Raw genomic sequence first — 72,089 nt, 5'->3', positions numbered from 1 at the left:
TTTTATATTTCAAACAAGCCAAAAATCAGGTCAATACAATATTTGAAAAAAAATGCTTAAAACTATCTTTATCTCACCAAAAATTGAAATTAAGGTCTACCTTAATCTCAAACCACCCAAATCCTATCTACCTTATCGAATCCTTAAATTTAGGTTAAAAACCTTTGGCCAATAGGAAAAGTCCTTTCAAGTTTCAATCAATAAGGTCCTGCTATGTCACCTATAGATGGATTCGAATCTACCAATCCTAGATTCATGAGAATTGTGTTTGACTCTGCCAAAAAGGCCTATAAATGAAAGGTCCACCCTCATTCAAGTATCTGGAGTTTGAGTTCTAACTATACTTATACACTGTCAAAATCTCTATACAATTAAACCTAGCAAACCTAGCTTAGCTGAACCCACTTAGCCTAGTCTATGACTTGAATTCCCTATCTCACCCACCTTTTGAAGTTCGCACTTAGTTAGAGTAGAGTTTCACCATAGAAAATGGCTTGGGCTTGTTAAAAACTAATATATCCTCAACCTCTTCAACGGGTATCATATCAAATTAGGGAATACTTTATGTTCTATTTCAATCCAATGAGACTTACTCTATCATAACAAATATATCAAATAAGACTAAACAAATCCAATAAAGACCACCAACGGGGGGCTCCGCTGGTAGGAACAGCCACTAAATGTCACCTTGTGTTGGGACGTTGCAAGTTCGAATCCCAATGGAATCTTTGTATAACTGGTAGGGTTCTGACTAACCCCCTATAAAAAAAATCTAATAAAGACCATGTTTTAGTATCAATATGATCTCGATCCACACCGTAAAGGTAGGTCCACTAATTGTCAAAACAAAAGATTACAACAATAACATTTTTTTTTTAAAGGCAAGCTGGCATTTGGCAGATCTCTACCAGTTATACAATTATACCATTGGGTTTTGAACCTGCAACGTCTCAACACACCCCGTTGGTAACAATAACAAATTTGATATGATTTTTTTACTTGATAATACGGAGTCAAATGTACTGTAATCATCAAATAAAAAAAATTTCACTTTGCATAAAGCACCAAAGGGCAAAACGTCCCATCAAGTTGGACAAACATGCTTTTTCATACAAAATTACAAGAGGCCTTTCTAATCAGAGTGAAGTGAGACATGGTTTGTGAAAACTGGCGGATTTCTTTTTCTTTTCCATTAAGTGAACCAGTTCTTCATGAGGGTTTTCTTTCATCATAAAAAAAAAAATTAGTAGTTCCATGCTTTTGATTATGTTGGTTGTGTGCTCATAAAAGAGTTTTACCAAGTAAAAAAAAACAATAACGACATAGGTGGCACTGGCATTTGAGCACAATATTGAGTTTAATCGCGAATTAGAAAATATGACAAATCCGGTCAATTTTTTTTCTTCTTCATGGTTTTGCCCTTTGTTGCCTGAAAACTTAAACTCCTTGGTCTTTTTAAGTCCTCGCCTAAATAGATCATTCACCATATAAGTTATCGCCTAAAAAAACAAGATGCCATGTAAGTTGTCCCATAAAAAAATTAAGCCCCATGATTTGCACTTGAATTTTCTGAATTTTCAGGCAACAAAAGGACAAAACTATCAAGAAAAAAGTAAATTGGCAAGATTTGCCAAATTTTTAATTCACGGCCAGTTATGGTATTGTGCAAATAATCAGTACCAACTACATCATTGTCTAAACAAACAAAAAGTCTTGTTTGCAGTGTTGTGGCTATAATAAATGACACAAATATAGCTGGAAGATCCTTATATCTTTCAATTTTGGTAAATCCATCTCTCTCCCTCTCTCTACACAATGGGGAGATGCCTAAGCATAGAGGATCAAGTAGGGAATCATGAGAACACCCCCGCATCAATTTTGATAAATATGCATGAATTATTAGTAGACAAACTGCACATAATTGATTATTTGATTCATTGTGAACTTTCACATAATTGATTATTTTTATTCATACATAATTGATTATTTGATTCATTGTGAATCGTACAATTTTTTTTTATAAACTGTAAAAAAAATGATTATTTGATTACATTCAAATTTAGTTTCTTTATTTGATGCTCTTAAGTTAATTATAGTGATTTAAATTGTTGTTTTATATATGATTAGGATTGTTTCAATAAAAAAATACATGCTTATGATTAAATATTGTGGATCCTTTAATTCATTGTGGCGATATCTTAGCTTTTGCCATATTATAACTGTTTATTGGTCCGACCACTTGGTTATCGTGGATTCAAGTGACTGTAGCCATGTTTAACATAGGTCTTTTTGAAGCAGAAATGAGTAGTGATGCATTTCAGCTGTTAGGAATGAGAGAATTGGTAATTCTACCTGAAATTTTCTGCTATAGGTATGTAAAACCCCCCTCCGGCGAAGTCGTCGGAGGGGATAATCATCGAAAAAAAAAAAACAATTTCCCATTTGGAAAAGCCGTTTCGAGGATTCAAGAAGGGGTGAGGTTTTCGCAAGAGGGAGCGAGGGTTATCCTCAAGCCCCTCACCCTACGTGAGGGCTATAAAAACCCTCACGCAGGTCCTCATTCCGCACCCCACATCGAGAGAAACAGAGATAAAGACAGACAGAGAGAAAGGAGGAGGCTTACCAGAATCCGGCACCGACAGCGAGGTAAAAACCATCGTCTTCCTCATCTTCTTCTTCGTTCTTCTTTTCTGTTCCGAGCAAAAAGGGGGCCGGCAGCCATTGCTGCCGGCGAGTTGCAGGAAAACAAAAAAAAAAAGAGATGATGATAGAGAGAGAGAGAGGGTTGACCGGCCCCGACGACCAGCCGACGCCGATGGCCGGCCCCGGCGACCGGCCCGTGCTCAGATGTGAGCAGAGGAGAGGGTCGGTAGGGGCCAACCCCTCTGCATCTAGGAATCGGAAGGGGCTCAACCCCTTCCGCTCTTTTTAAAAGAGACCGAGTAGGTTCGGAGTCAACCTGGACCGAACTGGGTCGGTCTGGCGTGACCCAGACCGAACCCACCAGTCTGGGTCGCACCCAGACTGAGCCTTCTTTAAAAAAAAAAAGGTTGAGTCGGTCTAGAGTGACCCAGACCGAACCGAGACGGTCCGGGTCGCACCCAGATCAAACCGAGATGGCAAACATATATATATATGGTTTGGGTGAACCGGTTCGGGTCGAACCAGTTCAGACCCAAACCAGTTTGGATGAAACCGGTTCATGGGGAATCAGTTAAGATCAAATCGGGTTTGAGCCGAACCAGTTTGATCCAAACCGAGTCTGATTGAACTGGTTCGGTCTTACTGGATCAAGGTTCTTGGTTCAGATCCAGCTGAACTGAACCAGACCTATTCTGGATCCAATTGGATCAATCTCTGGTCTAGCCCCAGTCAAACAGATCTGAATCCAGTCAGACAGTTTTGGATTCAGTCAGATAGGTCTGGATCCAGTCAAGCAGGTTTGGATTCAGTCTGAATGTTCTGGATCCAGTCTGAATGTTCTGGATCCAGACAGGCAGATTCAGATCCAGTCAGACTGTCCTGGATCCAGTCAGACTATCCTGGATCAAGTTAAATTGTATTGGATCCTGATCACAGATGGATCTGGATCGGGTAATTCTAGAGTTATATTGCAATCTAAAATTTACCAGAATATCCATCTGGATACCCGAGATCCATTTCAGTAAAATGGACATAACTTTGTACCCCGAACTCGGAATCAAGTGAGGTTTAGTGCGTTGGACTTGTATTGTAGAGAGGAATATAATTCATGATATTCAGTCAAATAAGTGATACAGAAATCGAGGGTTCATGATTAAATTCAGGAAGGGGTATTTTGGTAATTTAGTAATAATGTATGAAGTTTTGTGCATTAATATGAACATCTTATGTAACCAAATCACATTGTTAGAGCTTCGTGGGGCTCGATTTTGGAGATATCACAGATTCACCTTCAAGGTCAGAGATATTATAAGTAATCTTAGATGTAAATAAATATTTTCACCTTGCTTGTTACCGTAATGTTATAAATGATTAGCATGATTATTTTGGGGTAAGACCATGACATGCATAAACTTTTATGCTTGAAATTATGAGTTGATTTATATATATGCATGTTGTAGTGATATGCTTGTTAGTTGTGATATGTCATGCATGATAGAAAGAAGTTGTATTTCAATTGCATGTCTATATGATCATTAATATCATGCATTATTATGGGACTAAGTTTAGATTAGAGTCTCATTTAGTTCATTCATGTTGTATGAATGAATATTTAGAGTTCAGCATAAATGACCCCTTAAATCCTGAAAGTGGCGACCTGTGGCAAAGGCTACCTGTTTCGCGGTCAGAGTGCAAACACCACGAAGAGTGGGCCGCCGGCGATTTAACAATATAGAGACACTACATCATTGCATGCTAAGTGAGAGAGGTGTGAGTCTTAAGGTCATCATGAGATTAAGAATGCGATTTTTGTGATCAGTCACGACATCACTCGTGAGGGAACAAGTGAATTATGAATTTGAGAATGCGGTTCAATGTGTAAACTTAGTTATGACTTAGGGTACACTTACACTGATTTGAGACTCTGGAGGACCATAGATGGTTGATAACGATCATGGTTAGGATGTAGCATGAACCATACCGAGATTAAGAGATTGACCTTTCGGCTAGCTACTGGTGGGGTCCCCGTGATGGTTCACTGTAGTGTCTGGTGGTTCGGGGACCACTGAGAGTGTATGGTTCATTGTTTGGCCAACATGTAGAATTAGGGTTGCTACGCCTATAGACGATTATGACCGGTATAGCTAATATAGTGATAGTTTTGTGAGAGACAGTATTTGAGAATGATAATAGGGGTAATTAAAATATACAAACATGTGTGGTGTGTCAAAAACTAAACTAAGATTAGAGGCTTAGAGCCCACTACAGTTGTAAGTTAATTGTTTATTTACTTATAATTATTTCTTACTGGGTTGTAGACTCACCATCATTTTTGTTAATTACAACTGTAGGTTCCAGGATTTAGCACAATCAGGACGTGTGTAGCTTATCCTTTTTCGGTAGAGCATTTGGTATATTTCATTTCCTTGTCATTGAATAAAATGTATTTGTTTTTCTTTTGTTATGAATGATGAATATTGTAAAGAAAAAGTTGATTATGGAAATTAAATGAAAAGTTTTTTTTTAGTCACGTTTTCTCTGTGTAAACTTTGTACTTTTTTCCTCTGGGAAGTAATACCAACCGAACTCGGACTCCTGAGGTTCCAGATCGGAGTGTTATAAGGTCATTTTGGTTATTCGTCTCTTTTCTCTTATGAATTCATATTTCAATAGCTTGTCGTGTTTGTTCTTTTGTTTTCTTATACATCTACTATTGGTTGGGAATAAAAGGAAAGCCATAACAGCACTACTTAAACAAATTTGTGCAGGTCAAAATATGGAACACCAAATTTTAGCATTTATGCTCTTCAACTGGAGTAATCTTCCTGTCCTGCTTTATGCTCTGCAACTACCCCTTGAATTAGAGTCTGGACACTGCAAAGGCTTTGGATTTGTCAAGTGAATGGATCTAACTATTTATTTGAACTTTTTCTGTTTCATGTTGGCCAATTTCTACTGTTTCATGTTGACTAATTTATTTTTCTCTTTTCTCTTTTGAGTTTCGTAGTTTTGCTCGATTAGAGCATGAAAAAACAGCTAGACAAGTGTCTGAATGGAAAGCTCGAGATTGCTGGGAGGACCATTAACGTGCCTGCTTGTTTATATTTTGTCATTTTGATACTGATATCTACTATCAAAATCAATATAGGGAAATAAGAGACGATAAAAAATTTTAATCTCCTATTGGATTATGATTGTTGGAAGGGGTCTTGAAGTTGGGGCATGCAGTACAATCTCAAGCTTATACTATGACACAGAGTCTAATTCTTTTTTTTTATCTCACTTGTAATTTGTAAATTTTCTGCACTAGGTCGAGCCATTTTCTAGGTTTTTATCTGAAGTTGGTGATTTTGCCATATTATAGTCTTTTCTAGATAATATTAGAGCCACTTTCTAGGTTCAATCGGGTGCCAATAACAGAGAATGAGACAATAGGTTGAGCTGATTTACTCAATTTCGGCTTGGCCACAGCTATCACGCGTTTCAAATCCAGCCGAGCTATATCGAGCTGCCTCGGCTCGGCTCAGGATCAGTTATTAAGAGCTGACTCGAGCTTGACTCGGCTCGGCTATAAGCCAAGTTCGAATAAGACTAGCCCAACAACCCGGATCATTGAATCTGCTCTGAAACTTATAAAGGTCACATCTTGTTCATGCCCATGTAGGGAATCCAGATTCTCATCGTTCCTTTTATTCCTTTTTACTGCATTCAAAGATGTAGACCATTGCCAAAGTCGTTTTGACCAACATATTTTTCTCCTCATTACTTTTTAACAAGTAAAATTCGATTTGTTGTCTCTCGACTTTTTTCTTTAGTTGCCCTTGTCTGGATTGCATGTCACCATCTCTCAAAGGTGGCCTTTCATATCAATTTTTTTTTTATGACGAAGTTTTCCATCAACGTGATCTGTCTCATGGTGTGGTCACAAGCCCTTGCCGAGCCCACAAGTCATGTGAAGCCCGCCGGTAGTGCTCATGTAGCTTGGATGAGCCAGGTCTATGGTCAACTCTTTTTCAGAACAAAATTCTATAAGGCGACAGGAAGCATCCAGGTAAATAATTGAGAACAGTTACTAGAATGGCAGTCAAAAAGCATATTTGAACTATGACAATGACGGTTTGAAATGTCTATGATCTGTTAGAATATAGAGTTTTTTTTTTAATTGAAAGTGGATTTAAATTGCATTTGCAATTGACTGAGAAACCTCATTGCCATGCTTCAGTGGATAACTACATTTCTCAATTGACATTGTATGTTTCTTTTTTTTTCTTCTTTCTTAATAACAGTAAGAAACCATTGATTACTTTGATTAGCAAGTTACCCAAATGCCCAAAACTGTAAATCCTTCTAAAGTTTTATATGTTTCTTGATGCTGCCACAAGGTAGTGATTTTTTTCTATCTAAATTCTACACATGATTTTTTTTGGAGCCCCCACATAGTGGTTCTTTCTATATACAATAAGAGAAAGACAATAATTACCACAGTCCATCCATTCATAACAGCAAGAGTGACAATGGTGGTTCCTTCTGTATACAATAAGAGAAAGACAATGGTGGTTCTTTATACATACAATAATAACAGTAAGAAACTATTAATTACTTTGGTGCCCACCGATCGAGGATAGTTTCCTGTAGTTGGCTTCAACCTTGTAGCAAGGGAATGCACCTCTATTTTTGAACCCTAGGCGTCTTTCGAATTAAACACCCTAAGCTGACCCAGCTAGCCAAGGTGTGAAGCCTTCTTGGCTACACTGTACTCTTTTTTTTATTGTGCACATGCCATGAATGTTCATGAACTATAGATCAACATATTAAACCAGAAAGCGAAATGATAACACGTCTTCGAAACTGAAGGAAACATGGCAAAAGAGTTAAAAGATGATGCTTCTTTTTAAAAATTGTTCCTTATTTTTCTTCATTGCATCTTTTTCATGCTTTCTTCAGCAATATGCTTGGTTATTTTGGGTTTCCCCATTACAATTTTTGACGATGCATGGACTATTCAATCCTGTTCGTTTATATGGAACTAATGCAGTCGAATACAGGAACTCCAAATATTCATTGGATGGTATAGGTTGAGACAAAGCCTAGCAAGTCTGATCAATTAGATGATGAAAACTCAGTGCAACCTCATGGCAACGCTCAATATTACTAACTTCTAGTTTGAACGGTGCAGATGGTGGGCGACCATTTCAAGCGTTTGACAGCGATGCAGCACTCACCGTACTGTTGAGGGCGAGCGTTACCCAACTGACGCTTTTAATGTGGGGTGGAAAGGGTTTCCAACAACCAATATTTAACGAGCAGAGAAGAGAGTCAACAACAGGATGAATGATATATATACAAAAATGGTGTTATGTAAATTAATTGTCATAAAGTGCTGTTCTTCCTAGCCGCCACACACGTGCCCATTCCAGCAATAATTGCCAAACAGTCATCCTTAATTATATATATATATATATATATATATATATATATATATATATATATATATATATATATATATATATATATATTAGGTATTGCAGCGATTAGATCTTTTGTTATCTTACAGTCTCAAAACAATGAATTGTCCAAATGAGCTGACTCATGCATAAAAAAAAGAATGTTAGCATTCACTTCAAGCTGACTAATACTTTGTCACTATTTGAGAGAGAGAGAGACGGCTTTAGTTTTCCCTCTCATTTATTTTTTAAAAAATCAATCACTGTTGGATCATTCTTTCTCAAATCTGATTTGTATAAATTAAAGCAGCCAAACATAAGAAGTTAAGATGTAAGAAAGAGAATTTCATTTGCCTTTTCAAACACTTTCTAATTTGCTTGAGATTCAAAATAATATGAGGCCTCATGTGATTCCTAATCTCAAGCAAATTAGAAAGTGATTCTGAATCATGTTTTTGGAAAAGAGCAGCTGAACGTACCCGAGGTTCATGAGATTTTGAAAGAGAATATCTTTTGAACATTTTCACTTTTTAAAAACACAACCATACTCTTAGGGCATGTTCGGTTGGTTCTGACAAAATCACTTAAAGCCCTGAGATTTCAGGCAGCCTGATTCAAAATCATGGCAACCCTTGATTGCCCTAGGATTTCAAATCAAAATATGTGAAATCATTTTGATTCCAAATCAGAGTGCTAGTTGAGGAGCCGAACGTACCCTTGGTGTTTCTCGTTGTAAAAAAAACCATGGTTTGAAAGAATTTACAATAGAAGGAAAGTCTCAAGGTCAACTGTGACGATAAAATGACAAGTTACCCAAATTACCAAAACTGTAAGTCCTAAAGTTTTATATATTTTTTTTGCTGTCATAACTCATAAGGTAGTGGTTTTTTCTATCTAAATTCTACACTTCTTTGGGAGCCCTACATAGTGGTTCTTTCTATATACAATAAGAGAAAGCCAATAATTTATTTTTTTCATTTAAACTAGAAAAGAACATGGTTATAGTTTGTTTGCATATGTTCAGTTCAGTTCATATAATTTTTTGTATATTGCTTCTTCTTGAAGCCCTTATTCTAGTTTTTTTATGTAAAATGATAGGAAAGTGGTCATGATTATTTTAATTTAAAATAAAAAAAAACATGATGATGGCGGTTTGTTTGCCATGCACCACCTAGTGGTTATGCCCATATAAAATAATTTATACATTACTTGTCTTAATCTAGTTCTTTTTATATAAATGAGACAAAAATGATCATGATTTGGGTAACTTGAGTACATGGTTTCTTTTCAGGTAACGGATGAGAGAAACACTAAAGACGCTCATCTCTCTCACACACTTTTTTTTTTTTACCTTAGAAAGCTGGGGTTAGACCGGTCCTTGGGGTTCAAACTTGCAACGTCCCAACACAAGGTAACATCCACTAACTGCTCATGCCAAACAAGCTGAGCCCCAGTTGGTCTCTCACACACTCTTTCTCAAATAGCGACAAAGGATTAGTCAAGCTTGAAGTGGGCTGACTTACATTCATTTATTATGCACTCACTTCAATAAAATGGTTGCCACCTACCACTTTTCTCACATATATATATATATATATATATATATATATATATATATATATATATATATATATATATATATATATATATATATATATATAAGAGTAGTAGCTGCGCAATCTTTAAGTGTGCAACTACCAGCGGCGTGCATCACGCGGGCAATGATAAACGTAATTTCTTCAAAAATACCTTTGTTGGCGCACTGAAAGTTGTGCGCCAGTAAAAATTGGGGACCTTTAGTGACGCACTAAAAAACACCATTAAAGCTTTCAGGCCTTTAATGCACACATTTTGTGTGCCAGTAAAGGTATTTTTGTGGAAATTGATGCACAGCATCATTCTGCTAACATTGCGCTCTCAGTGATTGCACAGCTACACATCACTCATATATATATATATATATATATATATATATATAGTTGTTAGCTTATCAAACTTTTGAAGAGATTTTTTTCATGTTTTTTAAAACTTGACCGTACAAATGTGTTATGGGAATCATCTTGTGGGTCTTATTTTGGACCAAATTTTTTATAAATATTCTAAGCTTTAAAAAATCATGTTATCAAAAAAACATGATCCAATATATATAGGCCAGAAAATTTGTGAAAAACAATTTAAAAACACCCATTCACTTGGGGTAGGCTAGAAAATTGGTAGGTATCTCTCTCTCTCTCTCTCTATATATATATATATATATATATATAAAGAGAGAGAGAGAGAGAAATGGGTAGGTGCGAGATCAATACATGTTAAATAGTTTTTTCTGCCCTTTTGGTATTTTTTTTTGCAGTTCCAACTCCATAAATGTGTTGGGCATGATCAATTTATGAGAAATCCACACCTAGATCATGTGTTTTTGATAAAAAAAAATTGATATTTGGAGTCTTAAACATTTACAAAGATTTTGGACTGTTGATTTTTTGAACCTTATAAAAACCCACCCATGTGTTGGAATCGAACACTTAAAGATCTGATCCCTATAAAATCAAGTATATAGATCACATCTGTAGGGTCAGAATTTAAAAATAAAATGAAAATACCCTGAAAACCTATTTAGCACCTATCATTCTGCAGCTAATATATATATATATATATATATATATATATATAGAGAGAGAGAGAGAGAGAGAGAGAGAGAGAAAGAGAGAGAGAGAGAGAGAGAGAGAGAGAGAGAGAGAGAGAGAGAGAGAGAGAGAGAGAGAGCTATTATATCTTGACAACTAGAGAAAATAAGAATAAAATTTTTAAATCACAAAATGAACCTATGTTTTTGGAAATTTTCAAAAAGATGACAAAGTTTTGTCTATGTACATCAATAAACAATTATTTAGAATTAACTACAATTAATAGTCCCTATAAAGCCAAACAATATGCCAGGAAGAGAACAGGCACACCGGATTTTTTTTTTTAATTTATAACCCGAAAAAACTGCACCTGGCATGAAGAGGTGATCATGCTGGCTCAGCCTGCCATACCTATGGTCGTCGTGCCGGCAGTGTAAAACTCCGAAGCTAGGACTATGCTCCCGGGGTCTATGCTACTCATTGGCTTGCGCAGAGGGGCGACTCCCTTGAGAATCCAAAACCCCCCTTGGGGTAGGCACAGCGGATTAATGAGAGAACTATTAAAACCTGCAGCATGTCTCTTCTGGTCTGATTGTTGCATTAAAAAAATGACATTCCATTATCTTTTTCTCGAGGAGGACGGGTTGGGATGTGAGTTATTCAACATATACGTCACTCATTTCACCGCTTTAGTGGATCAAACAATATTATCTCACACTCACAATTAAACAAGAGGAGTGCATAGCAAAAGAGAGTTATATGTTCAGCAGATTCTTTTGATGCTCTCCTGAGAAGCTCATGCTTCAACTTTCGCACTACATGATGAAGATAGATATTCTTGAAAGATTTGCTTTGTTTTTCTTGTCACCATCTTGCCTCTTTTGAATCGAAGATAGAAATAGACACATTCTTTAACTTCCCATAAAAAGGTAGTGATTTTCAATGAGAAATTAAACTTGCCATAGGCTGCTTGACAGAGTTGCCAAAAAAAAAAACAGACAGACGGACACTTGACCCATTAAGTTATCTATATTGGTCTACTCAAATTTTTGCACTATACAAAATACAAGTACCTCAATGACAAACTCAGGAGAAAGGAGTTATTTCGTACTGTAATTGATCTACTACCACAACTTTCAACCTAAAAGTGACAGGAGAGACAAAAGAGAGAGAGAGAGAGAACAAAGGAGAATAGCTGACCACTCATCACTCCCATTTTCATTCCCCAATTCCGTTGTTTGTCATCTTACATGTCTTACGTTATGGATTGGATTTCTCATCAGCCACCTTGGTGCCATGAAAACGTGGCACCGCTTTGCAGGAAACGGCTTCATTCAGCTTGTTCCAAATGTATACCTTCACCTGTCCCCTCTTTGGTGGCAATGGCTTCAGTGGAGCTCCTGAACCTTTGTTTGGGGATTGAAGTGTATCCATGTTACAATGTGCACTGCTCTACTGGTGGATGATAAGCTAGGTGAAGTGGTTTAGAGGGAGAAAAGTGACAGTAGTAAGTGAACTAAAGGAGGTTTCCCTCAAAAAAAGAAAGGAAATGTGTCCAACTTAGAGACAATTGTGCTAGAGTGGTGGAGTGTGTACAATTTATAAACTGTCTAGTTTGAGAAAATGCCTTTGCTTCGGTTGCAAGTTTTTGAACAATTTTGCGGGGTCCTTATTTACAGAGCATTGGGACCCACCAGGGTCTCCGTTTTTCTATCAAACTTTGACTATTGTGTAGGGCATGTGACTCTTCGGTGACTACTGGACATTTAGTAAATGGCATAACACCGTTCAAGCTTTATCTAGAATTGACTTATAAATTAACACATTTTTTTGTTTCCATTGCTCAATGAACCAAGCCATGAATGACTGTTACTAGGATTTCAACAGTTTTTTTAATAAAGAATTTGATATCATATTTTGACTAAACCTTCAAAGTTTAGATTGCAACTAGGGGTGCACACAAGCCGGGTTCGAGCCGAGTTTGGGCTGGCTCGGCTCGACTCATGAAGAAAATCTGGTTGTTCAAGCTCGGCTTGAGCTCGAGCTGAGCTTGAACAACCTTGGCCTGGGTTCGGCTTGCGTCGAGCTAGAGCTGAAGACCTTTAATTTAAAAGGTTTTTAAACTTTTTGAAATTTGTATTAAATGCTTCTTTGAAAGAAAGGAAAACTGTGGAAGGTAAGACCTCTCTTTGTGACTACATTATGAATAAAATACATGCATAGATAAAATCTATTTTTTTATATAACTATGTGAGTCGAGCATAATCGGGTTTATTGAGCTTATCCGAACAGGACTACTTGTTCAAGCTCGGTTTGTTTATGAGTACAGAGCCTGAACCCTTGTTCAAGCTCGGCTCATTTATTTTTTCAGATGAGTTCAAGCCGATCTTAAATGGGTCGAGCGTTGTGCATCCCTAATTGCAACCTTGAGGTAAGCATGCCCATAATTTTTAACTGAATATTGCATGAGTGCAGACAACAAATTTGGGGTGACAGGAAGCAATAGTATGCGACGGGTACACCTAAAGTTTTAGCGCTAATGCACTTAAGCTAATTCAACAAATTACTTCAATATTCTTTTCTATAGATTACCCCAAAGTTTTCTGCAGTATTCTTGATTACTGCCTATGAGCTCATTCCTCATATTCCTGTGTGGAATATGGATTCCATTAATTTGTCTTGTAGTTAACTAATCAACATACAGTCAAGAGCGTGCATAACTAACATGGCACGACTTTAGCTAATTTACGGCAGCCACTACCAAAAGTAAAGGCAGTGATGGAACCAAGAGGTGGCACTTCGAAATTTAGTATACCAGTTATAGCCAAAACTTTTTGTCTTGTTATTACCATCCGATCTCCAATTGGTCAAACCATTCAGACAGTAGCATAATAATTGTTTACTGCTCTCTCTCTCTCTCTCTCTCTATATATATATATATATATATATATATATATATATATATATATATATATACTCGCAATTGCAAGTTTTTGCCTATTATTTACTCAGCATTCACTCGGTAAACTGCAAAAGTCAGAAGCATGTGGGTGGCAAGTTAGCCATCGTAGTGAATATATATAGTGGCTTTGCTGATAAGGTTCTCCTTGGGGACCATTCAGTCAAAATGTGAATACGAAGTTTGACTTGGTCTTCATTGACAAATGTTGACAAAATGGCAACTAAGGTCAGTACCACACAAATCAATACTGAATTATAATGAGTTTTACTATTCTACATCCGCAAGTCCTTTCTGTCAAAGCAATGCAGGGTCGTCCAATGTTCCCTTTTTTTAATCCAATAATTGAAGGGAATGAGAGAACTAAGAGGGCATTGCCATTGCCAATTAACCCAATCCCTGTTTTTTAGGTCCCCCCTTAACTAATTAAAAAATCAATTTGGCGGCTTTCTTGTTTCATTTTTTTCCATATTTCTTTTCCATCTTGGATGAAAAAGTAGGAAGTGTGATCCAAACAACGTGAAATCATACCTGTGAAAATCTTACTGCAGTTGCCCTTGTTGCGCCAAAAGCATCCGTCATAGAGGACCAATTTATAGATAAAATGATGAAAATGGAATGCCACACATCTGTCCACTTTATGTAAGTAGCTGTAAAGTTGATCATTGTCAGTCAAAAGGGCAATTTTATTCCATCTTTAGAAAGGGTGCTAGTGGCTGTAATGCTGATCCTATTTCTGTTGTAAACTTTCTCATTCTTTCTGCTTTTAATGAAGTTCTCTTATGCTCTCCCTCTCTATGCTTTCTTGGTTTCTTTCTTCTTGCTTTGACAGACATGATGTCCCAACCATATGATAATTGGGTCCTTGGGTAGTGATGATAGGAGAAACAAAATTTACTTCTCATCCACATCAATGCAACAACAATCAACAATAGTGTTTTGATAGAGCGCTACTCGCAGCCGGCTCTATCGAATCCTAGCACACAAAATGAGGCAGGGCTGAATATGGGGTCGCACGCACGGACCTAGAGGCAGCTCACGGCTCCCAGGGCAAAGGACACAATCACGTGAGCCGTGAAGGAGGGAGGGGCGAGTCCAAGCAAGGACTCAGTCCGAGATCCAAGTGGAAGCGAGAGAACGATTGGAAGGACGCATAGTCTTTCCTGACTAGCCGGTGGTGAACGGGGATGGATGAAGGGTAAGGGTGAGGGAACATAGTCTTTACTTCAGAGAGCACAAACCATGAATGAAATTTAGAAGAATAACTCAATAAACTTCATTAAAAATAAAATAAACAAGATACCCTAGATCAAGGTTGTTAAATGCGATGAGGCGAAGCGAGGCGTTGAGCCTGTTATGAAGCGAGGCGTTGAAGCGTAAGCTTCATGATCAAAATAATAAAATATATAATATTAATAAAAATATATAATATTAATAAAAATATATAATATTAATAAAATAATAAAAAATTTAAATAAAAACTACTAATAAACCACAATATAAAATAAATTGTGTCCTCACAAGATCAATTAGGGTATGTTTGATGGCTTGTCCAGGGTTGAACGAAATGAACAAAAAGAACATAACAGAGCATTGGTTCTGTTCGTTCTGTAACAACTGTTTTAAGTCTATCCAACCAGATGAGGGAAGCTCTTGTGGGCACCTCAAAGTTGTGCTCACTTGTGGGTATAACTTGAAGAAAGCCAGAAATATGATCTTTTTATTCTGTAAAACATTTTGTACCTAGCTAAAGATTAGGAAAGAGACTCGAAGCTGGAGCACAACTCGATCAATTATCAACACAGTTAGGAGCTCCAGCTCAGTCCATACACATCCCAGACCACCCCATTTCTTCCTGAGCCAAAGTTGGTGGAGCAATGCCATGGTCCAACCAATGCCTGTGAACGGGTCGGGTATTTGACCCATTAGATTTGGTCATTTAGGATGAATATATTGCACCAACCTCTCTCTCTCTCGTGCTTGTCATATGCTGAACGGGTCTGGTTCTCGCCGACCAATCACCATAATTCGTGTCACCAAATTAACCAAGATTCGCAAGTGAGTCGGGTCCTGTCAAGCTACAGACAAGTCTTGCAATGGTGGCCGATTGATTGATTTCGACGGTCAGGGGCGTGTGAATCTCGTGTAAAATTGCAGGACGGTGATCCGTGAGGGTCAAAAATCTCGTGTGTTTTAAACTTAAAGCAGTGTTTTCTCCCATCGCATGCTAGCCCTACAACTATAAGATCATCCAGAGCCAGGGTTGCAAAGACAACGCTTGCTTTCTTTACAAGTGAGGAAAACGAAACGATGCACCATTCAGGAAGCCATTAGCCTATGGTGGTGCCCTCCCCAAGTTGGGGTTCCATTTGAAGGGGAAAGAAGCCTCTATTTTTTCGAATGGCGTCTCCCCTAAATGCAGAGATTGGGGATTGAAGGTGAGTGCTCCTCTAAAAGTTTCTTCTGTTCCTGAAGGGGAGAAGGCTTTCTCTTTCAACCCCACCGCGCCTCCACTGTTCATGTTGGGCGAGATCCGTGCTGCCATTCCCAAGAACTGCTAGTTGAAGGATCCATGGAGGTCTATGAGCTACGTCGTTCGCGACGTCGTCGCTGTCTTTGGTTTGGCGGCAGCTGCAGCATACCTCAACAATTGACTGGTCTGGCCCCTTTATTGGGCTGCTCAGGGCACCATGTTCTGGGCTCTCTTTGTTCTTGGCCATGACTGGTAAACCCATATTTCTTCTCTTGCTTTTCTTTCTTTCTTTGTGATACACCCCCATCCCTCCCTTTTCTCTGTTTTTTTTTTCGATAAATAGCAGAATGATCATCAAATAACTAGCACCAACCTGATGCGTACGCCTTAGAAGCGAGGCACGTTTCAACTTGAGCCGTGCGCTTCACATGAGTGAAGCATGCGTTTCAAGCCTGAAACGCTTCACTGCAACGCCTCAATACCTTGAGCGTGCGCTTCACCTCTGAGGCGTACGCTTCAAGTATTGAGGCGTACGCCTCTCACAACACTGCCCTAGATAGGAGTTTAGGGGGCATCCCACCAGAGACCCAAAAACTCTAGGTTGGGTGAGTTTCTCAGATAAAGAAAGACTCCCTTTGCGTAGTCCCAGCTGGATGAGTTTGGTTGGTTTGGACCCGGAGCAAGAAAGGGTCCATAATAAGTTTTCTTTTCTCCATTAAAGCATTGGTTTGGGGTTACAACATGTTTTGCTTTTCAAAAGTGACCATACTAAAAAAATGATGTGTTCCTAAAAACCTTAAAATTTTCAAAATCTACTCATCTAAAACCACTACATTTTGCCTGTAAAAGGACCTTTTTCACCCTTCGTACATGCAAATTTCTTTTAGATATGAAAACTTTCCTCTCAAATATCTAAATATATGAATTTTCTCTCATATTTGCTAATTTTTTCTTCAACTGCTTGCTTCAACATTTGTGACTATCCAGACCTCATGCTTGTGCCCCTTATGCGATTTTTAGTAAAAAAGTTTGTTGGGCAAAACCGACACTTCAAAAGTGCAATGGGCCTTTCACAACACTTTTGAAGTATCACTAAAGCCTTTAGCGATCCTTCAAAAGTGCAATGTAGACACTTCATAAGAGCTAATAAAAAGCCTTTATTGACACTTGAAAAGCGCATATTTGGGAAAAATCACAAAATACAAAATGACATTTGCATATTTTGGGAGGAAAATCACATATTTGGAAGGACATTCTCATATTTTGAGAAAAAATTGAAAATGTGTGGGAGAAAATTCACATATATTTTTATGATTTAGTTTAACTTCACATTTATTTTTATGTGAATTTCGTAAAGTATATGCATATTAAGTAGAATATTTGTGAGGTTATGAGGTTCAATTTAACATAATATTCACACATTTTTGTGAAAATTTTATATTGTATATGTGAACTTAATCAGGTATTTAAGAAGTTTTGAGGTTTGAGTTTAACAAGATATTTACAAATATGACTGTGCAAACTTCGTGATGTCCAAAACAAATGTGTGGACTTCCTTTTAAGTAGAACTTTGTGACACCCGATGAGTGGGGTGATATATCGTGCAAACTTTATGAGTTTTGCACATAAGAAGAGTAAAAAGGTCCTAACAAAATTGGCTATTTACGATTTTGGACATGGGGCAAATCTCAAAAATTGTGAGGCATTTAAAAAAAAACACATCATTTTTATCGTACAATACCGTCATTTTCCGTTTATTATTTTTGAACTTCTTTCCATATTGGTAGTTTATCATGATTGCAAAGATTGTAGATTTGACATGTAGGATTGTAATTGCAACCCAAGTAGTAAGTTGAAAACATCTAAACGGTTCTTCACTATTTAATTTTATTTTAAATAAATCTTTTCTTACTCAGTCAAAAGAATCCACTAAATCATGTATCATGTGAATACTTTCTTAAATATACACTCTTTCAAAAAAGACAGTCGTTGAAGACTCCCACCTTTCTATTCACCATATTTTGGATATGATTTCACAAATGAAATTTGAATAGATGGTCTGAAATTTTAAAATTTTGGATGCACCAAAAATGCTAAGAATTAAATCACATAGGTCAGAAAAATCTTTCCTTTAGAAAATTTTCACAATAGAAATGCACTTATTGTTACCCCTAATATGCCAATAATTCTAGCAAAACACCTAATCAGCCATCCGGATCCAGAGCACAGTCTCTTTTTAAGAAAAACAGAACAGCTAGCTGAGTTGATGAATTATTCATAAGGGTTGTTAAAAGAATGTTTTCTCCATCTCAAACTTCTAAAAACAAAAATCGGATTAATGCAATTTTCTGAAATAGCTTGTTGCTTCTTGAGAAATTCCTTGCATATCAAATATTGTCATGCCAGAACCAAGATAAACCTAATGACTTCATCCTCCAACGAATTATCCCACGAACGTTTGAAAAAGTTGGGCTTTTCCATGGCCAGCCCAACTTTTTCATTACTTGTAGTGTATCGCAACGTGTCTGGAGACAAATTTGCTAGATGTTCGGTCGATAGAGGCATCGTTACAAAGATGGGTTGTGATCAATTTAGATTAAAACTACTTCATCGTGAATGGCTGGTAGCATTTCAAGTGGTCCTTTGGAAGATGTGGACAGTTCCCAACTCAATTACCTTTGAGAACACCAGACTCAACGTGCAGCAAATTCAAAGATCATGTTTCTTGGTTGTGACAGAACATGTTCTTAAAGCGGTATTGTACAACAAAAATGATGCATTTTTTGAAATCTCTCACAATTTCTGAAATCCGCCCCATGTCTAAAATCACAAATAGCCAACTTTGTTAGAACCTTTTTACCTTTAGTATGTGAAAAACTCACAAAGTTTGAGCGATATATCCCTATGCTCATCAAATATCGCAAAGTCCCACTTAAAAGTTCACACGTTTTTTTTGTGAATATCAAGAAATTCAAATAATCATATTTGCAAACATCAAAAAGTTCACACAATCAATATTTGTCAACATCCTATTAAACTCAAACTTCAAAACTTCACAAATACTTGACTAAAGTTCACGGATATGATATTATGAAATTCACATAAAATTTTGTGAAGAGTGAAAAAGCCTTTTAAAAGTAAAAAAGTTATGGTTTTGAACATCAAGCATCAAGCAGATTTTGAAAATTGTAAGGTTTTTCAAAAACTGCATCAATTTTTCTGTACTGTACGGTCATTTTCTGTTTTCCTTTTCCAGCAATAACTTGCATTGTTACTTAGATGGAAAAATAATAGCTTGAAGTCTTTAGCATAATTGGAGCAAAATGCTGTCCAAAGAAATCCAGGGAATGTGCAAGAGATTCATGATGTAAGGCAACGCATGCTAGCGTGAGAGAGGAGGGGCTAATGATGTAAGCTTAATCAGCCAAGGTTAATTGCGGAACTGATTAGAATAACAGAGAGATTGAGGTACCATGGATCAAAGACCCGTTGCAAGGCACAAATAAGTGGATACATAGTCTCATACCAGCACAATGCAAGGGATGGAAAGAGTTGCAGAATACACAACACCAACAGTTACCATTCATTCAATCTATTTGTTCAACACATCAGAAGCATATTTCTACACTTCCATCATTGACCAACTAAATCTTGAAGCCACAAATTTTACACACGGCACTCATTATTGACAAGCATGACACCAAATCTAACAATGCTCTCATTGTGCTGAGAGTTTTTCTCGAGAACTAAATGATTGATTTATACAGCATGATTTTAGGAGGAATACAGCTTTATGCGTGTGGTTATGGGTGCTCGGCACAAGGGGCACGAGGACAATGTTTTGCCACAATCCCTGCAAGTCTACATCCCAGAAATGGTGGGAAAAGCATGTCAACATCCCAGAAGTGCGTGAGCAGCAGTGACAATTAAGTAATGAAATTAAGGCTTACCAGATGTACACATCCAAAAGCCATGTCTCTTGGATTTGTTAAACAAATAGGACAAACCTGGATGATGAGTGAAAAACAGTGGACTTGGATGACAAAAGAACTCAATAACATCAAACACACCTGCTCTGTTGAAGTATTGGTTGCTGAAGTACTGGTTGGCTGAAAGCTCATTGACTGTCGAAAAGCATGGACAACCTTATCAAGACTGATGCCTCCAGGGGGAGGAGGAAGTGGTGCACGGCCTGGAACTCTACCTTTTTGTCGACTACAAAATTTTCAGAAGGGAAAGTTTGCAATTGGGATTGACATTTCAAGTCATTATCAAAAACAGTAAACCTCACCCTAGATAATTGAGTTCTTGAGTCGCTCTATACTGAAAAGGAACTTCCATGAGAGCTGCAAGCGCAAATGCTGTTTCCTTCTTAGCTATATCTTTGTTTTCTGACATTATTTTTGTGAAGTTTACAAACTGCACATGGAGCCATATACATAAATTAATAGATTCAATACACAGATTTATAACCATTACAGTCATCATAATCCACAATCAGTTCATCAGCAACAATAATCATTAGAAGTAGGTGGAACCATATGCCGGAAGATTTAACTAAAGCTGAATGCCAAGGTCATCACAGCATTCCTGCAAGTGTGCAACCCTGTCCCTCCCCCCATCTTACCCTCAGAAATAGGACAAAAATGGAAAAATAAATGAAACCTTATTACTTGATGGAAAACCAATTTCCCTATCAATTAAGCCTTCCATAATAGAACATTTTTGTGGACCCAAGCCTGCAACTGAATCAAGCAGTTGGCCCGAAATGCCATAAAACAGGATACATAGTAACTCATCAGTGAAAAACTACAAAGCACTAGGTCCTCGTGAAGGACTAATTGGCCACCTGGTTCAAGCTATGGATGGCCTGGAAGTAAAATGGATGACTAGACCCAGTACCAATGATTCAAACAGTTTGCCATATTATAAACTTATGATTTCCAGTAAGTCACTCCTGGCAAATGAGTATGCTTGCACAAGGCATTGGCCAAAAGATGGATGCTGAGTAGGTTTATCTCAACCTTGCATGTTCAATTGTGTCTACATACAGAACCAAGAATAACCTTCATGAAAAATGGTTGGCAACATAGAGCTTATTTTGAAACAGTCGTGCATTTCTATTTGCAGCTAAAGTTATGCTGGAAATCTTTACAAATGAATTGAACTTTTCAGGACATCTCGATTAGAAAAATAGAACAGAATCTAAGCTATGAGAAAAAGTCAAAAGTTGATAAGCATTAGATCACAGGCCTTTCATGGCAATGTTTGAAGAGGTTGTGTGAAAAGTGTTGGGATGTTCTTAAAAGTGAATTATGAAGATTGCACCCATTTATGAATGAAATGGGCTTGGACAGAAAATCCCTTACAATAAACCATGTATGACTTCTATATAACAAGACTATAATGATGCCAAAATGCACTTACAGAACTACATCATTCCCAAACACTCAACACCTGGTACAAAGATTTTCAAGATCTAGATTTAACCCAAAGATTGTGTGATATATATGTTAGAAAATAATACATATATGTATATACTTGAATATATATATACATATACATACTGTTCGTAATACAAGAATATGTATATGTATAAGTATATGTATATAAATACATATTTAAAGCATATACATATATTCTTGTAATTTTTATTTTTATTTTTTATCTTCTGTAATTTTTATTTTATTTATTTATTTTTTGTACTTTTTCTGTACACAGTCAACCACTGACTGTTGTAAAGTGACTGGACATAAAAGAGACGTTGGGGACGTTGGGGCTGTTTCCAGCCCAACGTCTCTTTCTTTTAGCTACTCTCTATAAATAAGGGTGATTAAACCCATTGTAATACAGAAATTGTAGAAGGGGTTTATCCCCTCGTATCTATCAATACTATGCATTTGAAGCACTTTTTTACTTTTGTGGTGTAAAGCATTTGAATGCTAGTTTGTGCTAGCATATGTTTTGAGTGATTGAAGTATCAAGTAATTTGAAAACTTGATTGTTCGTAAGGCTTATTTACATGGTATCAGAGCCAGGTTTATGGTGTATGATCAATCGTGCATTGGTGGGCTGCCTCGAAAAGCATGCTTATTCTTCTTAGTGGTGGTGATATTTTTTTCTAATTCACCATGGGTGAATTTTTCCCACACAATACAAGCAACTCCAACTTTATTTCACCATTCAAACTTGAAGGAAGTAATTACAACATTTGGGCGGGACACTTGGAGACATTCATCAAGGGTCAAAGCTTGTGGGGATTCGTAAGAGGTATTATTCTTGAACCTACTCCCAAAATTATATTAGGTGAAAATGGGATTGAGACTAGTCTTGACGAAAGAGACAAAGCCATGAAAGAATACTACAAGAAATTGGATGAATGAAAAATGAAAAACGCAAAAATTCTTTTATGGATGCTAAGTGGAGTTGAGACAAAAATTGCCTCAAACCTATTATTCTACAAAAAGGCAAATGAAGCATGGAAATATCTTAGATGTATGTTTACCGAAAAAGATATGGCTCACAGGTATTATCTTCAAGAAAAGGTTAGAAATATCAAACAAGGAGATAAAAATGTAAGAGATTACTTTATGCAGTTATCTTCAGTATGGACTCAACTTGCCCAATTTGAACCCAAATGAGAAGACAAGTGTATAGAAATGCGAAGAGTTCAAATTGAGGAAGATAGACTCTTCGCTTTTCTCTATGGTTTGAGACCCGAGTTTGAACAAACAAGGGCCTCCTTACTATCATCTTCATCACCTCCTCCTATTCATGAAATTCTCACTAAGCTTAGTGGAGAAGAAACTAGGCTAAATATGAGTAAAAATGTTAGTGTGCTTACTACTTCTAGCAATGACACATACGAAGATTGCACACATGCCGCTTCTAAACCAGGACATTATATCAAGCCATACAAACCTCCTCATTTTAGTAAGAATAGAGGAGAATCAAAGATCATTTGCCATAACTGTAATGAACCTAGTCATATTAGGCCTCAATGTCCTAAATACAAATATAGGCCTCAAGAAAAATGTGTTGCCGTTGCACCATCAAAACAAGATGATGATACTCTGAATCTCAAAGACCTCACCGAATCATTATCTCAACTGACGGATGCATTGCAACCACTACTCAAAGGATGTACCTCTGGAGCGGCCATTACCTCCTCTTCTACTCCTGGTATGTGCTCTTTGCTTCTTGATTCAAGTGTTTCTTTTCATATGATCCCACATAAGTCTATATTATCTGAATGCCAACCTAATTCAAATGCATCATTTGTTTCCACTGTCGATGGCACTGCCTTGGAAATAGAGGGTGTTGAATTTTTTAAAAATGATTTGACAAAACATAACAAATTTTATATTCCAAAAGTAAGACTTATACCAAAACTTCATTTTAACTTACTTTCAATTTCTCAAATCTCGGATTATGGATATGATGTCATTTTCTCATCAAGTAAATGTTGGGTGCAGGATCGCCAGTTCGGGAAAATGATTGGTGAAGGTTCTAGGCAAGGAGAAGGAATTTTTTTGTAACACTACTCAAACAAAAGATATACGTACTTGGCATCATAGACTTGGGCATCCAAATATACGAAAATTAAATTTTGTACCTGTTACCAAGAATCTTTGTAAAGATCATTTTGAATGTAAAGAATGTTTACTTGGTAAAATGACAACCTTGCCTTATGGTCAAAGAACTTTTTATTCTTCAATGCTTTTTGAATTAATTCATTCGGATGTGTGAGGTCCTGCTCCTGTTGCCTCTATAGGAGGATTCTCCTACTACGTTGTGTTTATCGATGATTTCACTAGATATTGTTGGATTTACTTTCTTAAGTTTAAATCCGATGTATTCGTAATCATCAAAACATTTCATAACATGATTAAAAATCAATTTGAAAGTAAACTAAAAATCCTCAGAACTGACTCTGGAGGAGAATATTTGTCAAATGAGTTTAAAATTTTTTTACAAAATGAAGGAATCTTACATAAAAGATCGTGTCCTAGAACTCTATAACAAAACAGAATTTAAAAAAGAAAACATAGACACATTATGGAAACTACAAAGACTCTTCTTATTGCTAAAAATGTTCCAAAAAAACTTTGGGCTGAAGCTGCATTGACAGACTAGGTCTATCAGATGATAAAGTTGTTGATACCCCAGAGATTGTTGGAATGAAGATACGAGACGATGATGGAGTTCCTTTGGACAATCCAACTCCCTTTAGACAACTCGTGGGATCTCTTATGTATTTAAGTATTACAAGACCAGACATAGCTCATATTGTACATATAGCCAGTCAATTTCAACACGCTCCAACATCAGCTCATATGAGTGCAGTCATGAGAATTATCAAATACATTAGAGGGACAATAAATAAGGAAGTTTTTCTATCCTCTTCTTCCTCCTTGGATCTTATTGCATACTCTGATGCTGATTAGAGAGTGAATCCAAATAATATGCGCTCAACAACTGGTTTTGTGTGTTTCTAGGTGAATCTTTGATTTCATGGAGGTGCAAGAAACAACAAAAGGTGTCACTATCATCTATAGAAGCTGAATATAAAGCAATGACGACTACCACCATGGAGATCGTGTGGCTCAAACAACTAATTTCATATATAAGAATTCATCTTCAAAATCCTACAAGATTATGTTGTGACAACAAGAGCTCCATATACATTGCTCGAAATCATATGTTTCATGAAAGAACTAAGCATATAGAGATGAATTGCCATTTTGTTTGTGAAGAATATTTAAAGAAGACTATTGATCTTCCCTAATGAGACATCAGAATATCAACTTGAGGATTTCTTCGCCAAGGCACTGTACTCACCAAGATTCAACTTTTTACTTGACAAACTTTCGATGATTTCACCATAAGTTTAAGGGAGACTGTTAGAAAATAATACATATATGTATATACTTGAATATATATATACATATACATACTGTTCGTAATACAAGAGTATGTATATGTATAAGTATATGTATATAAATACATATTTAAAGTATATACATATATTCTTGAAATTTTTATTTTTATTTTTTATCTTCTGTAATTTTTATTTTATTTATTTTTTGTTTTTGTACTTTTTCTGTACACAGTGTACAACAATGACTCTGGACATAAAAGAGACCTTGGGACTGTTTCCCAACAGTTCTAATGAGAGTTGTTGGGAACAGCCCAACGTCTCTTTTTTTTAGCTACTCTCTATAAATAAGGGTGATTAAACCCATTGTAATACAGAAATTGTAGAAGGGGTTTATCCCCTCATATCTATCAATACTGCACATTTGAAGCACTTTTCTACTTTTGTGGTGTGAAGCATTTGAATGCTAGTTTGTGTTAGCATATGTTTTGAGTGATTGAAGTATCAAGTAATTTGAAAACTTGATTGTTTGGAAGGCATATTTACAATATATATATATATATATATAGTCACATATATAGGCAATATTTTGAAAATATAGTGATAATATAGTTGTAAATTCATAAAATGATATTAAAGGAAAAATATCACAATATTTTGAAAATATTAGAAATTTATGTCACAATATTATCGCAATAATATCACAATATTATGAGTTACCTTTTACCTTTTTTACTTCTTTGCTACATCTTAACTATGTTTTTCTTCTTTCTTTTATATTTTTTACTTATTTCTTTTATTATATGTGTATTTTATTATATAAACATGTTATTTTTCTTCTACCATTTTTATATTTTTTATTTTTTAAACACTAAGTTTTAGGGGTGGGCATTCGGCCCAACGGCCTGATGGGCCAAGCCGACCTGGCCCGCCATGGGCTGAGTTTGGAACATGATTCTAGGCCCGAGCCCATTAGGTACCAGGCTGAAACCTGGCCCGTTATATACGTGGGTCGGCCTGCGGGCTGGCCTGATGGGCTTGAGTTATTTATTATTTTTTTAATATATATTTTTTAAAATTAACTATTACATAGTAACTTGAATAACTATTATTATTTACCTAATTAGTTGCATGGGAACTTACTATTTGTTAATTATTACTATTTACCTAATTCATTGTACTAATTAGGAATTAGTTGCATGGGAACTTGCTATTCTCTCATTGACCCATAATTTCAGTCAAGCCTTTATGCATTTTAGGATTGGTCAGGCTGGGTTGGACCCGGCTCGCTTCACATTGGGCCAATGGGCTTCTCTTCAAACTCGAGCCCTTTAAGAACTGGGCCAAAACCCGGCCTATTAGTAAATGGGCTGGGTCGTTGACCGTGCTGGCCCGGTCCATTAGTGGGTCGGGCCGGGCCGATGCCCACCCCTACTGAGTTCTTCATAATATTTATCAACTAAACCTATATTATCACGAGAACTTGCCTTGTTGAGACTGATAATTGTATATATATATATATATATATATATATATATATATATATATATATATATATATATATATATATATATATATATATATATATATATATATAGGAAAGAGAGTAACAGCATACGGGAAAATGTCAGACGTGCAAACGCGCGCTGCATGTTGTAAAAAAGACCTTATAGTGGCAGTTTTGGACCGTCGCTAAAGGCCTCAGCGGAAAAAACACCTTTACTGCTAGAAGCTGTTTTAACTCAAAATTAGTGTGCGTTGTGTTCGTCCGACGTAACATCAAACACTTAGAGTGTTCGGTGTTACTCCCATCTCTCTCTCTCTCTCTCTCTATATATATATATATATATATATATATATATCATACAAATTGACATGGTGATGAAAATTAACACAAGAACGTCACCAGATCATTCTTAATTTTATAAATGATATATATATTGCATGATCATTTCTTTTATCTCGCTTCAAATTTTGTATTAGTGTTCCTTCACCTTTTTTTACTCGTAAGATGGATTCCAATAACTCTTTTCATCTTCATCTTCATCTTCTATTCCATCACTTCATGGAAGCCTTGGTATGATGTCTTTCCAAGCAAAGAGATAAACTATGTCACAGAGACAATTCACTTAGCATGCATATCTCATACCGTCACGACACTCAAACACTTCATGGATAAGAACAATGCAAAATATTAAATATCATGCAATTAAGAACATGGCACAAGACTCATACTTTCATATTACATAAACAAAGACTAAATAACCAAATTTATGAATACCTAAGTGTTAAATAACAAAGTTTTTTGAAAATATATTATATAACCTCAATCATCATCTTCTTCTTCTTTTTCTCCTTCGGCATCCACATCGTCTCCAATATATGTGGGCTCTTCATCATCTACCTCATGTGCTACTTCCACGTCAATCCAATGAATATCCTCTTCATTCAAAATGCATGCTTCTTCTTCAACTCATGCATTCAATTCATCAAAATGTTCCAAACTGATGGGATCAAATTGCTCTTTGTGCCTTCTTGATGATAACATTTTTATTTGCTTAAAAAGATAACATGAAAAACTTAAAATTAGTTGGGTCTTGTATGATATAAAAAAAGTTTAAATAAACACATGAAAATAATAAATAAACTTTATAATTTTATATACCCCTGTCTCGGCCAGTGTTGTGAAAAGCGTTGAGGCGTAGTGAGGCGCTCCACCAAAAACCGAGGCGAGGCGTAAAGCGTAAGCCTCAAATTTTTTTTTGAAAACTTTTTAAAAAATTATAAAAAAATATCTAAAAATATAAATAAATAAAGAAATGCTTTATTGATGAAATAACAACCAATAAGAAATAGAAAATCTCAAATAAGTACTATAAAATATGAGATTAACATATAAAAGTAACTAAAAACTTATTACATAACTGGAAAATATATGAGATTAACCAAAAAAAGTTAAAATATACTAAGAAACTGATTACATAACTGAAATAACTGGAAAATATATGAGATTAACCTACAAAAGTTAAAATATATGAGATTATTCTAAAAAATATGAGATTAACATATAAAAGTAACTAAAAAAATTATTACATAACTGGATAATATATGAAATTAACCAACAAAAGATAAACTATACTAAGAAACCGATTACATAACTGGAAAATATATGAGATTAACCAACAAAAGTTAAAATATATGAGATTATTCTAAAAAATATGAGATTAACATATAAAAGTAACTAAAAAACTGATTACATAACTGGAAAAATATATGAGATTAACCACCAAAAGTTAAAATATACTCAGAAACTGATTACATAACCAAAATAACTGAAAAATATATGAGATTAACCTACAAGAATTAAAATATATGAGATTATTCTAAAAAATATGAGATTAACATATAAAAGTAACTAAAAACTGATTACATAACTGAAAAATATATGAGATTAACCAACAAAAGTTAAAATATACTATGAAACTGATTACATAACTGAAATAAATGGAAAATATATGAGATTAACCTACAAAAGTTAAAATATATGAGATTATTCTAAAAAGTATGAGATTAACATATAAAAGTAACTAAAAACTGATTATATAACTGGAAAATATATGAGATTAACCAACAAAAGTTAAAATATACTAAGAAACTGATTACATAACTGAAATAACTGGAAAATATATGAGATTAACCAACAAAAGTTAAAATATAGTAATATGCTAAGAAACTGATTACATAACTAAAATAACTGGAAAATATATGAGATTAATCTAGAAAATCTTGTTGATTATGTCTCAGAAATCTTGTAAAAAAAATATTCTTTTTTTTTTTGCACCTTGAGGCACAGAGGGCCGCGCCTCTAGGCGCATTTTTTATAACACTGGTCTCAGCCATAAGTTGTTGTTTCAAATTACCTCTAATAGTCTCTTTTGTTTTATCCCAAGGTTGCCAAACTAGGAAGCGAAAGCGGGAAACGATAAGGGAAGCGAAAGCGAGAAGCGAGGCATTTTAAAATTTATATGAAGTGGGAAGCGAAGTTTCAATTTAAAAGCGAAATATGAATAAAAAATGAAACAATATGGAATCAAATAAGAAACAAATAAAAGCTAAAATAAAATTGATCATTCTTATATTTTATGATTTTTCTGTAAAAGAGTTAAATTTTTGTTAAAATCTAACAATGATGGTTACCAATTTAAAGAAAGTACATGGAAAGTGAGTGAAAGTGTGAGAGAAATTACATGAAAAAGAGGAAAGAAACGTGAGAAAAGTATATAGTATGCATAGACCATGTATATGAGAAACATAAAAGAAGTGTTGGGGAATCGAGCTTCCCATGAAGTTTCGAAAGCGAGGAGTATCGCGCTTCTGAAGCGAGTTTTCGGGAAGCGAGCTTCCCACCTATCTAAAAAGCTTCTAGTAACTCTGTTTTATCCATGACCTTTTAGAGATAACCCAAAGTTAACCGGAAGCCTCTTAGATAAGTGGGAAGCCCACTTCCCATAATCTCGCTTTGGAAGACCGATAGTCGTCGCTTCTAAAATTTGATGGAAATCTCGATTCTCCCACACTTCTCTTATGCTTTTCACATGCTTCATCTATTCTTCTTATATGTTTTCTCACTCTAGTTTTTTGTGTGTTTTCTCTCACACTTCTCACTCACTTCCATGTGCTTTCTCTAAATTGGCAATCATCATTTTTAAATTTTGTTAAAAAAATAATTTTACAGTAAAAACTCATGAAATTTAAGAAGTCACTTTTATTTTAGTTTTTATTTGTGTTCCATTTCAATTTTCATTCAATTCCCATATTGTTTTTTTTTTATTCATTGCTTTCTGCTTCGTATACATTTTAAAATACATCACTTCTCGCTTCTGTTTCTCGTATCATTTCTCGCTTTCGCTTCCTAGTCTGACAACCCTGATAACCCATAGTTGGTATGTTTCTCACTCTTCTTCGTCAAACACATCCTTCCAGGGATGCACATACCCCAATTTTGCCCCATTCATACCTTTTTCTTGTCTTTTTTCTCTCAGATCAGTGAGTAATTGCTAGCATTGTCATTTCACGACATCCAACAAATGCCTTGACATGCAGGCGACAACATTGTGATATGTTTCAGCTAAAAGATGCTTCAACCGAGAGATACCACCCAAAAAAATATGATGGAAATATTTGCACTCAATTTTTAATCATTTTTCACTCATTACTTAGTGCCTCATTGCCATGCCGGATCATTTGATGACATCTTCCCAAAAAAAAACTTAATAAGTAAAAAATAAGATTTTTTTACCTAAACCCACTTCTTTAAGTGAGAATTTTGTGAAAATGCACTCTTACTTGAGAAAACCGCAAAAGACCTCCCCTTTGCGCACGGATCGGCCCCCCAAATCGCTCTCACGAGTTGTAGGGTGTGTGGATACCCCTCTAATGGCCTCTACACAAATAAGGAAGTCGACCCTCAAGAGGTCTTTAAAACCCAAAATGCAAAAATATGATTTGGCCCTTTTAAAAGTGCGTCGAAGGTGTATCGTACGAAACAACACGTTACAGGGGTATATTGTATGATACACCCGATACAGATACGATACACACTCATATCATGATACGAGTGTGTATCATAACGATATGTATGGTACCGTATCGTACGATACGGTACCGTACAACATTGGTACTAAGCGTACACAATTGTGTCTTGAACCCATATCTGTATCCATGTGACATAGGAGACAAATAAGTTTGATAACTAATGAGTCCACTTCTGGTGTTTAGGAGTAATTCAGAGTAATATCTTATCAAATTCTAGATTGTATATTATATTCATGGACAACTTGAACTGTTTTGTTGGGTTTTATTTTTAAAGAGAAATCTAGTGTGGTCATACTCGTGAGAATTTTTTTTTCTGTTGCACCTTTTCAGATTGTTTAGTACCATGATTTGGCACCCACTTAATTTTCCCATAGAGGTGGAGCATACTTGTACAAAAATTAATATTACAGCAAGCAATTATACAAAATAGTGGTTGATACACAACATAATAAATGTGAAAAAGAAATGAATTATTACCTGGAAGTTGTCAAATGATCTATTGGGAATGTTATCATCAAACCGCTGCATCTCTTCCCATGGCCCATCTCCAACACCAACCAAAACAATTGACAGTGGGAAATGACTGAACAATTGAACAATTTTCAGGTATAGAAGGTAATGGACTGAGACATGCAATAGAGGGATTTACCTTGCAGCAACTATAGCATCAATAGTAGCACTTTCTTGAGGACTGAGCTTTCCAGGTTCAACACTGCATGTTACCTAACCCAATCATTCCAGAGAAAAAAAAGAAAGGAACGTACAATTAGCCAGTCAATCAATTTCCAAGGATCTAGGAAATATTGAGGCACGAAGTCTGAACCTGCCCATCTGCAATGATGACAAGAACGTGATACTGCCCATTGCTTCTCTCAACAATGTCAATAGACGCATTAATTACAGGGGCAATGGAAGTTGGGCCTGCAGACAACACCACACAAGAGGCATAATGCAATGGAAATAAGAACACCCAAGGTCTACTCAGAGTAAAGAAGCAACCTAAGTGGAGAAAATTCCAACAAGATGGAGAAAAGGAAGTGGTCACTCTGGAAGTATTTTCGTAGGCAAAAGAACTCTCCTTGACATCCTCACATTATTTTTCATAATTATAAGCATCATTCAAACACTAAATTACAAAATCTTAAGCAGAAAAATAATTTGTACAAATAAATGCATGAGGTTGAACTTTCGAATGAGAAATCAAAATAGGAAACAATAAGGATGACACACACATATGGGAACCCCTATGCATTCTTTCATTATTTTCCTAACAAATGACATATTGGGGAAGGTAAAAGGACAAAAAGCCTTTACAATACATTGATATTCATCACATCCAATATGTCTCAGTTTCGGGTAAAGATGGAAATCATGCCCACTTGGACACAGTCTCAAGGAATGTTCTGGTTCCTAGAGGTTTGCCAGATTGAACATACCTTAAGCATGCACATTTTTTTATCATAAACAATATCGGATGAAATGCGCTTAGGCAGCCTTACTATCACCATGCAACTTAAGGAGGAGATTCACCATAATTAAATCCCAACAAACCTCATGTGCCATGGATCTACACTTTTGCTCAACAATTATGGGAAGGCACACTTCTGGGGAGACGCAAACCCACAAGGTTGGTTTAGACCGTAAATTATTAGGTTCAGACGTAAAACTAGGCCCATACCCCATAGACTTATATTGGAAGTAACCACCTAAAACTACTATAGTAACCAATGATTGAATTGCCTCTACGATATATTCAAACAATTAAGGGTTCAACCACCACTTTTTCTGGATTTTTTTTTCACACAACTCTACCACACCAACCATGATAGTGAACCTTGATCTCCCAATATCTATGTGCGTATATGCATCTGTGTATTGGACGTGTATCAGAGAGAAATAATGTGTTGTAACATCAACATACAATGCCTTATCATGCACATGCTTTTGGCTTGGGTAGAACCAATCATCAAAGCTAGATCAAAACTTTGAAATACAAAGAACATGGTCTATTTGCCATTCTATCTTCTAAGATTCAGTCAATTGGTAAGATATTCTATAGGTTGTGCCATGTTAGTGCAATCTGGACCATAGATATTTTCCCCTTCCAAATTTGAAATTTATGATGCTATTGGCTTTGATCCAATCAATCAAAATAGCAAATAGCTTCTTGAGAAATGAAACCTCACAGGCCAGATCTAACAATGGGAACCAACCGATATAAATCAAAACAGTCTGAAAGTACCAAGTTTAAAGTAAGAGTCAGTGCAATAAAAGAACATATGAAAAAGAAGGTAAAAAACTCATGAGAGAGGAGGGAACAGACAAGTGAACAGAAGATGCTACAAAAGCCTCAACCAATGATCCAAAACATTTGCAAACTAACAAGACCCCTTTCTTGCCTCTCCAACTAACTCAGTTCATTTCCAATGTATTAACTAGGCCATAGCACAGAATACCCATAACAATACTAGTGTCATTACCTCATAATCTGACAAGACCCTACTGAGTTTCTGAACTGCAACTTAAGAATACACAGCTCAAATGGAGAAGCATGAATTTCTTGATGCACTTTGTCCTGTGGAAGAAAATAGGGCTTCTACAAATTTTGTGAAACATTCATGTATTTGTTGTACTGATAGAAGCATTATTTTTGTTCTATAAAGAGCATCAAGAAATTCATGCTGTTGCAAATGGGTAATTCCAAATCCTCAGCATATTCTCAATGCTACTACTTCAGGGTTCTAGAGATGGGTGCCTCCACACACACACACAATTATTTATTTATTTATTTATATGCTATATACAAAATATAAATGTACATACACATTATATGTATGTATGTGTTGGCCATACATGGACATTAACAATTAAACCACAAACCACAAAATTTTTACAAGCCTAACAAATTTTAAAATTCATATGCTGGTTTTGCACATGGATCACCAACATGGGTTTTTAAACAACTTTAGAGAAAGTACATGAAACCACCATATCATTTTAAGATTTAGTCAGAGTATAAATCTGTAGTGAACTTGTTAACATCCATCCACAAGTGGTCACGAACATCAACATCTCCCTATATAGCTATACCCATGTCTTACAACATATCCATATAGACATCCATGTGATATAGTTGCTGTTGTATATGACCCCTTCATTTCTCTTGGACCAGTGAATAGTGAGTACACTGAGTAGAAAAAAAATGATGTAATCTTGCTCATGAAGTTAGGCAACTTACCCATGAAGCATGTAGTTGGTAGAGGTAAAGTATTCCAACTGGAAAAAAAAATTAAAAATATTCACCAAGAACAACATGGTCATTCGTTGCAAAAGAAAATGCAATCCTTCCACTGCATTGACCATCTAGATATCAGCATTTGTACAACTTTAGCAATGTTCTTCTCTAAAACTTGTTTACCACCAAGTTGGTGGAAATAAATGGTCATCTTGACATGTACACATTCTAATTGCGTTGAGGCAGATGAACTACACCAAGTTCAATGGAATATGTTTTTCTTAATGGAGTCTGCTCAATCCAAACATGGACTAAATGCAATATTTTACATTTCTAGTATATAAAAAGTATAACATAGAACAACACTGAACTTTATGAACCTGATAATTTCAAGTGTGGAACAATATCTCTGTATCTGATCGAAACTTCTTCAAAACCATGACAACATTGGTGATCCTCAAAGAAGCTGAACACATATTGATCATGTGTAGATGCTGCAAATTAGAGAATATATCAATAGCCTAATGAATTGGAAAAACATGATCAAGGATGACAGTAAAATATAACTGACCATCACCAAACCCAAAACAAGGTATCAGGTTATCCTCATCAAAAGGAGATAATGTACGACCAATTATAGAAATTGCTTGTTCATAAGGATTAGGAGTATCTCCAATTGCATGAAGGCTCCTATGGAAAGAACGCTTCCCTGAAATAAGAAATAACTCATTTTCATGTACAGACGAAAAGTCCAAACTCAATTACAGATCAGCTACCCATAGACAAGGGGCCTATCTTGAAATGCAGAATAAGCAAACTGCTCATTTACCTGTCCACTCGTTGCTCTTTGTAAAGTCTATTCCAAGAAATAAATTTGATGACTCAAGTCCAGCATCTCTCAAGGCTGAAATAACCTGGAATCTATGTCACAGAGATTCGGCTAGAAGGGTGCCGCACCCGCGTCGACGCGACTCGACGCGGGTGCGGTCAACCCGATCCTGAGTGCGTTGACCACACCCAGGATCATTTAGGTCTATTTTTTTTTGGATTTTTTTTTTTAAAAAATTGCCCTATGAAATGGGCTGCGATTTTTTTTTTTTAAAAATTCTGCTGACAGCAGCTGTCAGCAGAAAAACCAGCGTCGGGGAACCCCAGACCCCCTTTATATATATATATATATATATATATATATATATATATATATATATATATATATATATATATATATATATTTACATTTTTTCCCCTGCCGCACCCCCGCATGCCGAATCCCCGCACCCATGCCCGCACCCATGTGACATAGCCTGGAATATAAGCAAAAGCTTAGCATATTGGTTTTAAAAAACTCTGGTTAGTAGGAAATCAGCAAGATTATTGAGTACACACCACTCATATAATTCATTAATCCACCACAACAGAGAAATAACTAAAATCTAGATCCAGATAACAGGTGAGCCATAGATTGGTAAAACTTCACAATAAAGAACTCATTCAATTAACAAAGCAAATCATCATTATTTGGATTCCAGTAATGAAGAAAATCACAAGCCGATTCTCTTCATTGTCCATATCTCATGATCAACTCATCCTCCTAGATCATGGCCAGCTAAATGGGTCACCATTTTCAATGAATTTTATACTTCCAAGCCTGAATATGCACATGTACAGGCATAATTGGAGATTCATTTACAGTGGGAAAAGAAATGTGCAAAACTTTACCTCCGTTGATGCACAAGGAAAAGGGTTATAATCTATGTCATATGGACTCTCCTTAGAGGCCGCCACACCCGCGTCAACGCGATGCAACGCGTGTGCGGGTGTGACATCCTGTGCAGCAATTACAAAATTTTGCTGCACCGGGTGAAGTGAAACAAATCTGGGTGCGGTCAGCCGCACCCAGGGTTACATTTGTCCAAAATGGACTTAATCAATTTTGACCGAGTCCATTTTGGTCCAAAATTAAAAAGTGGGGTGGGGTTTATTAGGACACAACCCCCTCCCCCCCCCAACTCCTCTCTGCTCCCCAACTGCTCCTCCTCTTCCAATGGCGGCGACGGTGATGACAATGACAGCGACAACCACTGGTACCTCTCTCTCTCTTCCTTCTCCTCCTGTCTTTCCTCTTCCTTCTCCTCCTCCCTCTGCCGCATCCTCCTCTCTTTCTTCTTTCTTCTTTCTTCTTCCTTCTTCTCCTCTTCCGCCTCCTCCTCTCTTTCACACTATATATATAGTGTTTTATGTGTCTTCTTTAGGTAGATCCATTGATATCATGATTTAGGGGTTTGAATTTAGGGATTGTTTGGTTTACGGTTTCGGTTTTAGCCTTTGGGGTTTGTGATTTCATGGTTAGTTTCTGTATAAGAATTTGTTGGATGATGGTTTGAGGTTTGGGAATTGGTTGGTTTAGGGATTAATTAATTCACTTGTTTAGTTTGGGCTTTGGGGGTTTGTGATTTCGTGGTTATGTTCTGTATCAAAGTTATTTTGATGATGGTTTGAGGTTTGGGGATTGTTTGTTTGATTAATTAGATTTATTATTTAGCATATATTATTGTTATTTTGGTTTTGATGGATAACGATTTAGGGTGTAGAGGAATTTTTCAATGTATTTTGGTAGGATTTGTTGTGGTTTTTCCCTTGTGCCTTGGGCATATCAAGTCCATTAAAAATGATCATATCCTCGTCGTCATAAACATTGTGTACTAAGTCACAGGGACTCGGCAAAGCAGGTGCCGCACCCGCGTCGACGCGACGCGGCACCGGGTGTGGTCAACACAACCCTTCATCCACGTTTCGGATGTTAAAAAAAAACCTGATGAAAAGGTGGATTAGAGCAAAAAAAATTTGCCCTAATCTCTCATCTCCTCTCCTCTCCAGCGCAACTCGAGCTCTCGATGCCACCTCCTAGGCTCCTCCTCTCCCTCGTCGCAGGTACGTACCCTCTGGCTCCCTCTGGCTCTCTTCTTGTGTCAGCAATGAGTGCGTTGACCACACCCAAGATCATTTAGGTCTATTTTTTTTTTGGATTTTTTTTTTTTTTAAAATTGCCCTATGAAATGTGCTGCGAATTTTTTTTAAAAAAAAATTCTGCTGACAGCAGCTGTCAGCAGAAAAACCAGCGTCGGGGAACCCTGACCCCCTTTATATATATATATATATATATATATATATATATATATATATATATATATATATATATATATATATATATATTTACATTTTTCCCCTGCCGCACCCCCGCATGCCGAATCCCCGCACCCATGTGACATAGCCTGGAATATAAGCAAAAGCTTAGCATATTGGTTTTAAAAAACTCTGGTTAGTAGGAAATCAGCAAGATTATTGAGTACACACCACTCATATAATTCATTAATCCACCACAGCAGAGAAATAACTAAAATCTAGATCCAGATAACAGGTGAGCCATAGATTGGTAAAACTTCACAATAAAGAACTCATTCAATTAACAAAGCAAATCATCATTATTTGGATTCCAGTAATGAAGAAAATCACAAGCCGATTCTCTTCATTGTCCATATCTCATGATCAACTCATCCTCCTAGATCATGGCCAACTAAATGGGTCACCATTTTCAATGAATTTTATACTTCCAAGCCTGAATATGCACATGTACAGGCATAATTGGAGATTCATTTACAGTGGGAAAAGAAATGTGCAAAACTTTACCTCCGTTGATGCACAAGGAAAAGGGTTATAATCTATGTCATATGGACTCTCCTTAGAGGCCGCCACACCCGCGTCAACGCGATGCAACGCGTGTGCGGGTGTGGCATCCGGTGCAGCAATTACAAAATTTTGCTGCACCGGGTGAAGTGAAACAAATCTCGGTGCGGTCAGCCGCACCCAGGGTTACATTTGTCCAAAATGGACTTAGTCAATTTTGATTGAGTCCATTTTGGTCCAAAATTAAAAAGTGGGGTGGGGTTTATTAGGACACAACCCCCTCCCCCCCCAACTCCTCCCTGCTCCCCAACTGCTCCTCCTCTTCCAATGGCGGCGACGGTGATGACAATGACAGCGACAACCACAGGTACCTCTCTCTCTCTCTCTTCCTTCTCCTCCTGTCTTTCCTCTTCCTTCTCCTCCTCCCTCTGCCGCATCCTCCTCTCTTTCTTCTTTCTTCTTTCTTCTTCCTTCTTCTCCTCTTCCGCCTCCTCCTCTCTTTCTTATTCTTCACATTTTGCCTAGGTACGATCCCCTTCCCTTTTTGCCCTCTTTTATTGTTTGATTTTTCCTTTTTTGCTTATTAAAGATTGTGCTTGCATGTTTGGTGGTTTCTTTTTAAAGTTTCACACACACTATATATATATATATAGTGTTTTATGTGTCTTCTTTAGGTAGATCCATTGATATCATGATTTAGGGGTTTGAATTTAGGGATTGTTTGGTTTACGGTTTCGGTTTTAGCCTTTGGGGTTTGTGATTTCATGGTTAGTTTCTGTATAAGAATTTGTTGGATGATGGTTTGAGGTTTGGGAATTGGGGGGTTTAGGGATTAATTAATTCACTTGTTTAGTTTGGGCTTTGGGGGTTTGTGATTTCGTGGTTATGTTCTGTATCAAAGTTATTTTGATGATGGTTTGAGGTTTGGGGATTGTTTGTTTGATTAATTAGATTTATTATTTAGCATATATTATTGTTATTTTGGTTTTGATGGATAACGATTTAGGGTGTAGAGGAATTTTTCAATGTATTTTGGTAGGATTTGTTGTGGTTTTTCCCTTGTGCCTTGGGCATATCAAGTCCATTAAAAATGATCATATCCTCGTCGTCATAAACATTGTGTACTAAGTCACAGGGACTCGGCAAAGCAGGTGCCGCACCCGCGTCGGCGCGACGCGGCACCGGGTGTGGTCAACACAACCCTTCATCCACGTTTCGGATGTTAAAAAAAAAAACCCGATGAAAAGGTGGATTAGAGCAAAAAAAATTTGCCCTAATCTCTCATCTCCTCTCCTCTCCAGCGCAACTCGAGCTCTCGATGCCACCTCCTAGGCTCCTCCTCTCCCTCGTCGCAGGTACGTACGCTCTGGCTCCCTCTGGCTCTCTTCTTGTGTCAGCAATGGAGGGGCCGAGCACCCCCCCCTTCTCGCTCTCTTGTTGGGTCGGCAGAGGAGGGGCCGAGCCCCCCCCCCCCCTCTCCTCTCACTCTCTTGTTGGGTCGGTAGGGGAGGGGTTGAGCCCCCCCTGCTCCCTCTATTTTCGGCAGGGGAGGGGTTGAGCCCAGAGTTACCGGAAGCTTCTTAGGTAGGTGGGAAGCTCGCTTCCCAGAAACTCGCTTTGGAAGCACGATACTCCTCTCTTCCGAAACTTCATGGGAAGCTCGATTCCCCCACACTTCTTCTATGCTTCTCATATACATGGTCTATGCATGCTATATACTTTTCTCACATTTCTTTTCATCTTTTCATGTATTTTCTCTCATGCTTTCACTCACTTTTCATGTACTTTCTTTAAATTGGTAACCAACATTATTAGATTTTAACAAAAAATTTAACTCTTTTCCAAAAAAAATCATGAAATATAAGAATGATCAATTTTATTTTAGTTTTTATTTGTTTTTTGTTTGATTCCATATTGCTTCATTTTTTATTCATATTTTGCTTTTAAATTGAAACTTCGCTTCCCGCTTCATTTACATTTTAAAATGCCTCGCTTCTGTTTCCCGTATCGTTTCCCGCTTCCTAGTTTGGCAACCTTGGCTGAGCCCCTCTCTGTTTTCGACAGGGGAGGGGCCGAGCCCCCCCTCACGCTCTCTTGTTGGGTTAGCAGGGGAGGGGCCTCCCCCCTCTCGCTCTCTTGTTGGGTTAGCAGGGGAGGGGCTGAGCCCCCCTCCCTCTGTTTTCGACAGAGGAGGGGGTCGAGCCCCCGTCACTGCTCCCTCTTATTTCAGGGGAGGGCTTGAGTCCCTCCCTGTTTTTGGCAGGGGAGGGGCAGATCCCCCCTCGTTGCTCTTGATTTTATTATATATATAATATATATTTTTATATCAAGATAATGTTTGTATAATTAATTTGAAACTTTGAATGTATTTTTTGTGTGTTTTAAGGATAAAAATGACGGATAAAGGGAAAGGACTTGTGTCATCCTCATCCCAACATGTGAGTTCTGTTGCTAGTTTTGCTAATAGTTGTAGTGGGATTGATGATGTGGGGCCACTATGGGTAAATATAGATAAACTTGCAAAAACAGGAGAAGAAGGTAGTGGAAACAAGAGATTTCGATGCAAGCTCTGTGAAAGAGATTTTGTTGGGTCCTATACAAGAGTAAAGGCTCATTTGTTGAAGATAACATGACATGGCATTTTAGAATGCAGAAAAGTTGATGAGGCAATGCAAAGACAATACAAGAAGAATATAAGAAGAGAAAGACAATGACTGATTCTTGTGCAATTAGTGTGCCATTTGCAAGCCACCAAAAAGATGCTGAAAAAAAAAAGAAAAGTCAATATAGGAGGTAGAGGAACGATACAAGCAACATTCAATACATATAGAAGAGAAGAATTGAATAGAAAAGTTAGGAGGTATTTTTATTCTAGTTCACTCCCATTTAATGCGACTAGAAATCCATATTGAAAGGATTTAGTAACATCCTTGGCAAATTGTAATTTGAGTGACTATGTGCCTCCAAGTTCAAAAAAAATGCAAACCACACTGCTTGCAGAAGAGAGGGCAAATGTGGAGAGGTTGCTGGAGATTAAAAAATATTCATGGGAGAAAAATGGAGTTTCTATTGTGTCTGATGGATGGACAGATATTCAAAGGCGTCCACTGATCAATTTCATTACTTGTTCGCTTAGTGACCCAATATTCTTGAAAGCAGTTGATGCATCTAGGGAATATAAAAATGCAAAGTATTTGAAGGGGTTGTTTATAGAAGTCATAAAAGAAATGGGTGATCAGAAAGTGGTACAAATCATTACAGACAATGCTTCAGTTTGTAAAAGTGCAGCGTTGAGTTTGAAGAGTGAGTACCTTCATATTTTTTGCACTCCCTATGTAACACACAACTTAAATCTGACCCTAAAGAGTATCTGCAACCCCAAAGAAGAAGAAAATTCACAAGCATATGCTTTATGTTCATGGATTGAAGATTTAGAAAGAAATATCAAAAGCATTAGGAATTTTGTTGTTAACCACCATTGTGTTAATGCTATATTTAATAGGCATTCTGACCTGAAATTGTTGAAGGTCGTTGAAACACGTTTTGCGTCCATCATTGTGATGGTGAAGAGGATTAAAAGAGTGAAGAATGTTTTGGTTAACATGGTGACTGATGAAAATTGGACATTCTATCATGTTGATGATGATATCAAGGCTCAAGAAATTAAAAAATGTATTCTTGATGATGAGTTTTGGGACAGAATGGTATACTTCCTTCAATTTACGCAACCTATTTGGGAAATATTAAGAGAAGTTGATAAGAATGAACTCATGCTTCATAGAGTTTATGAAATGTGGGATAATATGATTGAAAAAATACAAGTTATAGTTTTCAAGCATGAAGAAAAAAATTCTGCATTGGATGAGTAAAAAATTTTTAATCATATTCATTCAATTTTAGTCAGAAGATGGGATAAGAGCAACACTCTTTTATATTGTATGGCACATTCTCTTAATCCAAAATATTATGCAAATAAGTGGCGGGCTGGTGGTATTGGTTGTGTCCCTCCAAATTTAGACCCAGAGCTATCAAGACATAGAAATATGTGTATGACAAGACTTTTTCCAGAAGCATATCTTTTACATCAAGTCACATAAGAGTTTGAAAAATTTTCATCTTCGAGATTATATGGACCGACATTTTTCGTGAGAAAAGAGGATAATATAGATCCTATCACATGGTGGTCAACATTTGAATCAGAAACACCTCTTCTCCAACGTCTTGCATTAAGATTGTTATCACAACATGCTAGTTCATCATGTTATGAAAGAAATTGGAGCACATATTCTCAAATCCACAACATAAAGAGAAACAAACTCACCAGCAAGCGTGCAGAGGATTTAGTATATGTTCATTCAAATCTTCGATTACTTTCGCGAACCAATGATGAATACAGGTACTAATTTGCTCTCTTAGTTATTTGATTATTTCTTAATTTTTTATATAAATAAACTTATATTGTATTTAACATTTTCAAATTGGGTTTATAATGCATATAAGGAACATCCAAATTTTGGGATGTAAACCCAGAAGAGTGTGACTTCGAGGGAGAGCATGATTTCAATGTAACAAACATGGATTTAACTGAGCCCGATACTCCTTCTAATGATGCATTTGATGATGAAGAAGAAAATTATTAAGATCCATTACTTCAAAGGATATACTTTGGTATGTAATTTAGTTCTTTTCTGCTTTACTTATTTGATTGATATTTAGGTTGATTTATGTAATTGCTTTACTTATTTGATTGATATTTAGGTTGATATATTGCATGCATGATGAATGATATTATGACAATGCTAACTGTTAAAACTTTAAAATATATATATATATATATATATATATATATATATATATATATATATATATATATATATATATATATATTATTTTTGCCCTGCCGCACCCCCGCACCCATGTGACATAGATTGTGTATGATATACATTTGGTATGCAATTATGCATTGTTTGCTTCTTTTATTAGTATAATTTACTTCTTTTCTACTTGACTTGTTTGATTGTTTCTTGTTTTTTTAATTCACTTAGCACAACTATAATATATTTAGGTTGATTTAATTGTGGTGTTATTTTTTATTGATGAGAGATAACAATTGTAGATTGTTAATTTGATTTATTGCATGAATTAATGATATGATAATTGTTTTTATTTCATTAGTGTTAACTTAAAACTGTTAAAATACATAATATATACCCTCCCCGCATCCCCGCACCCAAGTTTTTGTAAAGTGCCACATCGCCGCACCCACACCTACGTGACATAGGTTATAATCCATGCTACTCAAGTATATTTACATTCTACCAATATCCAGAAGTGTAGAATGGGATAGCAGCAATTTGCAGATTTCCAGCTTTGCTATGTCGGAATCATGCCAAGTACCACGAAAAAGAAAAAAAAAGAAAAGAAGTCAAGGGAGGTGTGTTGGTTGCCCCTAAGCATATTTGCCCTCTCCTATTTTGAGTACCTATCTGTTAAGATGGATGTAATCTTATATGTATATGTATATATAATATACATAATATATATGTATATATATTGTTATTTATATAATATATATTACATATAATAGTCAACTTGGGTTGACTAAGTCAACTAATGTTGACTTTATATAACAATTAGAGAGGGTCCAATAATTATATTTCTAGCCGTTGGATTCTCTCCAATGGCCAGAACGGTTCTCCCCTTCTCCTTTTCTCTCCTTCCATATAAATAGGGATGTGTGTGTGCATTGTAAAGTGAGAGAGTGATGGTTAGATTTCTAGGTTTCAAGTGTTGTAGTGAGGCGCTTTTGTAATTTTCTATTTCTTTTATATTATTTGAATTTCATACTTAATGAAATTGTTTATTTTTAAGTCTTATTGTGCTATAGGTATTTCCATTGTAAATGAGTATTTAACTATATTGTATTCTTGGCTCATGGGACGTATTCCAAAGTACATTGGGATCCATACCATTTTGTGGCATGGTATAAGAGCAAGGTTTGAAGTCTTGGGAAAGATTTGTATTAATGGATGGTATAAATTTAAGAATTTTGTATTCTGGTATGTATCTTTGGTTTTTATATTTTCATAATTCTGGTAAGTGTTTGTAAAAGGATTATGATAAAAGTAAATGTTTTTGAAATATGTGATATGTGCAGTCAAAAAATATATTTTGCAAAATAAATGGTTTCTTAAAATCTTATGTGTTTCATGTTTTTGCAAAATACTAAATTTTATTTTTTAATGTTTCTTAACGTATGTGTGGACTATCTTTTGGATTTTTTTTTGTGATCTGATCAAGCATAAAAATTAAAAAGATGTATTGTGCGATCCTTTTTTAATATAGATGTGTTTTCTATGTTCTCATAAGGTTTTTCTATTATCATGTGAATGTGTTATTTCATATATGTTTGAGTGACATTGTTCTATTAAGATTATTTTCAAAATGACTTGTGTTGGATTAAGGCATCTTTAGGTATATACCTCAAATAGTCTTTATTAAATTGCATAAGCATGACTTGTTATCATATACTCAAATCTTTTTTTTGCTTATCCTAGTAGTTTTTTTCTTATTGATATTTTATATCATGCATCTTGGATATTGTATTTTCATTGCATTGTAAGAAAAATCTCTTGTTTAATGTGATCATATGTGGGTTCATAATTATGTATGTTATTAAAATCTCTATGGCTCTTTGAAAACATTTTATCAATAATGTAAACATTTTTATGTTTATGCATAGCTCTTAGTTGGCTCCTAGTGGTTTTGTATTTGTGTGATTTTGTACTTAGCTTTTTTAAAATCTCTATATGTTGCCTTCAATTGCCTCATAATAGATTTAGATCTAAAGATTATATATGTTATTTTTGTCTATTTAGTGAGATTTATTGGATTTGTTGTATGAGATGTGCCTTAGTTCACTTGTTTCTTAAGTAATGGACTTATGATCCTTTTAAAGATTCTCAAGCATCATATTTGCATGCTTATTTACTTATTCAAATTTGTAAAAATTGTCATAAGACATCCTATATTGCATTGCATTGATTGACATATTGTTTGTGCATCTAATTGCACTAATTCTTATGATAAGGTTTTTATCTAACTTTACTGAAATTGATTTGAAATTTGTTTATTCAAATCAATTATTAGATATGAACTCACCGATTTGAAAATTGATTTTCATGAGTATTTATTGCCTTCTTATAGCATTGATTTTGTCCTTCACAAAATTTTATACATGATATATCATCTCTCTTGGCCTTGTTGTTGGGTCAAGGTTAGTCGTTGATGTGAGTTATGTGTGCATCTTAAATCATATTATCAATCTGCAATTATCAAAGTTTATGAGTGTCATGTTGACACCAGTCTTGGATCTGATTGATAATTGATTGGCCTCTGAATCCATATATGCTTTTGTTGATTCAGAGATGTTGGAGTGAGTTGTGTGCACCTCATTTTATGTTAGTTTAGATTGTCAACTTATGGTTTGACTCTAACCGACAATTACTTGATCTCTAGATCTGAGTGTGTTGTATCACTCATTTGTTGTATGACCATTGTTTTTACGGATGCGTATAACTCTATTTATTTATGATGGCTAGCTATTTTTGAAATCATAGTGTTTCGAAAGATTGTTAAAATTGATATTGTTATTGATAACATTAGTGTGTTTCCATTACAAGTTTTCTTGCCTCGAGTGTCTTATCCTCTTTATGCCTCTTATTTAAGTGTCATTATACGTAGACAAGAAATGTTTGTTCACACCCTTGTGTATGTTTTTAGCCTATTGTTGGCACTCAGATTATACTCTTGATCAAGTCACTGAAATACTTAATTTTTTAGTGTTATTATATATGTGCGGTGTATGTTGTTTGCTGATGATATTGTTTTGATTGATGAGTCTAGAGCTGGGGTTAATGCTAAGTTAGAATTATGGAGACAGACATTAGAAGCAAGAGGTTTTAAGTTGAGTAAGAGTAAGACATAATACATGGAATGTCGGTTTAGTAAGCAACGAAGTAGTGATGGGAGTGTAGTGAAGCTTGGTGAGCAAGAAATACCGGTGGATGATTGTTTCAAATATTTGGGATCTATCATTCAAAAGTATGGAGAAATTGATGGAGATGTAAATCATAGGATAAAGGTTGGGTGGATGAAATGGAAGAGTACAACTGGAGTGTTGTGCGATCGTAGAATGCCATTGCGATTGAAGGGAAAGTTTTATAGGACGACTGTTAGGCCCGCTTTACTATATGGTACGGAATGTTGGGCTGCCAAGAGACATCATATTCAAAAATTGAGTGTAGCTGAGATGCGTATGCTGAGATGGATGTGTGGAAATACAATAAAAAATAAGATTTAGAACGAGGAGATACGTAAGAAGGTAGGCGTTGCACCCATTGAAAATAAGATGAGAGAATCGTTTACGGTGGTTTGGACATATTCGGCGAAGGCCTAATGATGCTCCAGTTAGAAGGATGGAGAAATGGGAAAATATATTAGTCAAAAGAGGTCGAGGTAGGCCTAGAAAGACATGGATGGAGGTGATAGGAAATGATATGAATGCTTTAAACCTCACCGAGGACATGGCATTGGATAGAAATGATTGGAGGAGAAAGATTCATGTGGAAGACCCAGAATGATTTTTTTTTTGGTTCATATCGCCGACCCCAATTGTTTTGGGATGAATGCGTAGTTGTTGATTATATATAGACAAGAGATGTTTATTCACACCTTCATGTGTGATTTTAGTCCACCGTTGGCTTTGTGATTATGATCATGTTCTAGTTGTTGATACACGTGTTTTGAGCAAGGTTTTAAAACCCGTGACTCGGAACTCGACTCGTTCTTTATTGACTCGTGACTCGGCGGGTCAACTCGGTGACTCGGACCGGGTTTTGTTGACTTTTGATTTTAAAAGAAAAACAATATATAAATTGTCAGTCCATGGGAAAGATGTATTATTCAGTACAAGAGTGATTCATCACGCCAACACCTTCATAGCGCTTGGGAGCTACATGATCCCAATGGCACTGGTATCCTGTGTGATTATGGATTGCAGTCACTTGGATCATGCAATATAAAGAGAATGGCAGGTTGAGTTAAGAGATTCATTATTTTGGACAAACAAAGAATACATAATGGAGTTGGACAGATTTTCTGCATCATGCATCACCTTGAAAGAATTCAAACAACTATTAGCAGCTCGAAAGAAGATAAAATAAAATTTTCAATGCCTAAGATTAGAGGTTAGGAAAAGTGAAATTGCTGTAGGCCTTAGATTCATGATGCCCAGCTCTTAAATAAAAAAGATTCCAAAGGGTGGTGATGGGGCAATGTTAGTTATAGAGGCAGAGTTTTTTTATGAAGTTGTATCATCATGTATATAAAGTAATATGTGATATTCAGATAAGGAATCCTTAGGTCCTAACTCTCCCATCTCCATGTATCTTGAAAGAAATCCTTGCTTTTAGATGCATAGAATTCTTTGTTAATTGGGTTTATAGACTAGAATGCTTTGTTGTTTGATTTATATACTATAATAGTTATTTGTTCAAAAAGATCTTTCCTGACAGTCCATGGAAAAGATGTATTATTCAGTACAAAAAGTACAAAAGTGAATATGTGTGTGAAATACCCAAAAAATCAAATTTCAAACATCCCATAACTCGCCCGAGTCAAGCCGAGTCTGGCTGAGTCAGCACCCGAGTTTTCGCAACCCGAGTTAAGCTTGCCGGTTTGACTCGCTGGAGGGCCGAGCCAAGCTGAGTCAGCCGAGTCACCGAGTTGACTCGACGAGTTTTAAAACACTGGTTTTGAGTGTTATTATATGTGGACAAGAGATGTTTGTTTACACCTTCGTATGTAATTTTAGCTCATCGTTGACTTTGTGATTATGCTCTTGTGCTAGTCACTGAAACACTTGTTTTGAGTGCCATTATATGTAGACAAGAGATGTTTATACACACCTTCGTTTGTGTCTTTGGCCCTTTAGTGTCATTATGTTTGTGCTGTTATTCTAGTCGTTGATACACTTGATTTTTGAAGATTGGAGATCTAGTGAAGTGATTCCTTGTGATGGTCAAACTAACGTTTTAATTTGCAAAATTCATTCATTATGATATATGAGATTTTAAAAAACAAAAACTCATCATAATTTTTCTAAACCCATTTACTCTTTTATGAGAAATGGTTATTGAAATATTTTCATGCATTTTGCATTGTATATGCCTTAGTTGCATGAGTTATCCATGATTAATTGTTTTGCATAATTTGCATAAGTTTAATTAATGTGTTTCTAAGTATTTCATTAGTAAAATCTCTTGTGTTGTATTGTGTACACCCATAGTGGCTATTGTAAGCATCTGGTTGCTCTTGAGATTATTCTCACTTTGTATTCGTTTTTGGTAAATTGGTGCTTGTGCACTCCTAGTGTATATGTATGGAGCATCATTGGGATTCCTTTTTGTATTTTTGCTTGTTTTTAAGCATGTGTCTTTGAAAGTTTGTTTATTGTTATCACTTATAATTAGTCCATAAGTGTCTTTTTTAGTTGCATGACTGATATTGCTTCCAAAATGTAATTGATCTTTGTGTATTTGACTTCTCTTAATTAAATGTTGAAAATCATTTCTTATATCTTTCGTGGTGTAAAAAGACTTGCAGTGTGTTTGGGTCGGTGCTCCTGGCTTAGATCTATCTCTGAGAGAAGACTCAAACCAGAACGACGGTCGGACTGCCAACTTTCGGTGTTCTTTTTGTTTTTCGGTGTTTTCTCAGATAAGTTCTCCAGTGTTTTGTTTTGATTTTTCCTTTTCAAGAACGCCGGTGGATGTCTTCCCTACCGGTTATAGATTCAGACGCGGTGAGAGAGAAAACAGAAAAAGGCCGGTCAAAGGTTGGGGCCGCTGATAAAATAGCAGCGGTCGCCGGAAAAGAAAACCGACGACAGAATCAACGGAGGATAGTTTTCCTCTCTTTTTTATTCGTATTCTTATTGTAGATTTCTAAAAAGAAGTATTCTCACAAATATGATTTTTCAGATATGCAGAGGCAGCACATAAATCAAACAATTTTTTTTTTAATCAGCACAGTTCGAGCCTAGCCGGGGCCACATAGATGTTTTCCAGTTTTGGGTCTCTATTTTTAGAGTCCCTCAAGCGAGAGAAAAAAAAATTCCGTGACTGTGCAAGTTTACAGTCACAAAAAAAAACAAAGGGCTTCCTGAAGCCCGACTAACCTGTCACGCTTTCCTTGCAAGTTTTGATAGGCGAAAGTAGAAGGATGCTACAAACTTCAAGGATCTCAACTCGCTCTGATGCCACTGATGGATGAAGTGCGCAACAGATGAGCAAAGCAGCAGAAGGACCGAGCAGAGATCTTGAAAACAAGAGAATAGAGAGAGGAAGAAGATCGTTTGTTTTAGCCTTTCATAAGGTTTGCTTCGAGAGTTTTTTTTTTGCTTGTGCTATGTATATCTCACATCAAGTACTAAGCTTAATTTATAATTTTTCATCTCTCAGATTCTCCTTATTTTAGGCTCAGCTATGCAGATAGCTTCAACGAGATTATTGGAACGAGCATTAGAAAACAATTTTATAAAAAAGAGGCTTATTTGAAAACTTTGCTTTTGCAACTGCCCAAGGCATATCTACGAACCGGCCCATGTTCGTGGATATGCCAAAATGAGTAGATAATGGCCACTAATCCCAACACACGCATCCAACCATCAAGGGCCTGTAGGGGTGTCAACAGGGTTCGAATCCAAGTGAAATCAGACTTGGACCTGATTTGAGGTGTTGATATGGTGCTAGACTTTGGTCTAATCAGACCCATTACAAGAGAAGCCATACTCTCTCATAAGAATTACATGAACCAGACCTGGATCATACATAGTAAAGTAATAGTTTTTATCTTTTTTACATTAGAAAATTGCAGAACTAGGGTCAAGCCCGGGTCTGGTATACTCCATATATTAATTGAACTCTTTGTGTTATATCCAGATTTTAATCGGACCTCCTTCTTTATCACCAAACCCTGATCTTATAAAATTTGGTACAGGTCAGGTATGCGTTAAAACCGACCCGGTGACATGCCTAACTCAAGGACCATCTAGTCATTGATGGGCCCACTTTCTCTTCCAGCGTGCCCCTTAAAATGATCACAACTCAAAACGCCCTTTATGATGAAGTGACGTAAAGATCACAAAGACCACAAAAATGATTCCCGGATTCAAATAAGCAGCAGTAAAAGTACAAAATTGCACCCTAATGTTATATTGCATCTCAGTACTGTCACTTATCCAAATATTTTGCTTTTATTTATTTCTTTTTCGTGTCTTCAAATTGGGTTATTTGACACAGGTGCCAAAATCTCGGTATCGAATTTTCTTGGTGAGGAAAAATTTAGCGATAAACCACAATTTTTTGTTTTAGACAAGGAATTATTTGAGGAAAAAAAGTCAGTAATAATGTCAAGCGAGAGCTCTCTCTCTCTCTCTCTCATCTCTGAGGCCATTATGGTCATTGCACATGCATCTCTGGCCCAAGGCCCATTATTGTAATATCACACCCAAACGCTAAAGTCGGTTTCAGTCCACCAACTTAGGGATCTAAGACGCGCCTAACGTGGAACTCGTTTACCCCACACACACAGTTTCATCCTATTGGCCAACTGGGAAAGCCACACGCACTCTCCCACACGCCCTTTAAATCCCCCCCACACCTTTCTCTTCATTCACACGTCCCTTCCCCTCCCTTCCACCATACTCACCATATCCCACCATGCCTCGCCGGAGACTCGGCAGAAAGGCGACCTCCTCCACCACCTCGAATCAAGCTATGGACTCATCACCACCACCACCATCCACCACTTCCGGCGAGAAACGGTCCGGCCATGACGGTGGCGAGGAGAGAATAGCGGTGAAGAGGGCCATGGTTTCCAGCGAGGACTCGCCGGAGGGCCACTGCGGCAGGGAGAGATTGCAGAGACATAGGATTCAGGTGGCTGGGTGCGTTTGGATACCAGAGGTGTGGGGGAAGGAGGAGTTTCTCAAGGACTGGACCGACTGTGAGGCCCTGGACCGGGCCCTCCTTCCCAAGGGCTTGCACTCTGCCAAGTCTGCCTTGATAGAGGAGTGCAGAAGGAGAACTACTGGGTCTGTTGGTGTCAGGATCGACCTCGGTTCGGTCTAGTTGACTGGGTCATGATATTCTTCATCAAGATGAGAGAAAAACATTGATCTGCTGTTTTACTTTTTTTTTTTTTTTTATCTTCTCTTTTTCTTTTTCGTTGATTCCCCTTCATTTCTTTTTTGTTATTGTAATTAAATTATGTTCTATCACCAAATGATGATACGATTTGGGCATTTGATCTCTTGCTCTTTTGTGGGTATGGTTGGTCTATGAGCTTGCGTGCTTCTTGTGGTTTTCGATGGGTGGTTGAATTGGGGTCATCTTGGTATGTTTAAGATAATTCAAATTGGGATTAAGTCATGAGCTCATCTCAAAAGTATACTTAGCATTAAAGGAAGGGTTTGAACCAACTTAATGGGCATTGATGGATTGGATGGATATTCTCTTAGGAGATAAATGGAGATTATATTGTTGTAAAATATTATAGCACCTTCAGATTATAATTGCACTAAACTAGTTTATCCATAAAGTCAGATCTTTTTTATTATGTTATTGCCATGATTCTAAAAGTTTTATTCGGATTAATGCCCTATGGATGGGAACTTTAATTGTACTACAATTTACTTATCCTGATGAAAAAGGGATGCCTCCCTGCTAGCTGACATAGTAAGATTGTGAGATTTCAAGAGAAAAGAGAAAGTGCAACATATACTTCAATACACAGATCCTTGAATCCATGAGAAAAAGAGGGAAAATATAAATTGATTCGACACTATGGTTTCATCTTAGGATAAAACCTTGTCAGCCACTTTCTTATATGAAGAAAATCCTCCATAATATAAGAAACTTATACAGATTTCTCCTATTCTAGTAATGAAACTCAAACTAAATAAAAAGTCTGTCCTAATTCTAATGCATTTATCTACATCAATATAGTGATGTTCCCGATTGGATTAATTATAACAAGTTCCACAAATCAAAAAGCTTATAATTTACTCAAAACTAGAAAGATCATGATCTAATAAAAAACTTCTAAAATCATAGTATAAGCTAACAGAAAAAAAAGCAAAACCCAAATGGGGCCTTAGTAAGTTTGTAATCAAATCTCGGAATTTTACTCTCTTTCTAGGAAATCTTGGTTTGTTGCACTTGCTTACATTAATTTTGCTTCGTCAAAAGCAATGGAATGTTAAAATACTAGAAATTGCTGCAGAAACTTAGCAATGTCATTTGAAGGGATATTGTGACATCTTTCAAACATTTTTATCTATATTTACAACACAAACAAGCTACCAAGACCAGACACAAAGCTAAAGTAGAGAATGAGCAAAGGATTAGGCACAAAGATGGCAGTGTTTATTTTGTTTGATATAATGGGACTTCTCCAACGTATCAATCACACTATGCATTGATGCAATGAGAAACCAGTGATTTAAATTGTCCAAGGATTTGTTATGTAAAATCATCCTCGATCAGGGAATAACTTTGAGATTTCAAAGAAACTTTATAAGTTCAAAATTTCTTGACATGCCCAGAGAAAATTAGCAAGATATCTAGTGAGTTGAACTTATTAAAAAGAAAATGCAACCCACATTTGCTTCATGATTCCACTTGATTTTAAATAACAAGCGAAGCAGACCAATCCACAATGCTCCAATTCAAAATTATGAGTTCAGGCTCTAAGCCGAAATTTTTCTTTATATAATGGCTCATTTATATGAAACGGCCCATTAGCTTGGTCATCAAAACAGAAAAATGAAGCAGTTAATTGATCAATCATTGCATCGTGAGTATTATTTGTGTTTCCTTTTGTCATACAACTGCCATAGAAGAAGCTCAAAAGGTACATGATTTCTTCTAGTTTATCTCTCCAATGGAAGCTCCAGAGTTGGTGTCACTTAATTATGTTACTAGGTCAAAATTCTTGTTGTCTTCTTCATTATTTTTTATCGCAGCATTACAAGCTGCGCTGTTGCCTAGTGAAATCAAATTTTGAACGCAAGCTAAAGGCTAAATTGGATGTCAGATACGACATTCACGTGTCCAGACTTTTTGTGAAGAAGCAAATTCCTGATTTTATTGGAGAACTCATGGTGGATTATGTCGTGCTTCCACCTTCTATGTCTGAAACCTTGTTCAGACATTACATTTTATATTGTTTGCTGGAATATTTGAAAATTGAAGAACACACATCTTATAAGAGGGTATGCTTCCAAGTAGATCTGCAATTTGGTTTTGATCATCTTGCACCGAACATTTTTCTATGATAAAGTTGTCGGTTTCTCAGATGAAATTGATTTTTTTATTTGCAAAAATCAGATTGATAGTAAACAATTATTGGCTGCTGGAACACATTACGCATATGATTATATTTGGAGACAAATTTCTTTGCTTAGGGGGTATGAAGAGAGTTTCAAACTCAAATTTTGTTAAAGCTGAGTTTGTGCACCCGTTGTCATCCTTTGTACATATGCATGCTTGATTTCAAATAACCAGTGGTGGTGCAGAACCATAAGGGGTGTTCAAGGACACCGATCTTCAAATCCAACATTTACTTTGACAAATTTTTTTTGTCTGGAAGAATATTTTTTGTAAGGGACCTTTGATGGCCATGGGTTATGTTTTTTTCTTGCTTCGATCTTGCAATAATTTGCTATGAAAAGATAAGCTGCCGAATTGGCTACCTCGGAGGGTGATCTTTTGTATTTTTTTAAATATAAAATCGAAGCAATCCCCCCAAAATTCTTGTTTAAAAATAAACAAACCATAGTTACCAGAAAGTGAAGTTAAGCAGTGTGAAGCAAGATGCATGATATGGTTGTAAAGCAATTATGGAAGCACACTAGAAACCAAAATGAAATCCCGTAAGAAACAATATATGTGGTAGTAGAAGCCAATAGAAAACTACATCAAAATGAGTATGAAATGATATATAATCGACACAGAAGCCAGTTATGGAAAAATGTTGTTTTTAATATGAAAATTACAGAAAGTGAGGGGAAGCCAATGAAAAGTAATAAAAAGCAAGAGAGAAAGACTAAGTGAGGGAGAATCGATTTAAGAAGAGAAGGGAAAGGTGGGCTTCCCCTTGTTTCAGGGAATTGAGTTTCCCATAGCTTTCCCTTGTGGAACTAACTTTTGAGAAAGAGAGCACTCCCGTGTAGCAAGAAACATTTGGTAATTATAAGATTTGTTGTGAGTGGCCTGAATTTTTTATCCATCTAAATCTGAAAATATTTTGGAGGCCATAAAATGGGAATTTGAGGCAGGAGGTATGGACTTGTCTAGTTTTGTAATTATTTTTCCTTTATGAACCAACTAAGGTTTTGTTTTCTTACACACACACACACACACACACACACACACACATATATATATATATATATATATATATATATATATATATATATATATATATATATAGAGAGAGAGAGAGAGAGAGAGAGAGAGAGAGAGAGAGAGAGAGAGAGAGAGAGAGAGAGAGAGAATCGTGCTGCCCCCTTTTTGGTTAGATCACCGTTAAGACTCCAAAATCACATTTGAGGTGTTTTATGCTAGATTTGAAACGTTAGATGTGCTTATCATTTCTTATTTATAAGAAGCAAGTTTTTTTTTAATTAATTTGATGTAAAAATACGAATATTTTATCATCAAATTTTAGTACAATATCAACCATTGATTCGTTTACCTCATTAAAATACACATATGACTACAAAAATGCTTAATCAAAAACATGCTTTCTATTAAATAAGCAATGATAAAACACATCTAATGGTTCAGATCTAGCATATAACACCTAAAACTATGATATTTGGACAGTCCCATGAAAAAGGATCAGCACAAACCCCATTCTCTCTCTCTCATATATATATATATATATATATATATATATATATATAGAGAGAGAGAGAGAGAGAGAGAGAGAGAGAGAGAGAGAGAGAGAGAACATTTATCATTCAACATTACCAAAATACATCCAACGGAATATTGGATGAGAGAGGAACATAAGAGTAAGACAACCACCATCTAGATGGTGACTGTGCACAATTCAGAGTACAAGTAGATCCAAACCCCCATCTCTATTATATAATTTAAGAGTCAGATACACATCAAACATAACCCGCTGACGTAGCCTTCCAAAATTGAATTTGATGCCCCTGAAAAAAATATCGTTTCTTTCAGTCCATATCACCCACCATGCTGAAAACAACCATACCCGCCACAATAATCTCCCTTTTTTTTGTTTCGTAAACTCATGGGACCAAACAAAAGGTCCCGAATAACAGAACTCGAACGCGTTTGAACCAGCGGTGCACCCCAAGTTTGAAAAAATAGGTCTAAAACTATCGGGCAAAACCAAAATAGGTGAGTCGTGTCCTCTACCGCCTTCTCGCAAAGAACACACATGCTTGGAAATTGAAGCCTCCATTTCCTAACATTCATATGGGTTTGAACACGATCCAGAGCCACTAACCACACCAACACTTTTGCCCTTGGAGCGGGCCCCTTACCCCATATACAATCAATGGAAAACCAATCCATCTCTGATGGCAACAAGGAATAGTAATCTTGCTTAATGGAGAACCTATCTCCGCTCGCCATGGACCAGTGAAGCCACAGGCGGCCATGGCTAGGCCTAAGATCCCTGTCACTGAAGGAGCGGAGTGTTTTCCGCCACTTCAACCAGAATGACGAATGGCACACTGAACTGGGCGTCGAAAGAAGGGAGTCAGGTAAACTACCATATTTTCCCCTAACAAACGTAGCCCAAGAAGATGGAGATGTGGAAGCGACCCAAGCCCACTTCAAGACTAAAACGATGCTCCTCTTTCTGAGAGTCGGAATCTCCAAGCTGCCTCACTGCCTCGGGAGAACGATCTGCTGCCAAAAAACAAGCGGGTACTTTTTGTGAGACGCATTCCCAGACCAAAGAAAGTGCGAAAGCAAACGATTAATCGTTCATTCTACTGTCGTCGGTATAATGGACATGCTCATACGAAAATCTAGTAATCTGGCCAAGACATGACGAATGAGCGTCAATCATCCTACAATCGATAAATATCGGGCCTTCCAAGACTGCAATCTCCCTTGCACCCGCTCTATAGTAGACGTCCAAGACGAAGTTCTCGACGGCTGCAGTGAGTGCAATGATAGACCCAAGAAATTAATAGGAAGGTCGAATATCAGGCAGTTGAAGATCCTTGCAGCAGCCGATTGGAAGAGAGTGTCAGCATTGAGTAAGACCAGAGCGCACTTACTCTCGTTCAGGCGAAGGCCAGAAGTTACAACGAATATTTTAATAATGAAGCACAACCTATACATTTGATTAACATTCGCATGACCAAATATTAAAGTATCATCTGGATATTGAATTGTGTGACCAACAAAACCAGGAATGCCCAACGAATTCATGAAGCCTGTTTGTCCTGCCCTTTTCATGAGAATAGGTAAACCCTCTGCCGCGATATTAAAGAGGATGGGGGGCGAGGGGACAACCCTGTTGCACGCCTCTACCCAACTTGAATTTTCCCCCTCTCAGTCCGTTGAAGCACACCGACAACACTGATTTCGTGACCAGCTCCTTAACCTATGCAATAAACCGGTTGCCGAAGCCCATATTTGTTAGAGATTCAAACAGAAAATCCCATGCCAAACTATCATAAGCCTTGTGAAAATCCAATTTTAACAAGAAGTACGATGCTCCAGTCGACTGTAAAGAGTGAAGAAGCTTAGTTGCACAAATAAATGACCCTTGCACACTTCGACCTGAAATAAAAGCCCCCTGATTCGGAGAGACAAGTTGATCAATGACAACGCGCAACCGGTTAGCCAACACCTTAGATATAATGCGATACAGAGCGCCCATCACAGAAATTGGGCTGAAGTTGGATATGTTTGACACCCCTTGCCTTTTAAGAATCAAAGAAATGACTGTCACATGGTATGGTTTAGGCAGCCTGACATTACGATAGAATTCATCGAACAACTGGAGCAGGTCAGCTTTAACAATTGACCAAAAAGCTTTGAAGAAGTCTACATGAAAACCATCAATGCCTGGGGCCTTCCATCCTGAGAGGCTGCTAATAGCATCAGAAATCTCAGCTACGGTGAATCTAGCCTGCAGAGGAACAGATTGGTTTGCCGCCAACTGCTTATAACCCATATCACCGATGAGCCCCCCAACGCCTACGTCAGTCGAATACAGCATGAAGAAATAAGAAGTAATAGCTGGCAGACAATTATGCTTATCAAACTGGCATCCATCGATCTCGATCGAGAGGAACCGGTTCTTTCTGTACTTATTTGATGCGTTCATATGAAAAAATCGTGTATTATCATCGCCATTTTCCAACCATGCAACTCTAGCCCTCAATTTCCATCTAAGCTCATCTCGCGCTCTCCATTCTGCAACGAGGGCAGAGAGGACAACGATACGCTTCTGCAATTGAAGCACTTGACCTTCCGGCACACCAACAAGATCGACCTGACGTTGGGCCAAGGAAAAGAGCTCAGCCTCCCACTGACAGATGAACCTAAACTTGTTCAGGTTGTTAACGCTAAGTCATTTCTTAATACGATGCCGAAGACGAAGAAGCTTTGCATGAATGCGGATGGCCACCCAAGATCTTGAAACCGGTTGAGCCCATGATTGACTAACCAGCTGCTGAAAGTCTGGCACACGAACCCACCATTCCTCAAAGGAGAACCTGCGACACACTTTAAAGCCTGCGCCCCAAGAAACAATTAGTTGTCCATGATCGGACATGGTCCGCGGCATCAGGCAAGCAAAGGTACAAAACCATTCAGTAAAAATTGCTTTTCATTTTTCTTGTATCTTTTTGCAGATCTGACCCTATAGATGTGATCTACAAGACTTGTTTCATAGAAAATGAGTTTTTAATCATGTGACTGTGACATATAAGTAAGTTTTTTGAAGGCTTAAAAAATCAATGGCCCCACAATGCACCCAAATTCTATGTCTCAAAAAGTCATATTTTTACATTAAAAAATCATGACCCTAAGTTTGATCCTTATCAAATAAACCATGTTGAATACATCAATGTGGTCAGATTGGGTTGATAGAGTTTGAAACTATGATTTATAGCTCAATAGTTTTTACCTTCATCAATAACAAATATAAACCCATATATATATATATATATATATATATATATATATATATATATATATATATATATATATATATATATATATATATATATATATATATATAACAGCCTCTTTTGAGTTGGATATATGAGAGTTTTGGGTGTATCGAAGATTAGGGTTTTGAGAGTTCTGTATTCCACCATTATATTCCTTGCTTTGCTAGTGGATTTTCTCGCTCCTCATCTGTCCTCGGATGTAGCTAGGCCTTAATTCCAAACTACATAAATCTTGTGGCTTCTCTTAATTGCTCTTTCCCTTTATCATGTGGTTTGCTTCGTTGTTTGTCGTGGTTTCCATAACAAAAATCAACTTAGACTCCCTGGGTAAATGGCTGCCTAAGGCTAACTTCCTATAATATGCAACGAATGACTTGAAGGTGCTTATTGATCTTGAATAGCAGGGACCCAGGGGGATAACTCTTATTTAATGTAATAATTCTGTATATAATAATTATATTCTGTTCATGTTACTCGTAATTTTATAGATCACATCTGTCAAAATGATTTTTGTTTCCCCAGTTAAACATGCACCTTTCATCTGCAACATTGCCTGCGCGATACAACAAAGCCTGAATATGATCAAATAGCAACTCTTCTGTCTGCTAAACATATAAAAATCCAATACTTCCACATTGGCTGTCAGCATTAGCCAAATTTTATCATGATCACTATGGGAGTCTAGGATTTTGGGTGAGAAGATATCCTTGAAGGGGCCTTGCATGGGGATGGATAGCCAATTCAAAAAAAAAAAGTTTCAAAAGAAATACATGGTACTTGTTTCGGTCATACTGTATATATTTGTTCAACACTACACATCTCACTTGGGAAGGAGGGTGTTGCGTGTTTTCCCCGGAACACGGGAACACGCACTGTAGCTACAATGCGTGTTCTGGGGTCTCGACTGAGTGCCGTGTGGCGCTCAGTCGGGTGTACGGGTGCACCATAAAAGGAATGTACGGCACACCCGTACACCCGACTGAGCGTCATACGGTGCTCAGTCGGGACCCAAAACACGTACTGTAGCTACAGTGCGTGTTGGGGGGGAGGGGGGGGGGGGGGGGCATATAACCTGCCCCCCACTTGGAAACCTTGAGATATGTTTAGAATGGGGTCCACATGTACCTCCATCAAGTGAGATGTGCGGTGGAGATGGAATACAACTTCAATACAGTGGCGGCTGCAAGAATTACTTTGTCTTAGGGACCAAAAATTCCAAGTGACCATTTTGTTGAAGACAGGACTGAGCAAGTGCACTAGAAGAAATTATATAGCCATCTAATTTTGCCACATCATATATTAATGAAGTCCATTTATGTCTAAACCCAAGCAACAGATCATCAAATCTACAAAAATGTTAAGGCATCAACTTCCAGAATGAGATCAAACCCGGTGAGGGTTCTTCACCACATATATATAGAGTAATGGGTCGGTGCTAAACCTCATGCTAAATAGGTTTTTTGGGCTTTTTTCATCTTATTTTTAAATTCTAAGATGGGATCTATGTACTTTATTTTATAAGGACTCTTGAAAAGTTTGATTCAACACATGGGTGGGTTTTTATAAAGTTCAAAAAATCAAGTCCAAAATCTTTGTAAATTTTCGAAGCTCCAAACATCATTTTTTTCATCGAAAACACATATTCCAGGTGTGGATTCTTAGTAAATTGACCATGCCTAATACATTTATAGGGCCTAAACTGCATAAAAAGCACCGAGAAGCTGAAAAACCCATTTAGCATGTGGTTTAGCACCAAATAGGTTTAGGCGTTTAGCACAGACGCATTACTCTCTCTCTCTCTCTCTCTCTATATATATATATATATATATATATATATATATATATATATATATATATATATATATATGGATCTCCACCTCACCCTTTCCTTTGTACAGGCGTCATTTTGGTTGGACCGTTGAACTTATATTATGAGCAGCTCTTGGTCTATTTGGATCTGAACTTTGTTTGGGCGCAAACATGCATCTAGTGAGATGGAAGCCTTAAGGGATCATACATGAAAATGATTCCCTCATCAGTTGCTAATTGATTTTTAAAAGAGCCTAGGGAGAGACCACGTGCAAACTTGATGCACTTAAGCTATGCAAGAATCCAATTTTCTTTTTTTCTTTTTATTTTCATATTTATGAATTGGAGTCCTTAAAGTCGGACTTGGATCAGGCTCTTAAAAGAGCAGAATGAGCCAAACTTGATATGTTCAAGCAGCTTGGCTGGTTCAAGATGTGCCTTAGTGCAGGCTCATGCTCGGACTCGAGCTTGCGACTAACTAACCAAGCCAAGATGAGGCTTGTGATAAGTCCAAGCCAGACAAACCACCCTCGAGCTGGTTCACTAAATTAAAAACGATTTTCTTGTTCAAATGTGAGAAGAAATGGATATGAACCTGAGATGTATTAATGGCAAGCCTTTATATTTAGATACTACACAAGATAGCATATGTAATGTATTTAAAATATAGGGTATTTCTATGGTGGCACAGTACCACCATACTACACGCTTGATTTACATGTATCTAAGCTCTAAATGCAAAATCTAACCTTTGGTTCATGTTTAACATGTTCTATTTACTAATTTCATGTGTTAAAGTTAACTGAAATAGGTTGTTTTCTGCCATTTCTAGACCACCTAATTGTGAGCCGTTGATTTTCACTGTCTAAAAAATATGATCTTATGATATACCAGACATGGTAAAACTTTCTAACATAGTAAATAAACCATGTTAAACACATCTGTACGGTTAGATCTACCATTTGGTGGCTAGATCCATACAAAAAAAGTGTGTCCCACCGTATGGTATCATGGTACATGACCACCTTATATTTTTTCTAAAATATATATTTATCCTTCTTAATTAACCAGCCTAAATATCCAACCACAGCTTGATCTGATAGAAATTATAGGTATAGGCCTCTAGCTAGGAGCTTTACAAGAAGATTAAGATCTTAGTTGGTCAAATGTGGAAAAAAGGATCACAGGGAGCATCCCTTACTGCAAGGAGGAAGCTGGGTATAGTTACCGGTGGGCAAGGGAGACCTCGATGGTTTTACCAACCGGAGAGCTGCCAAAGTGCGGTTGATGATAAGCGGTTTTTCCTTGGACTAGCCAAATAAAAGAGAAGGATGATTCCACCCGATTTGCCCCTCTCATACACATCTAATTGGTGATAGAATGTTGCACCACCACTGCACTTATGCATGCTTCCACTCTTAAGGGTGTAAAACAAAGCAGCATTTAGCTAGACAGATACTAGCAATAACTAGGTCTGATCTTGCGGGTCTGACCCAATTAGCTATTTGGATCCAATGTGTTAAGACGCAACCTGGGTCCTATTGGACCCGATCCAGGTCAGTATAGGGTTATGCCAAACAGTTTAGATGTGCACTAGACCGATATCCCTTCCAGTGAAAAGGTGAGTTGAGACCACCAGATCCAGCTGGAGTCACATATATTATTCAACTGATAAGGGAAATGGATGTTGGGTTTGGGTTTTTGGAACTAGGTCTAGGACCGACTCAATCGAATCAAAGGCCGTATCATCGTCTAAGTCTTACACTACAAGAAAACTGTTAATTAGCGACAAAAATTTGCGACGGATTTTTTCCGTCGCAAATTTGCGACAGATTAGCTAGAGAAAATTTTTTTCATGAATCCGTCGCTAAGTAGCGACGGATTAGCGATGAAAGTTATTTCATCGCTAATCCGTCACTAATTAGCGACGGATTAACAACAACAAATTTTTCGTCGCTAATTCTCAATACAAGAAAACATTTTAGCGAGGGAATTTTTTCGTCGCTAATTAACGACGGGAAAATTTCGTCGCTAAATCCCTTGCTAATTTTTGATTTAAATCGAGCGCGAAATTTTCCCTCTCTCCCCGTTCGAAATTTAAATCGACCACGCTCAATTTAAACCGACTTCGATGATGCAGAGTGATCGCTGTGCAAGTCAGTTCATGGTGGACGACGATGATGCAGAGTGATCACTGGAGGACGACAACGCCGGTTCACGAAGGACGCCGATGCTGGAGAGCATGCCGGTTCATAGAGGACGGCGACGCCAGAGAGCATGCCGATTCACAAAGGACGGCGACACCGGTTCACGGAGGATGACGACGCCGGTTCACGGAGGACGGCGATGCTGGTTCACGGAGGATGACGACGCCGGTTCACGGAGGACAGTGACGCCGGAGAGCACCGGTTCACGGATGACAGTTTACGGAGGATGGCGACGCTGGTTCACGGAGGACGACGACGGTTCACGAAGGACGCCGACGCCGGAGAGCACCAGTTCACAGAGGACGATACAAGTCCGGCGACGAGGCAGAGCGATCGTTCTGTGCAATGCCTGTCGGGCGCGGTATAAGTCCGACTTATTGCTGCCGGAATACCGCCCGACAGGGATCCATTTTTTTTAAATTTAGCGACAGATTAGCGACGGATAATGTTCGTCGCTAAGCTGTCGCAAATTAGCGACGGAATTAACGACAAATAAGTTTTTTCGCTAATTAGCGAGCAAAAATTCGCGATGGCCTCTATCCATCGCTAATCCGTCGCTAAACAGTTTAGCGACGGATGAGCGATGGATAGAGGCCGTCGCTAATCCACGATTTTCTTGTAGTGTTAACCTGTGTTAGAACAACAATATGGGGTGCTAAGAGTGGTTACAGATATAAGAACAAACATGATCTTGCACAAACTAGACCTGTTGACAGCCTACCTTCGTTCTTTACAAGTCCAACCAAGTCTGGTCCAACAGGATCAGGTTCTCACTTACATCCCTGCCACCAATCATATCAAATCCATTTCCATTTTCATTAATTTGAAAGTTCAAAATACACACACACACACAACCTCACGTGCATTGCACACACTATATATATATATATCAAATATGGTTTCTTTAAGATTGAATCAATGTTTGCTGAGTTCATATATACAAATTTTTTATTATTTCTTTTATCAATCATGTCAAATATGGTTTCTTTAAGATTGAATCAATGTTTGCTGAGTTTCATATATATGATTTTCAAATTATATCTTTTTCTAGCTTTTCTCTGAAATCTCAGGTTTAAGTTAACTATAAATGAAATGAAATCTCAAGTAGTTGTTTTCAATTCGTATGAAGACGTATTGCGAGCTGTCCCATTGCTTTTTGGTTGTTCAAAGGGCTTTCTACCACTGCAATATTTGGGAATTCCTCTGCATTTGGGTGTCAGTACTAGAGAGACTACTCATTGGGCAAGGATTGAAGATCGGGTGTCACGCAAAGTTGGCACATACTCTTTGCATGGCTGGAAGGGTTGTTTTAATGCTGCATGTGCTTGCTTTTATTCCTGTCCACCTAATGCAAATCTTCTCTATGCCCAAATTTGTTGAGAAAAGATTGGTTAGGCGTTTTGAAAAATTCATTTGGGGGAGAAAACAATGATCAAAGGAAGCCAGTTAATTACCTTGTCAATTGGGAGATTATGTCTGCCCCGAGGGAAGTGGGTGGTCTAGACCGAAGGACCCAGGTAAACTGAATCAAGTTTTCTTGAAGAAGTGACTATGGGTATTGTGCACAGAAAAAAAAATTGCTTCCCGCTTTTCTTAGGATTTTCCGGCTTAGTTCATGTGAAAATTGTAAGTACTACTCTAGTAGTAGCATAACTTTCCTTTCCAAGCTAGTGGAGCAGTTTTTCTATGGAGAATGTCCTTCTCACATTCTCACAGAGGAATTCCAGTTAGAGATGGAAGACTCTGCTAGATCTGCGGCTCACCTAGTCAAGGCTAGGGTTTCACGATGCCCAAGTAAGTAATCTCTCATCTTTTCTTCTATTTACTTTCCTATGAATTTGTTTTTCTATCTACTTGCACACACTGTTTTTGTTTTCTTTGAGCGTTGGGTGGGTCCACTACTGCGCTTGAAAGAAGCTTAGGAAGCTCATTTTTAAAAAAAAGCTCATCCTTGGTCAGATTATTCCTTGCCACTTAGGGAGGAACAGTCTAACCTCATACCAACGACAACCACATATTTCTTGAAAAGAAGTTGGTTTTAAAAGAAATATTTTTTCTAAAATCTTTTTAAATATATATTTTTAAAATCTTTTTAAAATAAAGTTTAGGTAGGATTTCCGTCCTACATGAACCGATTCATGTGTGACCAAGTCTCTTACTCCAAGGGTGGTTTCTTCATTCCTTAAGAAAAAAAAGAAGAGTTTCTTCCTGATGTTTAAGCACCATCCTTCACTATCGAAGCTCATCTTCCCACAGGCTTGCTGTCAATAGAAGACTTCTTTATTTTCAGACCCAAGCTAGTATCAAAGAGAGGCAAACCAGATCAAACACAAATCTTACCGTGGTTCGGTCTTAGAACAAGACCTATGTCTCTCTCTCTCTCTCTCTTTCAATTCAACTTGTAATTGAGAGAGGAGGTTCAACTACTTTATATTAATATTACATGTTGGAGAAGAGGTCTCTTGAAGAGGAGTCTCACACGACTTTTCTAGACCACTTACTATATTTTGGACTCTTACTGAACCATGTTTAGGACACTCCTTAGAAGAGACTTGATTGGCACACATCTTTCCTTATAGGATACACGTTAGATGAAGAAGGGTGAGATACATTGGCAACTTTCCTTGAATCACCAGATTCTTGAGAGTCCTTAGCTGAGTCGACTTGCCTCTATTGTGACTAGTCCTTAGCCAAGTCAGCTTTCCTTTCTCTAATATCTCCCCTCAAGCGCAATGGGCAAAGAATCTTGGGCTTGTACCTGAGCTGGCAAAACCAAAGAGTAGGAAGTGGTTTAGTAAGAATATATATCAATAGTTTGATCTTCTAAAGGAATATACTAAATCATTAACTCTCGTTTAGCAATGTGGTCCTGAACAAAATGTATGTCAATCTCCATATGTTTGCTTTTTTGATGCATCACCAGGCAGGCAAACAAATAAGTTGCTCTGATATTGTCAGACCAAATGATGGTAGGCTGAGATATTCAAACTCCCAACTCCTATACAAGGAAACAAACCCATGTGAGTTCAGTAGTACTCTACATCAGTGCTAGACCTAGCAATAGTATGTTGTTTTTGCGAGCTTCAAGAAACTTTGTTGTTAAGAAACACAACATATCCTTCAATGGATTTACGATCATCTAGGCAACCAGCCCAATCTACATCTGAACAAACAGAGAGAACTGAAGTCGACGACAAATGAATTAAAATTCTACAATCTATAGAACCCTTAAGATATCACATAATTCTTTTGACTGCATTCCAATGGTCATCTATAGGAGAATGCATACATTGACACACCTTATTTACAGCAAATACAATGTCAGACCTGGTAAAGGTAACATATTGTAATGCTCCGACCAAGCTTTTGTACATGGTGGGATTATCCATGGACCTCCCAGGACTCATTATGAGCTGAAACAACCATTGGGGTGGTGACAGGCTTGCAAGTTGCCATAGATGCTCAGAGTAACAACTAACACATTTTCGTTGAGTGAGATGAATGCTGTGGAATATGATTAGCTTCGATGCCAAGAAAGTAATATAACACCCTTAAATTCTTCAAAGCATACCTTGAATTTAGCTGGCCAATCAACTTTTCTATAGCATTAGTAGAGCATCAAGTAATGAGAATATCAACATAGACTAGCACTATGTACCATTCTTGAGATAAATGAACAAGGAGTGTGAGAGACTTTAAAGCATAAAAATTCCAAGTAGGAACTTAACCGAGAATACCAAACTCATGGTGCTTGTTTGAGCACATAAAGAGATCTTTAAAGTATGCAAACATGATTAGGATGCTCTTTACTTTCAAACCTTGGAATCTAACCATTTAAAATAGTATCATGAACATCTAGTTGTCTAACATGCCATCCATATACAATAGCTAACATAAGAACAATGCAGATCAATTAGGCTTTACTAGAGGGCTAAAAGTCTCAACATATTTTATACCTTTTTTTTTATTGTAGGCCTTTGCAACAAGTCAAGCTTTGTATTTGTAAGATCCGTAATTTTTTTACTTTTATTAAATTCAATAGAGATGAATTTTGGTTCATAATTCCAAGTATTTACATTTTATTAAATAGTTAAGGAAAAATTTGTAAAATAAATTCAATGCAAATTTAAAGGGGTTTCAAAGAATTTAACTTGATAATTATCCTCGTAAAGATTTGAATTTTGAAACCAATATAAAATATTCAATTCAAATTGGATTTGGATCCAATCCAATTATATAAGATCTAGTGTTTGAGTACTGAATCTGAGAGAGATCTGAAATGCATTCTAGATATGGATTTGGACTATTTAATTGATCCAAATGGAATAGAATCCAATAGGACCCAAAACCAAAAAGGAAACTCAAATCCGAATTTAAGTTGGAATGATGAAAAAAAATGTCAAACAAAATTTCTAGGGGATATGGTGGCTCGAACTCTAGTGGGACCCACCTCTCCAAGAGGGAAGGGTTGACCCTCCTTCCCTCTCTCTCTTGGTGATGTCTCACCTAATTAAAAATATATATACTTTGAGGGGTGTCCTTCCGAAATGGGCCCTCTAACTTAAACAACACAAAATCCACTATAACTGGACTTGACAAATATAAAAACAAAGAGAGAGAAAGGGTGAATCGACCTCCACTCTTCTCTCTATGGAAGTGAATACATAAGATAAAGAAAAAAAGTAAGATTTGTTTTTAAGCAAAGGTAAGTATTAAGTACTTGCTTTGTAATAGGTTGAACCCATGTTGGAAAGAGGGGGCAGGGTGCCTCTCTCATCTTTCCCATATGGTGAGAGAGAGAGAGAGAGCTATACAAGGAAGGGGGGGGGGGGCTCATGTCGAGCCCTCTCACTCTCTTTCTATATTTTCCTTTCTCTTTTTTTTTCTCTTCTTCTCTCTTTCTATAACACTCTCTCTCATTTTATCTTTCCTCTCCATCAATCTCTCTCCTTTTCTCTCTAAACGCACCTCTCTCCCTCTCATTTTCTTCCACACATTTGGTGTGGAGAAACACCATTTTCGTGGGGGCATTGCTCGGTGCTCGTAGATGCATAGCGAACCATTGATTTATCCTTGTTCATTTATGTGTTTTGTCCCAACCATCTATAGCAAGGTAGTGTACTTGAACCTTAACATTTAGATCATGTAGGATCATGCTGGACACATCTCTACATGTGCATGGACCCACCTTGATAGGTGATGGTCTAATGGAGGATCAAAACCCATGCTACATTGGTGTGCTTTTGATCCAAATAAATGACTTGATGATGAGAGTTAAATTTTATAGTGTTCATATAAATCTGAGTTATATATTGTGTTCAATATCAATACATACCTTGGATTTTTTTGTGCATTGTTTTTTTTTTCGTTACGATTCCAAATTTGAATGTGTGAATCAATATGAATAGATGATAGATGTAACATTGTTTTTTTCGTATATGGTGTTCATATCTGATTTGTTAGGTCTTGTGAACGATATGCATATTTGTGTCAATTGCATAACGGTCTTTATTGACATCCGATTTTAAGTATAAGCTAATCTGAAATGTAGTTTTGGTCCAGCGGATAATTTTGAGTATGATTTTTTTTTCTATCAATTTGATTGAACATCTGAGTATGTGTTATCTAAACTATTTTATGGGTGTTGTTTTCAATCCAGTTGTGATACCTTGTCTTACATACATTCGACGGTAATTGATACATTTCAAAAACCGTTTTTTTTTCATTATAAAGGGTGTTTGGTTTTTAAATCTATAGCAATTCAAAGTCCAAAATTTTCTATACAAGATTCTAAGTTGTCTAAAATATTGTTTTAGTAGACGAATTCTTTTTTTTGAAACACTGTTACCATTTTAAGGGCTTGGAAACCGGATGATCACATATGCATATGCTCACACATATGCACAAAATAAATAAATAAATAAATAAATAAATAAATAAATAAATAAATATATATATATATATATATATATATTGTGCAGACAAAAGCAGAGTATGGAATGGATTGGTGGGAGGCTAGGGTTTGCCCGACCCCTAGCCTGTTGGGTTTGTTTGCTCTTGTGAGACGTGTGTATATATATATATATATATATATATATATATATATATATATATATATATATATATATATATATATATATATATATATATATATATATATATATATATATATAAGAGCCATACTTGCGACTTATGTGAATTAACGCATCAAAGTGGTACACTAATATGAAATTATTGTGTGCTTATAAATGCAAAACAAGAATAAGATTCATCATTTCATGTGAGTTAGTGTACAAAAATGTGATATTGCATAAGTTGAAATTCTATCGCTTATGCATGAAAAGATTTATGTATCTTCCTTGAACTTTGTGAAAATGCATGATAAGTTGTATGCATTATTGTTTCGCATGAGATTATGTATGTTTCACATATGAATGTAATGACCATAATTCTAAACATAAAGTGCATGTTATTAAATGCATGTGTTTGATAAATTGCATGAATGTAGTGGTTCATAATTATGCGAAAACTCAAAAATAAGCAAAAAGAGTTGAGTATAACCTCTATAGTGCCACACGAGCACTTGAGATTATGTTTGTGTATCATGCTAATACTATGTGTGACAGTGTCCTGAGTACATCTGTGTGTTTGCTCATGAGCTGGGTATGTGGTCGAATTGGATCAACAGAGCACTCTATGTACGCCCAAGATAGTAAAAAAATAAATAAATAAGAGCATGAATGTAAATATAAATTAAGGCCCAACTTATTTTTTACTGGGGCTTGTTCCTGGACCTCGTCGGTGTTCTGATACTACGAGTACACTAGACGGGTAATCATAATATACTATAAAATAATTTATTTGACTATCATATTGGTGTAGTCGGTGTTCTTGTCATGATGATATGCATTTTTGTGTACCTTGGTGCGGTACGTGGGTTCTCAAAGCTTTGGTTCCTAATGAAGCAGATACAATAATGTTATAAATATTAAATTAATAAGGTTGATGTTGATCTAGTCTTAGTGCTACCTTGGAGAGGGTAGATGACACAAACTCTGGTGTGCTGGTGGTGTATGCCCAACTTGTTATGAGCGACAATAGCTTGATGGTTCCTCGCCCTAAAGAGTTAGAAAAACCGGTCTACCACTTTTTCTCTAGGTGGGTAGGTCTTACAACTTTTGCAAAAATCAAATGCATCTTGAAATTTCAGCCTTTAGGGGAGTTATCTCAATTATTACACTTTTTCTTTAGGAATCTGTTTCAAATAGTCATTCAAGGTATTAAAACACTCAAGCATAATAAACTCTTGAATGGTCTCATCTATCACAACATAAGCAAACTGTGTGTATCCACGTAGGGTTAATTGTGAAACATAAAAGATAATTGTACAACTTTATATTTATGAATGCAATTAATGTTTACATAATGGTTTATGTGAATGCGCTACGCTTAGTTTTGTGATATGTTGTGTCTATAAATATTCAGACATTTAATCTCTTATGATGTTTACTCTTTGAATTATGCAAATACACTATGGTTAACCTTGGAATATACCTTGAGAAATGTTATGAATGAATATTTAACATTTAACTTTTTATAGTGCATGCTTTCATATAACTGGTAGTATTTCTGATATTAATGGATGTCCAAGCATTTAATTTAATATGATGTATGCTTTTATATATCTAGTATGTTGTTTGCGTGCTTTGGAACAAGTTTTTCTATCGAGACTAGTAAAGTCTGACTAACATTTTGACAAAAATCTACAAGTATAGAGTGATTACAAAAGTTGTTGTGGGATGCTACAGTTGCAATAATGATTTACACAATCTCTAAGGATCCTGGCCACTGATTATTTATTTGAATATTTTATTATTTTATTTAAATATATTTATTTTAATAATATTTTTAAATTCAGATATTATAATCTTTTGATTTTTGATTTATTTTAATTGATGTCATGTTTAGATACAAACACTTGTAATTTGCCCAAGATGTTCACCATTTTATTTAAAATTATTTTCACTATATTTACTATTTAAAAAAATCTAAGTAAAATTTTAAGGCATTACAGTATCTCTTAAGAGTCCCATCAGATTTTCTATTGATCTTATAGACCCATTTATATCCAATGACATGTTGTTCTGGACTAGCTAAGACAAGAGACCAAATATGGTTTTTCATCAAGGCATTAAATTTAGTTTGCATGGCTAGTTGCCACTGGGGATCACCATAAGCTTCTTTAAAGGGCACAAACTCAACATCTTGGAGAAGAGTAGTGACATATGCTAAGAGAATTGGATCTTTAGTAGACAAGATAACCTTAGGTTCCAGTGTCATATCTTGAAATTTAGTCACCATAGGGTGAGTTCAAGCTTGAATAGGATGTGGAAGGTAACTGACCCAAATCCATAATCCGGTTGATACTTGAGCTAGGAGATGAAGACTTAGTGGAAGACTTAGGGCTAATGAAGTTGTCATAGATTGAGTCAGCATAACTAATGGCTGACACTTCAGGTGAAGGTTCAATAGGGTAAACAAGTATATGACTCGAGTCTTGTTTGGATATAGGCAGGGTACTAATAGAAGAGAACTGAGGTGACTCGACAATCAGTTTTTGGGAATCCAAATTCAAGAATGGGTATTCATTTTCATTAAACACATGTCTAAAAATGCATACTTGACCAGACTTGGGTTCAAGACAATAATATCACTGTCTTTAAGTAGCATATCCCATAAACATACAACAAATAAACTTGAAATCAAGTTTATGCTGCCTATAGGGGCTGAGGCAAGGATAGTAGGTGGTGCCAAAAACCCCAAGAAACTTATAGTTTGGCATCTTCTTTAAAAGTATTTTCAATGGGGGTTTTTGGAAGGCAAACAATTTATGAAATATATGGAGAAAACATAGTTTCAGTACTTGGTTAGCATCCCGACCTAGGCCATTAAAGAAAGACTCATGCCAATAACATGATTGTGCTTTCATTCATCACATCCATTCTACTCATGAGTGTGTGGATAAGATGTCCAATGCCACGTTAAAAACTTGGTAACATATTGATATTCACCACCCATTCAGTGTGCAAAAATTTTATTTTTTGTCAAGCACATTCCCAACATGCAACTTAAAGACTTAAATTAAAAACATCTAGCACATTTGATTTATTTTTAAACAAGTAAAGCCATGAATATTTGTTGAAAGCATTAATAAAAATCACATAGTATCTATATCCTCTACTACTAACAACTAGGGTAGACCCTGAATAAAAATCACATAGTATCATATCCTCTACTACTAATAACTGAGGCAGGCCCCCAAACATCTAAATAAACAATAGCTAATGGACTAGAAACACAATGAACAATACTACTAAATAGAAAATTGTGACTTTTGCCCTTCTGACAAACATCACACACATTATTCAAAAACAAGCTGAAATAAGGAAGACCATGTTTATTGACTACTTAACTATCTGAAAAACTGGATGTCGTGCCACACATCCATAGAATCACATTCACCAATGTTCACTTCTTTCTAATACACTACTTCAAAACTCGACAACTTGTAAAGGCCCTACTCACTCATCCTTTGAGAAGAAGATTCCCTGACGTTTGATCATTAACAACACAATGAGAGGTGAAATCCAAATACCACATTATTATTATGAGCAATTTTTTGAACTGATATTAAATTGCAAGATATTTCTAGAACATGCAATATGTCTTTCAAAAGAAAAATACTATTTTTAAATGTCTCAAAAGCCATATACTTGGACAACAAACCATGAAGAATATGGAGTATAAGATCATCCTCGTCTATAGGCTTGGACGCCACAACAAGTTGGTGAGTGATAAGTTTTGCTCTTTAAAAGAAATCTACAATAGGCTTATCACCTTTCTAAAGTTCTTGCAACTGAAATTTCAGTTGAAGGATTCTGTACCTCGAATGGGCCATATATGAATCCTTGAGACTTTTCCACACTTCATATGAAGTTCAAAGGCCAATCACCTAGCTATGCGCGGACTCTGACAGTGAAGATATAATTAGCTCAATAGTAATTGGATGTGCTTATGCCATAAGAGATATTCTGGATTAATCTTTTGCTGACTACTAGCATTGATAATAAACTGTGATGGGCATGGTTCACTACAAGAAATTTGTGGATTAGCGATGACTTAAATCCATCGCTAATCCATTGCTAAATAGTTTAGCAATGGATTAGCGTCAAAGTCGTA

At 36.6% G+C, this 72,089-nt stretch overlaps 1 protein-coding gene across 1 annotated transcript; it reads right to left on the bottom strand.

Moving 5' to 3' along the window:
- Positions 1-19,695: 19,695 nt before the first annotated feature.
- Positions 19,696-50,319, bottom strand: LOC149838272 (E3 ubiquitin-protein ligase RGLG3-like). The gene is made up of 12 exons (XM_090008216.1): positions 50,259-50,319; positions 46,523-46,575; positions 34,681-34,765; positions 34,423-34,560; positions 34,232-34,345; positions 31,440-31,537; positions 31,266-31,339; positions 31,094-31,199; positions 20,435-20,562; positions 20,214-20,358; positions 20,094-20,150; positions 19,696-20,004 (listed from the first exon to the last, which is right to left on the bottom strand). Exons 1-12 carry the CDS (start codon positions 50,317-50,319, stop codon positions 19,918-19,920), a joined length of 1,146 nt encoding a protein of 381 aa, XP_089864342.1. The 3' UTR covers positions 19,696-19,917.
- Between the last annotated feature and the right edge of the window lie 21,770 nt (positions 50,320-72,089).

The sequence above is a fragment of the Nuphar pumila genome, chromosome 5, assembly GCF_984573655.1.
Source record: "Nuphar pumila chromosome 5, dmNupPumi1.hap1.1, whole genome shotgun sequence".
Classification (NCBI taxonomy): domain Eukaryota; kingdom Viridiplantae; phylum Streptophyta; class Magnoliopsida; order Nymphaeales; family Nymphaeaceae; genus Nuphar; species Nuphar pumila.
The sequence above is the reverse complement of the archived record's forward strand: the minus strand, read 5'-3'. Positions and strand labels throughout refer to the sequence as shown.

Excerpts from the sequence above, each read along its gene's own strand:
- LOC149838272 (XM_090008216.1), bottom strand. The coding sequence starts at position 50,319 with ATGGTGGGATATGGTGAGTATGGTGGAAGGGAGGGGAAGGGACGTGTG. Across the intron at positions 34,561-34,680 it reads AAAGAGCAACGAGTGGACAG|GGAAGCGTTCTTTCCATAGG; the intron begins GTAAATGAGCAG and ends TTCTTATTTCAG. Across the intron at positions 31,200-31,265 it reads GATGCTATAGTTGCTGCAAG|TCATTTCCCACTGTCAATTG; the intron begins GTAAATCCCTCT and ends TCAATTGTTCAG.